Below are 70,741 nucleotides of genomic sequence, written 5' to 3'. Positions count from 1 at the left end.
GCAGATCTGGAAGATAAGATTTTTTATAAGATATTTTTGGCGTTTGCCGATGATATTGATATCGACCTCTCTTAATATTTAAAGAAAGTGAAAGATATGGTGCTTGCAAATCATCAGCCAAGTGTTAGAAAGATAGGAAGAGAGCTCGACAATTCTTGCGAGTCCGTTAGAATGATTTTGCTGAATATTTTGGATATGAAACGTGTAAAGAGTACGATTGTGACCGAACTCAAAGAAAAAAACGCAATGAATACCATCCATAAACCACCGTATTCAGCAGATGTGACTCCGTGCGATTTTTTCTTGTTCTCCACACTTGTATTGCCGCTGTGTGGAACCCGTTTTCAGTCGATCGAAGAGACAAAGTGTTTTGAGGACTGGAAAAATAGTTGGCATAGTGTATTACATCTGATGGGGATAGCTTTGAAGGCAGCAAAATAAATATTGATGAAGAATTAAATATTCTGCCTTTCATTTAGAATTTCCGGGTACTTTTTTGTTACAATCTACATACCGTACATATCAATCAGGGACGTTCCTCAGGTAATGGTTATCTTTATAAAATTCCGAAAAAACTTTTGTCCGAACATCAGTACTTGAGTAACGTAATCAGTCCAGAACTGCTCCTAATCCCAATACACTCCATATATTAATTTTGTTCTTTGCTAGTAAAACGCCTATTATTGCGGCAATGTGAAGCTTGCAAGGGACTAACAATTCAATGGATCTTTAACGCTCCTGGGCCAGAAGACTTTCGTAACACCACAAGTGCTGGTTGCTGACCTACGCTTTCTAATCATGGTGCCGTCCAGAACTTTCGCACTTGGGAGATGACCCGAAATTTTCCTTGACCATCTCCATAAAAAGTTCCTCTCTCTATTTCTTACTTGTTAATAATTTATTTGTTTTGAATTCGCTTAAAACAAGCCTTTAAGGGGGTAATGCTTTCATGGTAAAAAAAAATACTTTTTTTGCGAATTGGATTACGTAATTTTATTTAGATCTTTTGTATATTATTCAGCACTCTTTTGACAAGGTAGGGTAATTTTTTTTTTTGTCACTTTTTAGTTTATAAATTTTAGTCGCGTCTTCCTCAAAACTACTTTTTCAAAGTCCGTGTTCACCGTCATTTCAAAACTACTTGACCGACACATTTCAAACTTTGTACACGTTTTTGGCATATGTAAAAATATTGAAATACGTCGTTTAGTAATTTTTTTTACAGTAAGGGCGTTTCCACCCACAAAATGGCGAATTTTTTTCATGGAAAACAGCAGTTTTCACTTTAAATATGGCCCCAAAAATTTTTAAATAAAAAACAAAATTATCAGACCACGATGTGGGGAGGATTTGATCATAATTTGACTAATTTTTCTTGCTTTTTTATTTTCGGTTAATTTCCAACAGAGTTATGGTGAACACCGCAAAGTGTTTTTTTCTCAAGACGTTCTGGGAGAAGCTCTGTTATCGACTTATGCTTCAATATTTCTGCGTGAAAATATTATCCTAGATTGTCAAAAATATGCTTAATAATATAGAGATGATCCGAATAAAATTACTCAATTAAGAAATAAATTCGCAAGACAGTGGTTTTTTACCTCAAAAATCTTAATATGTATATCTTAATTTGTTAACCAGTACTTTCTTCGGCTAGCTTTATTTTTTCTATTTGATTAATTTCATTTAAAGATGTTTTAATTACATGTTTAGTTTATTTTGTTTAGCCAAAATAAACCAATAGATGTAATGCAATTTAATTGATACACAATAACCGCAAGTGCATCCAATCTATAAGCTGGCTATGAAGCTCAAATTAAGGACACATGACCACAATAATGTCGGTCTCACTAAAATTCTTAGTATTTAGAAGTGAAATGTCATGAATAGAATTGAAATTGAAACTCCAAAAATGGCAAAACAATTAATGCCTCAGTTTGGATGTAAACAAATAAACATGAATGTGGTAAACAACAAAAGCCCAGGCAAAATTGCTGCCGAATTCCAGAAATGTTCAGCTTTCAGCTCAGTCGGCAGTCGTTCATTCATAAAACGCCACCTAAGTTGTTTTTGTTATTGCAAGAAGCCAATTTATGCCGCAGACACGTAGCATAGCTCGAAGTCATGCAATGCTCACGCTAGAATGTAACAATCAAATTTGTGCAACACATCGAATGAGCAACACGAAGCCATACATATGTAGCACATTGCGTCTGCCCAACTTTTCAAAGTACGTGTTGGAAGTTATGCGGCTATGAAGGAGGTGGTCAAGATCAAATGGGGCCGTTTTAATTGATTTTAATACTTAAATGTTAATTAAAATGGCAATTGTCATGGCAACAAATAATTTGTAAATTTTCGCTCTCTGAGCAGCAATAAACTTCAAAGCTGTAATAGAGGTCATACAAAATATTGGAGCAGATGGAGAATACATTTTGTTCACACAAACAGAAATTTATGGAATTTACAGGTATTTACATCAAACAGAATAATGGCAAATATCGGTGAACTTAAAATCCGTGATTTATTAAACTTGCAATTAAGTGAATTAAAAGATGGTTACAGTTCCTCGTTAAAATTGTACTTTGTATTACTTGGAGAATTTGAGTTTGATTTGATTGGTGAAATTTGCAGAAGCCTAGTTTTTATTGTAGCAAGGTTAATTGAAGAGTTCCCGGCCGACCATAATAAAATAAAATTTTGGCAAACTTGAATTCTTAAAAGTATATCCCTCCGACTTTTCTTTGGCCTTTACTTCAAAATATAGTAGGCCTCAGTTTGGGCAAACACCTCTTCATTCGATGAAAATTTCTTTCCAGAGCACATTCTTTTGAGGTCTGAGAACTGGATATAGTCGCTGGCGGCCAGATCTGAAGAATACGATTGATGCGGCAGCATTTTACTACACAATTCATAGATTTTTGCCATCGCTTTCTATGATCTGAGACACCGTGTATTGTCGGGGAAAACACTTTCTTTCTTTCAAATGTGGTCGTTTTTCGACGATTTAAGGGATCGTCTCAGTGTGACGCCCCGAAAAGTCACTGATTAAATAAATACATTCATGACGATGAGTCCCTTTAGCACATCGGCCTCCGCCGCTTTGTTGTTCTTCAGACGAGTAATTGCTATTCAAACTTTTTCATGATCAGGCAATGAAACGTCTGCTCCATCGTCATCGATTAGGGAATCACGTTCGCTTTCTCCTGGCGTTATACTTTCACTAACATTCAGCAGGCTGGAGAAGCGTTCCCTCCGTAATTTTAGTATGCTTTGGGCATCAGTCACTAGATCACCTCTGGGAGTTCTACAAGAGTATGCTCCGGTCTTGAAACCTTCTCTTAGTCACCGCATCTTTTCGTATAACTTTCGAGCATCACCCCTGTCAGCCAGCTTATCAAGATCTTCGTAATCACGTATTGCGCCTCTCTCTGTTTTGTATGTATATGCGTTCCCTCTTCACTCTCAGTATCTATCCCATCCCGCACGTATTGTAGTCGATTGTTTAGTTGCGAGATAGACAGTCTGCTTTCTCTCCGCTGCGACGCGACACTTCTCATTGTACCAGCTGTTCTTTTGCATTTTCCGAATAGCCCCTAGGTACCGAATATATTGACCCCAGTATCTATTGCTGACTTTTGACCGAAAAAACCGATTAAATTCTGTGTGAAAGTCAGTAAATTTGCGACAGAGACCCAGGTGTTGCTCTAACAAGAAATGATGTGTTCCGATGACACCAGGGCTTTTTGAAAGGCCGGAAAGAGGTCGCTGATGAAGACCGTGCTGGGTGACCTGCGACTTCGACAAACACCGACAATGTGACTCGTGTGCACAAAGTTTTGAACTCAGATCGTCGACTAAGTATTCTTGACCAGATGTTGAATTTATCAAAATCTATGGTTTATGACATTGAGACGAAGCACTTGAACATGCGCAAGGTGTGCGCGAAGAAGGTCCCAAAAGTACTCACTGACGACCAGAAATTGCGGCGAGTAGAAGTGTACCAAGAAAATTTGAACATATGTGAAAGTGACCCCTAATTTTTAAATAACGTAATCAAAGGTGACGAGTCATGGATCTGTGAATTTGATCCCGAAAAGGCCGATGAAGAGCAAGCATTTTGAGACGACCGAGGGTATCCAAGGAGCATTCACCTCGGCTCTCAAGGCTATTCCAAAGAATGCCTTTCTTGACGTCTTTAATGCTTGGAAGTCGCGCTGGCAGCGCTATATCGACCCAGAAGGAGCCTATTTTGAATGTTTTTAAAGAATTGTAACGATTGGTTCAATATTTAAATTGACTCAGTACTCTTACTTTCCAGACAAACCCTGTATCTTGACTCTATCAGTCTATCAGTCAGTAAAGAAGATGTCTTAATGGAACTTAGTGCATATATTTTTAGTTTTGATTTCGGGCTCAAGGCTTTATATAATAATAATCATTTTGCGGACTTCTTCATGGATTCAGATGGTAATTTTGACGTTAAGAAGAATTCTACAAGAGACATTTCTATAAAAACTTCCTTTACAATTCTTTATTTGTTTCACTTTATTTCTCGCATTATTTTTTACATATGCTCTCGTTATATCTAATCAATACGCAGTTCATTTAAGTTCACTCATTTTCAGCTTCGTACTCAATCGGCCTGCAATAGCTCGTAACTTGCTGAATGGAGCCCTTGTTGATGACATCCGTAACCATCACCTCATAGGTAAAGATTGTACCGGCCATCTGCAGGCAAGAAAACGGGAAAGAAATTATATTACAACACACTTATATTATATTTATCGTATATTTCAGTCGGTGAAAGGACAAAGGTTGCGCATACAGACAAAGATAAAGACAAGAATTATATATTGACTTGCCGCCAAAATTAGTTGTCGCGTAATGAAGAAGAAACCGCAGCCTGACCAAGCTGTTAAGTCGAAAGCCAACTGCTCGCTGAACCGTTGGGCCTGAAAAAGATTAGGGAAAAGCGAATAAATGCCAAACAGAGGGCCAAACTAATGCACACAAACATTTATTTACACAAACACACATACATAAGTGCCTATTGAAATAAACATACAAATGTATATATATATGGATGTGAATAACACTATCCAAGTTGAATTATTGAGTGAGTTTACCAATAACAATATAGCGCAAATGGTATGGAATCATGGTGTAAAGAAAGTAAAAGTGACATTGGCAAAAACATTGACATTTATTGTGATTTTAAATGACGCGTGGTGTTAACCGCATATGCCCACCTCCACACACCACGACGTGCTTGGTACGCTGCGCAGCGTACACAATATCCGCTTGCTGTAGTCATTAACAGAGGAGGCCATGAAAAGTGTAAGAATGGTGCGAAAGATGGCGAAAAACAAGGAATACCAGAAAGCGGTTACAGCAATCAGGTCAACGCCGATATTTCTGTGGATGAGAAATTAAAGAAAAACAGTCAACGCTTTTCTAAATAATGCTGGTTGACAGTTACGCACTGGAAACTATTGAACAGCTGAAAGCAGATAAAGTACATATTATTACTGCATGCTAATAGTATCAGCGGCGCTATTTTGTCGTTAAGTAAACGCATAAGATGTATCAACTCAAGGAAATGTCCACGTACTTCGGTCCAGAAAAGCATTGGTAAGGCCTGCAATATATAATTGAAAAAAATACGTTAATTGTTAAGAATAAAGTTATTGAGAAATGAAGCGTGATGAATTCTTATTACTAGAAGGGAATGTGAAATTTTGTTGAATAAGCCTAAAAACAAAAAAAAACGTTAACTTCGGCTATACCGAAGCTATATACCCTTCACAGGTGCATCTTTATCCTGATTTTAATCGATCAGTTTTTAAATCTCTTTGCTCGGACAATGAAGTAATACCCTAAATAATAAACCATACCAAATTTCATGACTGTGTCTTATGAAAACAAAAAGTTTTGCATACAAGGATTTGGTTAGTTTCTATGGCAACTCTATTTGTCCGATCTGAACAATTTCTACGAAACTTGTAGGTTAGTAATGAATGTCAAATTTCGTGAAGTTTTCCATATTAAGACTTCGGATGGATCGGTCTGTTTGCTTGACAGTCATTTCATCGTGTCACGTTTCACTTTGGTACAACGCTTGAATATTGTCCATGGTCCATGTCTCTGCACCATATATTGGTCTTTGTTTCTCGAGAGAGGGCTGTACTTTTCAATTTCTACTAATATTCCGAAGTAGCATTTGTTGGCAAAAGTTATTTTCCGTTGGAGTTCGAGGCTGACATTATTGTTGCTGTTAATACTGGTTCCAAGATAGATGATATTATCTACGACGTAAAAGTTATAACTGTCAACAGTGACGTGGGAGCCCAGTCGCTGGTGTGACAACTGTTTGTTTGATGACAGGAGATATTTGTCTTTCCCATTTGCTTCGCTTCCTTATCCATTCTGGGGAAAGTAGAACTACCGGCGCGGTTGATATGGCCAATGATATCGATGTCAAAAGGAACCTTTGTAGAAGGCTGTACCTTCTCTATTCAGATCTGCAACACGCACGATAGGGAGTCGCCTTGTCTGAAACCTCGTTTGGTATTGAACGGCTCGGAGAGGTCCTTCCCGAGCCTGATGGAGCTTGTGGTATTGCTCAACGTTAGTTTACACAACCATATTAGTTTTGCGGGGATACCAAATTCAGACATAGTGGATCGTCTGCTCCATCGTCATCGATGGGAGAATCGGGTTTGCCATCTCCTGATGTTCATGTTTAAAATTGTGTTAAATGGGAAGTAGGTGTGGTTTTAGTCCGATTTCGCTCACTTTCATAATCTAATATAAGAATATTTTGGTAGTATTGTACATAAATTTTTGTTAATATAGGTCGAGTCGTTCTTAAAATGTTAAATTTCATCAAAAAGTAGGTGCTACCACGCTCTTTGTCTAATACTTACGTTAAGTGCCTTCGTTACCATTCCGAATATGAAATTTGCTTCTTCTGGCGTATTTATTTAGTAGGTTGTAACTACTCTTAACAGTTTTCAACATAACTATTATACGAGAAGTGAGCGTGGTTATCATCCAATTTGACCGATCAAATGCAAGTTCTCGTACGGAAACTTAAGTATTTCTGAGCGATATATGTAGCTTTGGTGCGACAAAAGTTAACTTGTTTTCTTGTGTTTATTGGCTTGGTCTGCATATCAAAATATTTAGCACTATGAGAACTAACTGGTAATTCCCTGCGTACTCACAATGCTTTCACTGTTTTTGTACTAATTGATATGTAGCACGCTTCTCACCTTGTATAAAAGTGCCAAGCAATTATTTTTATCGAGGCTAGATATATCATATTCATTTTCGCTGAGTATTTACCTTGTTATGCACAGATTCGATCCGTAGATAAAGTTGATGAAAACGTGATGCCAACCCCACACTTACACAAATGATGAAGGCATCAGTAAATGACCTGGGGTAAGCCAAGGTTAAATTAATCCACTGTGAATGATAAAAGTTCGATTATACCGTTAAAACTTGGTAAATATTATAAACACTTTAGATAAATCAGACACCACACTGCAATTTTAGTTATAACTGCAATTGAACTCACCTCCACCACAGGCAAATACCAAAAGTTAAAAGGTACAACTTTGCTTAAGTGTGGCCTTTCCCGTCTGTAGAGACTTTCCCAGAAAGTGATATTGTATTTGCATTGCGTGCGTTCTAAATTGCTTTTATGAAATGAATTAAACACAAGAAAACTGTGCTCCACTGAAATAAAAGCCAAAACATACATAAACATATTTCACCTCTGAATAGAACTTATTTTATTTTGACGGAAACTTTTTCCTCGCCATCACTGTACCTACCCATGGCACTGAACATAACCAGACAGGTTAATGCGTAAATGCGTGCCTTCATATTATATGTCGCATATATACGATAGGGCGGTCGCAGGAATATCTCTTCTGTGCGGCGCCAGGCTCGCATGATAAATGGCCACTTTATGGCCAAACGCCAAAAGTACACATGCTCCAGCATGCACACCACAAACAAAGATATTGTACCTGTCGTCATAAAAGATAAACGTATTACAACAGAATTATGAGAAGCACATATGTACCAGGGTGGTCCAATAATTATTTAGCCCGCAAAAGATTTATTTTTCAGCATTAACGATTACAACCGACCTTGCGATTTTCCACCTTCTTCAACTCATGTTAAAAAATAAATTTTCTTGCTTCCTAAAATAGATGATAAAATTTTCATCGGACTCAAAACACGGAGGCAAATTTTGATAATACGTTTGATGACACTTTATAGCCTTGTTCGACCAATTTGATACTACTCAGATCCGTTCCATTGTCATATACCTCACAGTTCTCACAATCAGCCAAATTTGGCATAGTAGAGTCCTACGACTTGACAAGCTGGCCGACAGGGGTAATGCTCGAAAATTCTACGAAAAAATGCGGTGACTTACAGAAGATTTCAATACCGGAGGCTAGTCTTGCAGAGCCCCCAGAGGTGATCTCTTGAGTGATGCCCAGAGCATACCGAAATTATGGAGTGAACACTTCTCCAGCCTGCTGACTGGCAGTGAAAGCATAACACCTGGAGATGGTGAACCCGATTACCCAATCGATGACGATGGAATAGATGTTCCATTACCCGACTATGATGAAGTTCGAATAGCAATCATCCGCCTGAAGAAAAACAAAGTGGCAACGGCCGATGTGTTGCTGGCCGAGCTATTCAAATACGGCGGCGAAGAACTAATAAGGAGCATGTATTTGTAAAATATGGTCGGACGAAAGCATGCCCGATGATTGGAATTTAAGTGTGCTTTGTCCAATACGCAAAACAGAAGACCCCATAATCTGCGGCGACTACTTTGAGATAAGCCCCTCCATACTTGCATATAAGGTTCTATCCAGCGTAATGTGTGAAGTGACTTAAGCTCACCGTGAACAAACTGATTAGACCTTATTAATGGAGCACAGACCTGCAGAATCTACAATCTATCAAATTTGAGTCAGGCGCCAAATCTTAGAAAAAACCCGTGAAAGGAAGATCGACACATCCACCACACACCACCTCTTCTTTAATTTCAAAGCTGCATTTGACAGCACGAAAAGTGCAGCCTTTATGCTGCTATGTCTAGATTTGGTATCTCCACAAAATTAATACGGCTGTGTAAACTGATGATAAGCAATACCAACAGCTCCGTCAAGATTGGGAAGGACCTCTCTGAACCGAACTCCCTATCGTGCAACTTCTTCAATCTACTGCTGGAGAAAATAATACGAACTGCAGAGCTTAATCGAGAAGGTACAATCTTCTATAAGAGTGTACAGTTCCAGACTGCATAAGGAAGCAAAGCAAATCCAGGCAGTAGTGAACTCGCGACTTGACTCGACCGTCACTATTGACAGTCGTAACTTCAAAGTCGTGGAAAATTTCGTCTAATGTATTCGAGAGAAAGGTTCTGCGGAAGATTTGTGGTCTTTTGCGCATTGGTAGTGGCTAATACCGCAGTCGTTGGAACGGTGGGCTGTACGAGATATACGAGGACATTGACATAGTTCAGCGACTTAAGACACAGCGACTAAATCATGTCGTAAGGATGGATGAAAAATCTCCAGCTCTGAGAGTATACGACGCAATACCCTCCGGGGGAAGCAAAGGAAGAAGAAGACCTGAACTTCGTTGGAAAGATGTGGTGGATTATCCAATTGCCGCAGAACAGCGGCTTCGGCTATAACCGCGGAAGACGTCAAGTAAGAAGATAAGTCCTACGACCGTTTTGACCTTCTCTCTGCTGAAAATTAGACAGTAATCGTCTACGAGAAAGAACTAGGCGATAGTAAATTTTCCCGCGTTAGTGCTAGCTAGATCTCGGTATTTTCCAGAGACAGATAACGTGTAAGATTTGTGGATGCGTTAGAAACAGTGCTCAATTCATTCTAAGCTCAATCAATCTTATGATAACATTATCGTAGTCTTCCTTCATTTGGGGAAACTAGTTCTACGACGCCAAAGTAACTTCGAGAGATAGTGATTAATTCTTTATTTCCTAGTCAATAGACAATAGGAATATCAATTTTCTCACACTTAAAAATCTTTTAGATGAAATATCTCTCAAGCGGTTTATAGGTTAGGTCGGTTACTTTCGGCAACACCCTCGCAGGTTTCATACAAAATCCATTTGACACATCCAATTCTAGTTTTCTATTGTTTTGCTATATAGCATTTATATTATTTTATTAATACTTTGCGGTATTGTATTTCATGTTATAATGTATTTTAATATATCCGATTTTCTCTTAACTTTTTTATGCGTCTACTTACCTGAATTGTGAAAATTTAAACCAAATTTGAACACCAAATATCCCACAGTAACAAATTCCAGTGTATTCAAAAGCAATATAATCCCCGAATAAAGGGTATGTAGACTAAACCAAGTGTAATAGACTCGATGCACATCATTGGCCAATATGTTGGAGACGGGCAACAAACCGAAAAATTGCGATATGAAAACCACTGTATAATATTTAAGAATACATAATAAATATATTGGAATATTTTTAATTTTAACTACATAACAATTATATCGAACTGAAGGGTATGGAACAACTTTGCGCATTTTCCGTCGGGATCTTAAATTGAAAGCGTACAAAATTCAGCTTGTGGGCTCTTGAAAAGTTCTGACGATTTCGAGCCAAATTTTGTTCAGCGATGAGGTCCATTCCCAGCTCAAGGGGTATGGACAAGTAAAATTGTCACATTTAGGACGAAGAACAACTTGAAGAAATTGCCATTTCATCTAGAAAAAACAACGGTTTTATGGGGTTTGTGGACCGGTGGAATCACAGATCCATTTCTCTTCAAAAATGATGCCGGTGATAATGTAACCGTCAATGGAAACTGTTATGGCGCCATGATAACCGATTATTGGAGCTCGTGATGTTGAGGACATTTGGTTTCAACAAGGCTGCGCCGCTTCCTACACATCGCATCAATTAATGGCTTTGTTGAAAGAACTCTTCGGTAAACAGATCAATTCACATTTTGGACTGGTCGATTGGCCCCCCAGATCGTGTGAAATCACACCGTTTGACTTTTTCCTGTAGGGATATGTAAAGTTGTCGCGAACAATTCCGCTTCGATTCAGACCTTGGAAAAAACATCACGCATGTCATTCGCCAGTTACCAGACGAAGTGCTCGAACGAGTCTTTGAAAATTGGATTGTAAGATAAGGCTGCCATAAATGATCGATAAAAACAAACCATGTATAGAAAACTTTCGTAATTGTCAAGGTATTTTTAAGAATTTCGACAGACATTATTATGAAAGACATCATTGTAATTTTCGAACATATTATTCATATCGGATCAATATGGCATATAACTGGCACTCGAACTGACCGACCAAATTAAGATAAAGATTTTTGTATACCATTTTATGCTAAATATAAGGCATTCAACTGTCAAGTGTATTACAGCCGAAGTTTACTTTCTTGTTTGTTTTTTTCAGAATGCCCACTCTCACATCTCTTTTTCTAATATTGACATATGGCAGAAAATTGTTCACCAAATTGCTGGTGTGAACATTTTAGGCAAATTGCATGTTCGTGCTAATATTTTCGGTAGTCATTTAAAAGTTATGCAAACCCGAAAATTATTCACGACAAAGCTTCGAGAATTAGTTTTAAGCTTTGCAAATTGCATAAAATATAATATAAACCACCATATATACCACTTCACAAAGTAGCTCACTAAAGTGCACGCGCTTGTGCGACAACAGTAACATCGTACGTACCTTTGGAGACACAATTGTGGAATGTTTGATCCTCCAGCTGCTGCGACATTCCCGCTTTTACTGGCACTCACGCACGCACCAAAGACACGAAAGCAAATGCTACAATTACCGGCAAAAGTTTGAGCTTTTATCGCAGAACATAATCGCAGATATGTATTTGGCAGCCATTTACTCAGGCCAGGCTATATTCTTAATACGTATTTATGTTCATATATGTATGTAAGTGCATAATGCTACTTGTTGACAAGGGCAATGTGCAAACAAAATTTGTTAAGTTGGCAAAAAGTAAGGATTATACGAATGCGAATGGAAACTCATGTTCTACAAAAAAAGTTACAAAAAGTGATTTCAACTCGCATTTCAGATTAAAACACAACTGAATGAATCCCAGAATTAGTACTTCCACTTGGGTAAAATGGTTTTAAAAGTTTTTGTGTTGAGTTGGGTTTGAGACTATATGTCTAAGTTCCTCCAATAAAAAGAAAGAAATAATAATTTTGTATAGCTATAAAACCATTTAGAGGAAAAAATATGGTAATTTACTAAGCAAACCTTAAATCCGACATCCTACAAACCAGTTCGTATTCACTGAGCGTAACACCAACTACAACAGACAAATAACTAAATTTAGACACAGCAAAGCTCGGGGTTGCACTTTGAGAAAGTATCAAATGATTCTGGTAATAATCAAACTCAATAAAATCTTTAAAGTTATCGTCAATTTATTTTTGTTCAGTATTGTTTAAAATTTATCATGGAAAGACTTACGCCTGAACACCGTTTGAAATTCGTTCAACTTTATTACACAAATTCACGTTCTGTAAAGAATGTCTTTCGTTCAACTTATGATCAACATAAACGGCCCACTGAGCGTACTATTCGTAACACCATCACCCCTCTTAAGACCCAGCATTCATTATTGGATGCTATTCGGCCTAAAAAAAACTATGTCCAGGTCGCAGTGAAAAAAATACATATAGCAGCCGCAGCTGAGAGTGTACACCAAGGCACCATTCGCACCAACTCGGACTGACGTATGTAACGACGTGGACCAGTTTACGTCGAGATCTTAAATTCAAAGTGTACAAAATACAAATTCCTTCCCAAGCGACATCGCTTTGCTCTATAGGCTTTTGAAAAGTTCCAAGAAGATCCGACGTTTTCGATGATTGTTCAGCTATGAGGTCCATTTCTGGCTCAATGGGCATGTAAACAAGCAAAATTGCCGTATTTGCGACAAAGAACAGCCTAAAGAGATTCAATAGCTGCCATTTCATCTAGACAAAACAACGGTTTGGTGTTATTCAATAAAAGTTCTTCAATTCGTCAATAAGCCGGTGGAATCATCGGTTCACATTTCTTCAAAAATGATGCCGGTGAGAACTTAATCACGCCATTATAACCGACTATTTATTGTCTGAAATTGAAGCTCGTGATTTTGGCGACATTTGATTTCAACAAGATGGCGCCAATTTGCCACACATCGCATTAATCAATAGATTTATTGAGAGAACACTTGGGTGAGCAGATAATTTCACGTTTCGAGCCGGTCGATTGTACACCAAGATCGTGTGACATCACACTGTTAGACTTTTTCCTTTGAAGATATATAAAATCTAAAGTCTATGCGGACAATACCACTTCGATTCCGGCCTTGGAGCAAAACATCACACGTGTCATTAGCCAGTTACTGTCGAATAGCTCGAACGAGTTATCGAAAATGGGACTCAACGGATGGGCCAAACGTAGCCGCGGCCATTTGAAAGAGATAATCTTCAAAAAAGAAATGCTAAAGAATGTTCTTCGAATGATATTAATCATTCCCCATAAATTTTGAAGTTTCTGTGCTTTTTCTACTAAAAAGTAGGGATCAAACTTTATTACTAAATTGGTTTTTGGAAATATTAGTTAAACCTATTCTAGAATTAGGTTCGTTAGTTTGTGATCTAACTTACTCTTGCAGAATACTGTGCCCTCAAAGCCAGTTTTATTTTTATTTCTGTGCTCAGTATAAATTAAGCTGGGGTTTTATTATTATTATGATGTAATAATTCTTCAATAAGTTGATTGTTTCGTTGGTTGTATGGCATGTAGCGCCGTCATGTTGGGACCAAGGGTCGTCCCCATTAGCATTCTCCAATATACATAGATACAAAAAGTGTTCATTAATCATGACTCTATAGCGTTCTCCATTAAATGTAATATTATGGTCGTCTACATTTTTGAAGAAATATGGACCAATGATTCTCTCTGTCCATAAAGCACACTAAACAGTGACTTTTTCAGGGGTTAGTGGCGTTTTAACAATAGCTTGTGTAGCTTCATCGCTGAAAAATTTGTCTTTCAGAATTTATTGTTCTGTAGGAAGTCTGTACATTATGAAAAGCTGAGTATAAATCAAGTGACAGCTGTCAAAAAAAACGCCTGTTAGAGACTTGAAATAAATAGTTTCATATTCGGAATTAATGCTCGTCAAAGTATGTTATGAGAGACAATCTCACAAACCCGGTCTTATCTATATAGTTCTCTTAAAACTTATCTTAGAGCTCAAGTAAATCTCATTACGTCACATTTCGACACTTCCGATTTTCAAAAAAATATTAAGTATTGGAATTTATACTTTTTTATAAATAAAAGAAATCATTTGCTGAAATCGATGAAGTGAGGACGTTAGAGTCTCACTACCCTTAAGCAAAATCTTACATTAAGCGCAAAATTGCGCAAACGAATAAAAATACAGTATATATGTATGTGTATGCATATGTAAATAGATTACTTATTTATTTATTTTTATTTACGTTCGAAAATTTTCACATATTGCCGGAAATGAGAAGCCAAAACTGAGGTAAATATTTTAAATGGTCCCTTAGCTGACATTGCATGTAAACTCCGGTTAATACAGTTAGTTTCTGCTTCCCCTCCTTCTCTAGCCGATTTTTGATATGTGTAAATGTGTAGGTGTGCAGTTTTTGCTTACAGCTCTCGATGGTGGGTGGTGTAACTCGTTGAATATACCATTTTCATACATACAAATGTCGACATATCTAAAGGCATGGTGCACTTGTAGATTTGTCCTTGCATTAATATTCGGTCCGCATGTGTGAATGCGGTTGCAATTGCTCAGAGGCGTTGCTTGCCATGTTGCTAATTAAATCGTGTGACAATCGCAGATAGACATGACAACAAAATCATCAGCAGCAACCTCTATAGTAACAGGGACAATGCTCTGCACGAGGGCTATACGTATGTATAAGACACGTACACACATAAGTTTGTACATATGTATGTTTGCAATTTGGCAGGAGTTCACCATTACTCATTAGGAACCACAAGCGGATATAATAAAACTTGAACCAGAAAAGCTCGTTGTAAGCACAGGTGGTATGAAGGGAGAGCAGCATTGTTGTGTGTATGTGTAGGTGTTTGTTGTTTACTTCGCTTTTCCTTGTAATGGGCGTGCGTTGTTGTCATATCAGTCGGTGAGTGTTTAAAGGCACTAAGCGCATAGATGTGGCAGACCTTTGGAACGGTTGGGTTCATCGAATTGCAGCAAGACCAATTCATAGGTGACAATGGTGCCTGCCATCTGCATACGAGTAGAAAATGATAACAATAGCAAATAAGTATAATATGTATGTTATTATTGTATAAGGAAATTTACAACAACATTCGTTCGAATTAGTATGTGAACATACATACCGGTCGTACATTAAGGGCGGATAAGGTTTTTAAACTCTTACTCGATCAGCAACATATTGCAAGGGTATACAAATTTAAAAACCTACACAAAATTTTTTCTGATAACAGTTTGCCTTTATGTCGAAAATGTGTTGCATCGGATCAATACTTAACTTAGCCCCATATAGCTAATATACAATTTTTGTACATCTAGTTGACTTTATGCCGCATATATCGTCTAATATTTGAGTCAACTTAGTGGAAAGAAACCGTTTTTTACTAATAAATGTATAAAATCTGGCAAAAGCGTGCCTTAGCCCCGGTATTACTATTTTTAGGATTTCCAAACATCCAATCCAAATTGGAGATGTTTTGTGAAGTACTTTAGTGAAACTCAGAAATTAGTTTTTTCTATTAAAAATATGAGGCAATACCAAAAATAAATAAAATCGTCTTAATACTACCCCTATCTCCCATATACCTTATATATGAATTTTAAACTTCGAGTTAACTTAATATCGTATTTATCGATCAACATCTAAGATATCTTTTAAATTAAGTGAACGCATAATATTGGATTGGATATTGGATTGGCTTCATTCTGAAAATATATACATGAAATTGGTTCACGAATTAGAAGGTACTTTTTTCAATAGCCTCTTTTATTGATCACGGATGAGTCGTGTCAAGCTGTCATGTTATTCTTGTTCAATATTGTTTGGCATTTCACCATGGAAAGACTTGTGCCTAAACAATGCCTAAAATTCGTTTAACTTTATTACGAAAATTCTCGTTCTTTAAAGAATTTGTTTCGCGGTCTTCCCTCAACTTACGGTTCACATAATCGGCTTATTGAGCATACTATTCGCAACACCATTACTCATCTTGAGACCCAGCTTATTGGATAATATTCCACCGAATGGACCACGTCCAATACGTAGCGAAGAAAATATAGCAGCCGTAGCTGAGAGTGGACACGAAGGCCAAGGCGCCGTTCGCTGCAACTCGGAGTGACGTACGGAACGACTTGGTGCATTTTACTTTGAGATCTTAAATTGAAAGCGTATAAATACAGCTTGTACAAGAACAGAAGCCACTCGACCTTCTCAAGCGACATCGCTTTACTCTATAGGCTCTTGAAAACTTCCAAGAATATCTCACGTTTGCAAGTCAAATTTTGTTCAGCGATGAGGCCCATTTCTGGCTCAACGGGTATGTAAAAATGTAAATTGCCACATCTGGGACAAGGGACAACCTGAAGAGATTCAAGAGCTGTAATTTTATCCAGAAAAAACAACGGTTTGGTGTGGTTTGTGGGTTGGTGGAATCATCGGTCCACATTTCTTCAAAAATGACGCCGATCAGAACGTAACCGTCAATGGCGACCGTTATCGCGCCATGATAACCGAGTATTTGATGCCTGAAATTGAAGCTCGTGATCTCGGCGACATTTGGTTTCAACAAGATAGCACCTATCCCTACAAATAACACCAATCAATGGATTTATTGAAAGAACACTTTGGTGGGCAGATAATTTCAAGTTTTGAGCCGGTCAATTGGCCACTAAGATGGTGTTATATCACTTCGCTAGGCTATTTCCTATGGGTACATGTATGTAAAGACTGAAGTCTATGCGATGATCAATCCCGCTTCGTTTAAGCTTAGAGCGAAATATCACGTGTGTCATTCGCCAGTTAACAGTCGAAATGCTCGAACGATTATTCGAAAATTGCACTCAACGAATGGACCATCTGTGACGGAGCCGCTGCCAACACTTGAAAGGGATAATCTTTAAAAAATAAATCCCAAAGAATGTTCTTTGGAATGGTTGTAAGCATTTCCCTTCAGATTTCAAGTTTCTGATTTTCCTTTAAAAAAGCAGGGAACCTCAAAATGCATCACCCTTTACCATATAAGAGTATTATTTTACGATGCCATATGCCGTAAATATAGGTGAGTGTTATCTTCACAAAATTGTAAAGAAATATGTTCTTGAGAATAATTTAGTAATGGCAGAGATTAGTGCAATTAGTTCAGATATTCCACTAGTCCCGATATTCTCAGCATAGGGATTTTCATCCTATTGATCCTAGACTAAATGAGTTTTATCTCTACATTTTGATTCGTTTCTGATCTCAGATTAGATATATCTGATATATGTAAGCTCAACCAAAGGGTTATATGAGGAAAAAGCTAACCAAATAATAGGAGATCATTATATAGTGCCACATAGCTCTTTATAAGAGTATAAAAAGTGGTTTGAAAAGTTCGTATGCTAACATAGACATATTTCATATAGACATTATTGTAGACATTGTAGTTATCTTCGAGGGCGATACAGTGAAGATAGCGGTGAAAAAAATTTTTCAAAATCATTTTTATAGTAGATTTTCCTTAAACCTCAAAATAAGCCTCAATATCTGCGATTACCTATTCATTGTTCCAAAATTTCTGAGCCGTCAACATTCTCTTCAGGTCTTCTGAGAACAGGAAATAGTCACTGGGAGCCAGTTCTCGGGAATACGGAAGATGCGGAAACTCTTCGAAGTGCACTTCATGAAATTTTGATATCTTATTCATTGGTATGTGACACGCTGGGTTGTCTTGAAGAAACAGCACTTTCTACTTCTTCAACAACGCAATATAATAGTTGCTGTTTATGGGTTTCCCTTTGGATGATAATCGATGAATATTATAACAAAATACTGATGCCTTAACATAACCAGCCGACTTTCGCGTCTTTCTTTGGTGTCAGTTCAAACCTTGGCTTCAGCAGTATTTTCCCCCAAAATCAATGCTTTATTAACACACAAAAATCGTTTTAATTCATTTTTTTAACTAACACAAGTTGCTAATGGTTTGACAGCTGTCAAATTTACACTCATAACTTCTAAATGTAGCGGCTCACTAAAAATCATATGAATTTAATATAGGTACTAATATCTATGTAACAGCCTACGAACTTTTCAAATCAACTCTTATTTGTGTAGAAAGGGTAAAGCCGAGTCAGAATTAATATGCAGTGCTGACAGCAAAGCAACACAAGAGCCGGCACATATACTCACCCCAAAAAGTAAACGTCTAGTTAGAAAGTAAAACTTCTTCCCAGATAAGGCCACCGTCGTAGTTGCCATCTGAAAAATTAATCGCTCCACCTGTTGTTAGAAAGAGAGAGGGAAAGAATTTCTCACTAAAAGCTTATATTGGATTATTTATTAAACTAATTATTCAAGAAGAATGGTGCTTGGAAGGATTATAGAAATTGGTATGACAATAACAATACCTTAAAAATATAACTGTATACATATAAACAAACAAACATGCACCCACCAGCTTAACTAATGCAGATTTAGCGACTCAACCTACTCACCTCAACACACCAGGTCTTAGCCGACACACGCCGCAGCACACCCAATGCGTCTTTTGCCTCGTCATTGATGGATGCTGCTGTTAGAAAAACAAAAGCCGTCCGTCCGATTAAGAAGAGTAGCGAAAACCAAAAGTAAACGTAATTAATTGGCCAACGCAATTTACTTCAGATGGCGTGCACATTCACATCGACGTGGTACATACATATGTGTATATACATACACGCACAGAGCCAGACAGGAAAGCGTAGGGCGCAGGGAAGCACGAAGAAAAAGTGAAAAGAAATGTGTGAAAAAGTAATTAATGCAAATCCACAGCTTTTAGCTTTAAGAACCGAATAACAGTGTGTGGTAAGAACCTGAAGAGATTAGCTGTACATCTGAAATGAGAATTTCGACACTTTAACACGCAATTCTCTTTTAATTCCTCGCTTAACTCGTCGCTTCTCACAAGAAATTAAAACAGCTTGACAAGTGTAACATGGGTCGCTTAACCTTTCAGCGCACGAACATACAAACCAAAGAAAATATTTAAAATTTTACCCAAAATATGCATTCGTGGCACAGGCAGAGGATCTTCTTCTCGCCATTCCGAACATTTTGGCATAATTACTTGAATATTTAGGCCTTTACTCATTCTTGTTATGCTTACTAGTTGCTTTGATTCGCCAAAACTCAAAAATGCAAGAATGGCGAATCGAACAAACAATTAGTTTTTTCAAAAAGCTCAACTTACTTGAAGATGTTCAGCAATTGGTAGCAAACGAAATAGAGATTATTAGCACAGGAGAGTAAAATAATGCCTGACAAGTCATCATCCACATATTCGAGTAGTTCCAACAATTTAACATAATGGTCTCTTATTTCCATAAAAATCGACTCAGGTACTTCCTGAAATTCAACTATATATTATAACAATATACACTCCCTGTATAAATTGTAAATACCTTATTTAACAAATGATTTATACGCATTTTCATTTGCTCGAAGCGATAAGCGATGCCTTTGCCGACCATCATTATGAATAGATCCATGTAGTTCCAAACGAAAGTACATATGAAATTCACAACCTACGTAAATGTAATAAAGGAGAGAAACCGTTAACAAAGAAGAGCGTAAATACTTAAACTCTCGCGTAATGAACGTTGTGTATTAGAAAGGTGTGAGAAAATCATTGACATAAGTACATATCATAACTATTGGTATGAGGAGGCCTGCCCAAATCTATATAGACTTGTTTAGGTCAAACAAAAGGTCTAGTAAAGATAAATTCATTATTTAAATTAAAGGTTTTATATAATCTAGGTAAAATAATCTAATTTTGGTCAAATATGTACCCTTTGATTCGATAACTTGTTGCCATTTTGAAGGTAATTTCATAATGACACTCTCATAGCCAATCCTTGTTTCTCTTGGCAAACAACTGGGACAGTCGATTTTCACAATCTTCTCTTGAGATGAATTTTTCACTTTTTTCAAATTCATTTGACAGGATGGAGAATGGAGCCATGTGAAGAATTTCACGCAAGTGGGGAAAGTTCTCTGAGCGCCATTCACTTGGGAGTAATCAGAAATGATTATTTTACATATGGCTCAAGCAGCTCATGATTTCCGGTCTTAGACCTAAGTATCCTCTGGGTAGCCTAAGAAACATATGAAGAAGGTGAAATATTCCCTCCCCAAGGTTGTGCGCTGAGTTTGGAACCGACCACATAAAAAAACCCTACCAAGGAAAACAGTTCGGATAAGTGATCCCTCTTTTGGTAACGATGAGTTATATGGGTTATACGACGGCATTGATATAGTTCCGCGAATTAAGAGCCAGCGGCTAGGTCATGTCGTTCGAATAGATGCAAACGCTCCAGCTCTGAAAGTATTCGACGCATTATCCGACAGAGGAAGCAGAGGAAGAGGAAGATCTCCATTCCGTTACTCTACGTCAATAAAGAAAAAGAAGAAATTGTTTCGACATACACAAGAGCACTGTCGTAAATACTTCTCTTTTCATAACCGGTGACCATTTGTTTTAGAAGTGGACTGATTTTGTTGCGATTCAACAGCGGTTCGTAAATGAAAATTCGTCTATGAAGTTTTTTGCATTAAATCTTCCTTCTTTTTCGATAGTGAGTTGTTGACGAATTCTCTCAAAGGGCAGGAGTGCAAGACGAGTAGAAAATCGTTCAGCTGTCTGTTGTGATTGCAGCTTCTCGACGTCGAACCTTCCTTGTGTTTGTTGATGTGCGTTTTTTGCTGCACAGAGACGGGTGCGTACCTTAGCTACAACAAGATAGTAGTCCGAGTCGATGTCAGGACCTCGGACTGTACACAAGTCTAAAACACTGGAGACGTGTCTTCCGTCTACATGATTCGATACGGAGACTTGATAAGCTTGATAAGTTTTCCTAAGCTGGAATCTAATAATACCGAAAAACCATATTTCGGGCCCAAGCAAAGTCGGTCAGCCTCAACTCATTTGGAATGTTTCATCATAGAGACTCAATTTACCGACCGCTGTGCCCAAGATACCTTCTTTGCCCACTCTACCGTTAAAGTGACCTACCACGAATTTGACATCATGTCGAGGCAGCTCTCATAGTTGCACTCCAAGCGCTCATAGATGGCAACTTTGGTCACATCGTCCTTCTCTTTCGCTGGGGAGTGGGCACCAATCAGCGATACGTTGAAGAACTTCGCTTTGATGCGGATTATGGCCAGACGCTCATCCACCGTTGTAAATGGCAGGTCTCGGCGATGGAGTCTCTCTTCCACCACGAATCGCACACCGGATTGCGCTCCATTATATGGTCACTTTAGTAAATGCCACAAGAACCTACTCGTTTTAGTCCTTATACCGTCCATCGCACTTCTATGCGGTGTGTCAGCTTTTTCCTTCCCAATTAAAGAACCGGACATTCCAAATGCATGCCCTTTCCACAAATGCCATTCCAGAGCTTCATTCATCTTTAACGTCAAAATATCCAAGATTAAATCGACGAAATCACAACTGTGCGTTTTCGCCTTTATCGTTTAATTGGTGTCCATCTTTAACACGTGCAGCATTCCCCAAACCACTCTGTGAAGTTTTTTTTTGATGATATACTAAATAGAGTGCACCACAAAAGCAATATCTGAACAAAACCATAATTAATCTTTAATCCATCATAGATTTTGATTGAGTTCGCTGGAATTTAAGCCGTGGGTCTACTATGGGAAGATAGTTCTTAGAAAACTTAGGACAGAAGTGCGTCGCAAACAGTTGCAAAGTACAAGAAGAGCAAAAATAGACTGAACCAAAATCCAATCGGAGGACTAACCACGCCGCTGTCAAGACCATTGGTGGTTACAGAAAATTTCACGACCATTTACCTAAAAAAGAGCTTCAAGCTTCGTAAACTTCTTTGAGTAGTATCTACCAGCTGGAGTTTATATGTAATCTGCACTTTTCATAAGAACAGTTATTCCAAAATTTGCTCTAGCTGCAGATTATTCAGCCAATTAAGTAGCCAATGTAAGTTATTATCGGAAGCAGAAATCTTATAAACTTCAATGTACAATAAAACCACAAATCTATCCAACATCTATTTAACAATTTTGATCGAAAAAAATAATATTTTAAATTATGCATATTCGAAGAGAATAGTAGAATTCAACGACGAACTGAGGTTGTGGTCCGATCTTGAATTCTTTCATATTTCTTATAGATAATAAGGCAAACATACACGGGTTTGCTCACTTTTGACCAGATCAAACGATATCTAAATTACTACTTTTTTACTGACATCAAGACCACAAAGACTATACCTAAGTATCGCCGAGTTTAGGTAAGAGACCCAAAGAAGTTAATAAGACGTGGATGTTCTTTCTATCGAAAGAAGTCTATGTCTGTTATGTGACCGTGAAAAATGTGACCAAGTGTGAAGAAAAAAATTACCACTCACCAAAATAAGACAGCCAACTAGCGTGGTGTTGGGGAATAGCTCGTAGACATAATCATAATTTTTGTAGGTGTAATCCTCGAAAGTAAAATGAACTGTACTATTTTGTAGAGTGGCGCAGAAATTTGCTCTGCGATATTGTGAGACTACAGCGGATGCCAGATACAACAAATGCTCCACTGCATAAATAATGTTTTGAACATATAAATTTAGAGAAATATACCGTTAATTTTTAAAAATACCTGCTGAGAGGAATATTATTGTGACCGCAGCGCGACGCACGCGTGTCGACAAATCACGTTTCGGCGTTTCATATGGCTTGCGTATGAAGATCATTTCAGTGCGGGTCCAAAAACGAATAAGCCGGGGCCAACGTTGCGCCAACGAAAGAAACAGTATCGTCGATGATTGTACGCATGTAAAAAACACAACGCCGACTGTATGAAAAGATAATAACGAATAATTAAACTAATATGAATAAATCGGAAATATTTCACTTTATTTTGATGTCAATGAAGATCCGCAAAGTTGGTAAGCTTACCTAAATTTTTCGCGTTTACACCAATTCTAGCCAAATGCTTCATCATCGCCAGATTTAATGCAGAGCTTGCAACTAAAAATATCAAAGTGATCAGCACTCGTAAGGTCTTGAATGAAAACCGCACGTGACGCGGGTTCGGCTGGCCTACTCCTTGAACGGGCATTAGCGAGAAACATTGACCTATAATGAGTACTACAGAAATGTTATGTAGATTAGAAATAAATATGACTGGTATGACTGTATGAAGACTTAATAATTTTGGGCATAATAAAAACTGCAAAGCCATTAAAACTAAGAAAAAGTTCTTTACATTGTTTATACGTCCAGAAGTGCTTGCAGAAACTTTGCCATTCATAAGACGGCCCGAGGTGTCCACATTTTTGGCCTGACTTGGCTTCATGCCATTATTGCAAATCACTTGAGTGGTATGAAAAGACCAAGCTCAGATCCTTCGAAAGATATTGGGTGCTGGTGAAAAGTGTTATGAAGAGCACAAAATAAGTTGCTGACACTATTAACAATTTTTTAAAAAAGTGGTTTTCAGCAAGCAAACAAATTACGGAAGATACAATTAAGGACCTAATGAAAGCTTTATTGTAAAAAAATTAATTATTTATAAAAAAAACAATTAATCTTCAAACTATTTTTAATACATGTAAACATAAAATGATTTCTGTTAAAAAACTGTGATCGAGTCGATTCGGCGCCGTTCGCAGCAACTCGGACTGACGTATGGAACGACTTAGCATTCGCCGATGAGGCTCATTTCCGGCTCAATGGTTATGTAAACAAGTAAAATGGCCGCATTTGGGACTTGAGCAACCTACAGAGATTCAATTGCTGACATTTCGTTCAGAAAAACAACGTTTTGGTGTGGTTTGTGGGCTGGTGGAATCATCTGTTCATATTTTTTCAAAAATTATTCCGGTGAGAACGTAATCGTCAATGGCGACATCGTATCGCGCCATGTTAAACGACTATTTGATGTCTAAAATTGAAGCACGTGATCTCGGCGACATTTGGTTTCAACAAGATGAGCAGATAATTCCACGATTTGGGTCGGTCGAACTGCCACCAAGATCGTGTGGTATCACACCGTTTTTCCGTGGGGATATGTAAAGGTTTAAGCGGACAATCCCGCTTCAGTTCAAGCCTTGGAGCAAAACATCACGCCTATCATTCGCCTGTCACCAGTCGAAATAGTAGAACGAATCATGGAAAATTGGACTCAAAGAATGGACTATCTGAGACGTAGCCGCATTAGAGAAAGATAAGCCTAACATACTTGTGGGAATATTGTCTAGAATAATGTGATTATCACTCCTTGAAAAGCTTTTTAAATAACCGATAAGCCTCTGTAAGCAAATTTAAAGGCATTCTAACGAATGTTTTTTAAGACGTGTGGTTTGCAATGAGGCAATACTTTTTTCGGAGTTGGTCTTTTTGACACCTGTTACTGGATTTATATTCAGTTTGGTTTGGACATTTCTTAATGAACCGACTGACACTGCAACACCATTTCCAATCTCGCAAATTTATTACTAGAAATAAAGGTTGGATTCACGCGACACATCGTCAAGCAGGGTTGGTAATTCAAGCAGCCATGAATCGATTTCGACCACGTTTTTTAAGGGGTCAGTAGGGTAATCTGGCCTTCTTTTTTTTGAAATTTTTTTTCATAGAAATTTTTATTCTACAATAGAACTTTTTTCACATATCGTGAGATACAAATATCATGAAGTGTATAAACAAATTTTTTCGGAATTTCTTGAGGACATCTATCGGAGAAATGGGTGAATGAGATGCGCTTTTCACTGACCGACACGATTTCTCATCGCCCCTACTAGAATCATTAAAAAATGTTGATAAATAAAGAAGTAATTAACTTTTTTTTTTAATTTTCCCCATGTTTTTTGACATAAATTTTGTCATAACATTGTCAATAAATTTTACAAAATTATTAGTCTAATATGGACGATAGCCAGGCGTTTTATGAACATTAAAAAAAAAAAATTAAGCAAATCGGTTGAGTAGTTCGGCCGGAATCATGTCCGCCAGTTTAAAAAAGTTTATTTTGATAAAAACGCGTTTAAAGCTTGAGGTGTGTACTCCGAGCGCTCCGAACATCGAGCGGTATTATTATTTTTGGGCCTTTTTCGAAATCTTCTAATGGTAAAGTGGTTTCTACAATTATTCTAAGGGTATAAGGGAACAGAAAATGCAAACAAAATTTTTTTAAAATTACCCTACTGACCCCTTAATGAATAATACGCATCCTCAGAGACACCGTTACTGCTGTGATGCAGAGTACGGAAGAAGGCCCGAATGAGCCATTAGTCAGCGCGCGCAATAAGTGGAACTATGCCCAGGCGCTTTATGGAAATTTTTGCGCAAGGATCTTGGTTTGCGGGCTTAGAAAATCCAACTCGTGCAAGTTTTGAAACCGAACGACCATCAAACGCGTCGTTCGTTCGGTGGATGAGCCAAAATGAGAAGGACATCGATCCCGATTTCACTAAAAAAATTTATTCAGCCATAAAGCTCATTTTTTATTAATGGTTAAAAACAAAATTGTCACATTTACATACTCAAAAAGTCGATGTTTGATAATCAGACAAAAACGATGTACCGTTTAAGTAGTTCTTATTGAAAGCATTATCAATCATAAAGAATCACGTTTTACCTTAAATGATGATCAATAATATGATGAAATTTATTTGAAGGTTTCTTGGATGCAGTGCCATTTAAATATATATGCAGACGCTGAGTTGATATTGAGCTCAATTTTATATTCTTAGATAATTTGCAAGTTTAGTTCTGTTCAACTTAACTATTAATTAATTATTAATTGTTAAAGTCGAAAGCAAAGAGAAGGTTTGACGAAGGAGCTTAAATGAATGTGTAACATTTTCAAATTGAGAACTACATTTCGTTATGTAAACTCATTGTTTAAACTCACTTGGACTTACAGCTCGATGAAAGATGTCCAATCTGCTGTAGTCGGTGTGCTCGCTCGGCTTTTTATAATGAAAATTATCTTCTTTATAAGTGAAATATTCAATTGGGGTACGCCGTCCAGTCATTCCAACGGGTTTCATCACATCACTATCCTCTATATTCTCCAGAAAAATTTTTTCACTCGGTTTTCCTAGACTTATATTTTTGATTTTTTCATTTGCACTTTTTGACGATAAAATTTTGCTTCCCTCGAAGGCCTGTTGTTGATGCTTCGACAAAATTTCACGCAACTTATTTCGGCTAAGCATTTTTAGCCACGATTTGCTATTATTATTTTTTACTGTTATTAATGCCAAACTACGAGTGCGTTTGAGAAGTGAAAATAAGAGACTAATATTAAATGCTCAGCATTGGCGATGTTTTATATGTAGTAATTTGTGTGTTTTGGTTTTTCAAAAACAAGTCCGGTACATATGGGCGGATTTATTAGCCCGCAAGTGTGTACTTGTCAACAAGTTCATGCCCCATCGGAAATAAAAGTAGTCATACAATACTTTTCTGAGAAGGTCGCCAACGGCTGAATTTCGTGTTTCTGGGGTTTTTATACTCTTGCAACATTGTGCTACAGAGTATACTAGTTTTGTTCACATAACGTTTGAATGTGTCACTTAAAACCAATCAAGATAGATACAAGGGTTATAACGGGTTTTTCAATAATAGCGCTACAAAAGTTTTTTTAAATAAACAAAAACGGCTTGGAATATCAATGAAATTTCTTTATGCCTGGGAACTGGATTTCTTTTGCATGGCCATCACGGGCAGGGTTGCAGAAATCCAGATGCTGAATCCAATTTTTGATATTCGCACATAGTTCATCAATCGTCGGTGGCTTGTTGTCATAGACCATGGATTTGACACAGCCCCACAGGAAATAATCTAACGGCGTCAAATCGCACGACCAAGGCGACCAATTTACTGTGCCATTTCATTAAATAACACGTTCCCAAACTTGGTTTTCAATAAATCGATTGTGACTTATATTTTGTGGCGCCATCCTGTTAGAACCACATATTGTCCAAGTCCATATCATCCAATTCGGGCCAAAAATATTCGGTTATCATTGAGCGGTAGCTTGATCAACACAGAAGAAGTACGGCTCAATGACGCCGCGGCCCATAAATCGCACCAAACCGTAATTTTTTCGGCATGCAATGGTGACTCATGGAGTACGTGTGGATTGTTGACTGACCAATAATGCAAATTTTGATTATTGACCAAGTCATTTAGCAGAAATGAGTCTCATCGCTGAAGATGATTTTCCGATGAAAGTCCGGATCAATTTCAAATTGTTGCTCAGCCCAATTCACGAAAATACGACGATTCCGGTGGTCAGCGGCTTCACTTCTTGCGTCAATTTGGTCTTGTAAGGATATAAGCCAAGATTTTTCTTAAAATTCGCCACAACAACATCACAGAGATGGCAAACGCTGGAGAACGACGTGTGAGTGACTGATTTGGGTCTTCCTAAATTTTCACTAGGCGCTCAATTGTTGATCTGACAGGACGACCATAAATTGGACGTAGCGCTCTTAAAGTGGAGGCCACTGACTCCGAATGTCGGCAGTAAATTTTAATAATTTCGAGTCGTTGTTGGATCGTATATCGTCAATACTCCTTTGAGCCCCATATATGTATATATATAACTTTATACTACATATATCGGCCAAAATATCTTAATGAAACCGCTATGAAGAGATTAAGGCATCTGAATATAAGAAATCACTGGCATTCGAAAACTCAATAGCTAACTTATAAAGTTATCTAAATCATCTGTCAACTCCCCCATCGAACAGTTCGATAACCGTCTTTTGGATTGTTTTCTAATCAGCGAGTGATATGAAAAGTGTGAGCAGAACGATGTATCCATAATTTTGTAAACACTTTTACGGAAAGTCGGATATTCAGTTGATTTAACATAACGGTGTTTTGCTAAAATAGATTGGAAAAGTTATTAAAAACATATAAATTTCTTAGTTGGTTTCCAATCTGGTTGCCTTCAATTCACATACATATTGTAAACCTATGTACATACCATAGCACATACTATATACTATACGTAAGGAGCATGTTTCGCCAAAGTCGTAAGCTCTGCCACTTCTGCTATCTCAAAATTTTGACTGAAATCAAATAATAAATACTTCGAAAGCATGGTGTTTAGACAAACACCTGTTTATTAGTTTGATTTAAATTACACCATTTAAATTTTAGGAACTCAAAATAGAGGTGTGAAAGGGCGGACTGTAACCTGGAAAGCAGCGCTAAGCTCAACACTATTTTAGTGGAAACAAAATTAAAGAAAGGAAACAATTATTAATCCGAATTTGCCCATATGTATGGTACTATGTACATACATGTGATAAAAAAACTAAGTTGGTGGCAACACATTGATGGTTGGTCTTCCAAAGCTCTTCGAATCTGGTACTCCTGCAGCAAAGCTATTGACTCCACACAAGTGTCATTCGTCGCATACAAACATATGGTGCGGTGGCCTGGTTGTAATGGAAACTACGTCCACAAAGGCTAACCTCGAGAGTCGCCACGAGCCAATACATAATACTGTGATCAAAATGAAAGGTGAATTTTATCCAATTGATTTCATTCAAAGTAATCCCCTTCCGCAGCAATACACTTTTGCCAACGAATTTTCCAGTCATCTTAGCGCTTGGAAAAATCCTCCGTCGTGGTGGCCAGCAGAGCCTTCTTCGATTCAGCTTTTACATATATCCTCAATTGAGTCAAAGTGGTGTCCTCGGAGTGCTCATGTGAAATTGCTGAATAGGCAGAAGTTACACGAAGGTAAATCAGGCGAATGCGGTGATTGTGGCACGATATTAGTTGAAAATGTGGCGAGATGATCACCAATAACCAATGCAGCATGAGATGGTATATTACCGCACTTTTTTGTTCAATAAATTCAGACATAGTAAAAATCGAAGAATTCACTTTTAGAGCCACACAAAATAACGCGAATCTCAAATACTAATGAATATTTTGACGTGAAATTTAGCATAGATATCACTAACAGTACTATCAACTTACAGAAAAATATTTACCGATTCAAAAAACACGCGAAGTATAAATTAAAAATTCACCTTTCAATGTGATCACAGTAGTATACATGTGAAGTATGAGACAATACTTACGGTCAGTCGGTTCATGAATTTAGGCCACTAGAGTCGGACTCGGTGTGACTACGGACATGATATCATACACGACCTGGTTAATGAACGCAGGCTAAATTGCCGCATTGCCAAGAAAAGGAAATCTATGACGAATTAAACACAACCTTTTTATTCCCCAGTAGAGAAGAATCGACCATTGGTTCTATGATCGACAATTTCAACTGCAAAATCTACATATTCCGACTAATCAAAGGGTGAAATAGGAAAAGAAGTGGGCTTATTTTGTAATAATCCATACACAGAAGATAAATTCAAACTAAAGGACTAACATTCAGTCGTTCAGGCGGAAATTGTTGACATAACAGAAGGTGTCAAATGGGCTTCTGCTCTAACGAGTAAGTCCATAAACCTTCTAGTGGATATCTAAGTGGCAATTAAGACTATCCCTATCGCCAATACTAAGTCTCACTGCGTTATGCAAGCAGGGAATAACTAAACAATAAAAACGAAAGATCAAATCCACTGATATCCTGAATAAGGCTTAATTTGGTGATCGTCCGAGAGCACAACCCACCAATATATGTGATAAGTTTTGTTTCGACATTTTAGCTGATACTTGAGTTATCTATTGCAAAGTCAAATAAGCTCTTGGAATTCAATATTGACTTAAGTAAATGAAGAAGTCATGCGATTTGGTAATAAACAAGAAAGAAAGACTAATTTCTTTCATAAGTATGAAATTTCAACTGATCGCGAACATGATTACTTGGAAGAATAGCATCCAGCTTGACAAAAGTGTCAAAATTCATCAAGATATCTACAGTCATTTATTGCACAGACAGAGGGTCCATGTGGCCATCGACATTCTGATAGTTTCGACAAACATAGTCCGCTGTAATATTCGATTACTTATGCTATAACAAAGGATTTAATTACTGTTAATTTTTCATATAATTTGTCGGTGAATTCTATAAGCAATGGAAAAGTTAGTAAAAGAAATCACCCCAACACCAAAACACCCTTAATAACAGTGTTACACCATGGTCAAAAACCAGCTAGCGGTTTTGTTTTTTGTTTAGGTTTTTGTTTACCTGCAGTTGCCTGGGTGACCAAATATTTGATGTCATTAATGCTGTCAGTGTCACAACCAGAAAAATTAAACGCCAACAAAATAGCAGGAATATCCAACGCGGGTATTTTCTTTTTAATAATAATAAGTGTTAAAGGAAAATGGAAATATCCGAATTAGTGTCGGCACGTAAATTTCGTGAATTTAATACGAAACAAAAAGAGGAATTATATGAAACTTTACTGCAGTTAATTGTGTCCATAGAGGAGATACCCAAGAAGTCGCTGCGACGCACTTTGGAGGTGACTTTGGCTGTTTTGCAATACAAAGGCGATCAGGCCAGCGCCTTGCGGTCACGACTAGAAGATAAAGAGAGCAGTGATGGTAAGCAAAAGCAATAAATAATTGGCATTCAAAAATATTCTACGAAATTTGGATGATTTTTATAGAAGATTCACGTACCGAACGGTTGAAGGATGAGAACGAAAGGCTTAAGGTTATGTTGGAAAGACTGGATGATGAAAAGTCAGAACTGAAAGCCAAAGTTAAGGAGGTATTAAATGGTGCTTAAGCGCAAAGATAAAAAAAAATAAAATCTTAAAAATTTAATCATATCTTTGAATAGCTCACTGAGGATATTTTTCAACTTCAAAAACGTCTACAAGAGGCCGCACAAACTGCGGCCACAGAGGTTAGCGATAAGGACTCTTCCGATCCACTCTCAGAGTTGGACAAACAGGAGGATCTACTACGAAATATCAATTCAAAAAATAAGCACATAAAACGTTTACTACGCGAAATAGAGGTTTGGCGATTTCAATATAGTATACATCGTATAGAAATTGTTTTTCTTAACGCAAACTTGCAGGCACTTCAAAATCAAAATATCGCACAGACAAAAACCATCATCGAATGTGAAACCGAATTGCAACAGAACAAAACGAAGCTGCTACAACTTAGCGCCGATGTAACGCTCGTCGACAGCGAACGGAAGGCGTTAAAAGAAACCGTCAACGAACTGAATATTGAAATTACCCGCTTAGAGGGCAATATTACCTATCTTGAGGAGGAACGTGAGAAAAGCGAACACGATTTGAAGGCTTTCATTGAAAAATTAGAAATAAAAGCGCAATCTTGGAAAAATATGCTGGATGCAAAGGAAAAGGAAATGAAAAAGTTGCGTGCGCGTCTGGAAAAAGTCGGAGAGGCGACGAGTCTCACAGAGCATACAACGCATGCAGGCAAGGATGATTTGGGAAAAAATAACGTTAACAGCGATGATGATGAGGAAACCACGAAACTTTTACATGTAAGTAGCATAACGGTTTGGTGTATAATCAGTTGCTTCAATCCATTTGGTGAGTGCAAAAGCTATCAATCAGTTCTTTCTAACGAAACTGCAAGTCATGCGATATCTACGTTACTTTTTGAGCATTTTTACTTCACATACTTTCTCCCTCTTTAGCGGTAGAAACCAGCTGATCGTAAGCACTAACGCTTCTTTGTAATATTCGCGTAATAGTGTGACAACTTAAGGCTTTTAAGCCATTCAACTTCATTTCAGAATTCATTGAAATTAGGTTTGATTTCTTTGTTGAAAGTAGTTTCCTTTTCTACAATGTGGTACTGTCCACGTCTGTTATGACTTTAAACCCGTTCTCTTACAGGCCCTTGAATCACGCGATAAACACATCGAGTCGCTTGAGGCCAAGATTAAATATTTGGCCGAAGAAATGATGTCTTCCACCAGACTAATGAACCAATTGTCCGCTGAAAAGGAGGAAGCACGAAATCCTAATAAAAGTCGTGCTTGTTGCAAGACAATTGAGGAATCTCTGCAGGCAGCAAATGAACGTTGTCGCGAACTCTCCGAAATGTTGGAGCGCAGTGAGGAAGATAATGCGCTTAAATCCAAGCAAGCTCTGCAAGCGATTTCAGCACTGGATGCCTATCAACGCGGTGAGGATGGACTAGTAAAGGCGTTACGTAAGTGCACCGCACTGGAGCAAAAGGTAATCTCACGAGACAAGCAAATACGCGCGCTGATTATGGAACTCAATTCGATGCATGAAATAGCACATGAAAATGGCATATTACGTAGACGTTTGAACATACCCGATGATATGATTATATCAGCGAAAAACTTGGTAGCAAAAGAGCGCAACAAAGAAAAAATGATCGAAAGGTTGACTTTGAAGCTGCGCGCCTCGGAGGAAATGCGACTTCAGCTAAAGTTAGACAAGAGTGATTTGAGGTAAGAAATGTCGTTCTTTGGAAAGCACTTGCTATTTTTATATACACTTTTAACGGCAGGAAGGAGTTGTTGGAGTTACAGAAGCAACTACAAAAACCCGCTCCAGCTACGGTCGAAGAAGATAGGGCGACATTGGACAGCCTGCACATTCCCAGCGAAGTCGGCGAAGTTACAGACAGTATAAATGCAAACAATGGCGAGAACAATGAGCAGGTTAAACTCTGTACGAACTGCAAATTGTCGCTCGATGTGAGTCCCTAAATAACTTTAGCGCTTAACTTTTAAATATAAATATACATCCAATAGATACCAGATGAAACCAATCAGGTTATAGCCACCAGTCAGCTGAAATACCAGGATGTACTTGATGAAAATGACACATTACGCGCGGGCATGATGGAGATTCTAGAGAAACTTCGAGAATATGATGGTACAATTATTGTATTTTTCAACGAATATCTCAAAAATCTTAATATTTTTAGCTTCCTCCGACCACATCACCATCGACACGGAAATGCTCTACCGACTGCTCGAGGCTTTGCGCACTAGCTCGGTGCCAAATACTCCGAAACGACTACAAAATGAATTGCAAGCTTTGAAGGCACGTGAAGAGGCTTTACGTACGCTTATAAAGGAGCAACCGCAAACGCAAAGTCCAGCTGCCGAAGAGAGTGACGAACTTAGCTCTGTGGAAAGTATGCGTGAAGGTAGCGAGCAACGCAATGGCTACGAAGAAGATTTAACCTTCAATTTACCCAATCTTATGGACTCTTCCACACGCCCAACTACGCCGAACAAGAATATCATACAGAAAAAACTACCAATAATAGATGGAGAATCGGTTTGTGTAACCGAAACACGTGATCTCGAAGTACAAATATCCGAATTGAAAATCTACCGCCGGAGGTTCGAGGATCTGCAACAGCAAATGAAAGCAAGTGACAACGAAGTGATACAGCGTTTGGCTGAACTGAGTGAACAAATTATCAGCGCACAACTAGATCTCAATAAAGAAAAATCTTCTTACGCTTTCATGCGTGAGGAATATGATAACACGCTCAGCGAAGCCAAACAAAATGAATTGCGTAATATCGAACAGGTGGTAACTTTGCAAAAGGAGCTGAATGCGCTAAAAGACAATTTGACTTCTCTCGAAGTAGAACGCGCACAACTAATGAATGCCGGAAATTACAGCAAGGAAGACTACTTACAAGTGCAAGCGGACAATACGAAACTAAGAGCACAACTTGCGTTTATCGTTGAACAGCTTTTTGCCGGCAAATTAAGTGACGAACTTCGAATACCAGATATATGCTCCGATTATGGTATTATTGATGAAAACCTACAGTTGGACTATTTAACCATCGAGGAATATCGAGGTTTACAATTGTCGCTGAAAGAAGCACAGCAGCAGCGCGAGGAATCGCTGCGAAAGTCAGCACAGCTAGAGAGTTTACTAGAGATTGCACAGTGTCAAATTCAGTCACAGCAAAAGTTATTGAATGAGATTACAGACAACCACGTTAACCTACGACATCTAGTCGCCGACCTACAGAGCAACACAGAAGAAAAGCTACTAATGGCGAAAATGCAACGAGAACTCGACGGAGGTAAGTATACTCGTTTCACCATTATGAAATCAATACTTTGATATTTAGATCACTGGATAAAACTTTGGTATTTACAATATCCAAGAGCATGAGTGCATGGGCAGACGTTCCAGAGGAGGACTCTGCGGAGGATGCAAATTCAATTGAAAACCCTAAGACATTTATAGCTATATATCGTCCGAGCCCAGTATTTCTTCTTTTTCTTTATTGGCGTAGACACCACTTACGCGGTTTTAACCGAGTTTACAACAGCGCGCCAGTCGTTCTTCCTTTTTGCTGTTTGACGCCAATTAGAGACTAGTGTAGCTAGATTCTTCTCCAAATGGTCTGAGAAATGGAGGTCTTTCTCCTACTCTGCTTCTCCCGGCGAGCGACTGTGTCGAATACTCTCAGAGCTGAAGCATTTTCATCGATCCGGATGACATGACCAAGCCAGCGTAGTCGCTGACGCTTAATTCAATGAACTATATCAATGTCCTCGTATAACTCGTGCAGGTCATCGTTCCTTCGAATGCAATGTTCGCCGTTGTCAATGCTCAAAGGACCATAAATCTTCCGCAGAACCTTTCCCTCGAAAATTCGTGACGTGTTGTTGCGAGTTTGATAACTGTAGATATTTCACCTTTCCCTCGTTTACTACCAGACACATTTGCTTCGCTTCCTTATTCAGTCTAGAAAAATCAGAACTAACGGTACGGTAAGCTCTGCAGTTTGTAGTATTTTCTCCAACAGTAGATTGAAGAAGTCGCGCGATAGGAAGTCGTCTTGTCTGAAACCTCGTTTGCTATCGAACGTCTCGGAGACGTCCTGCCCGATCCTAACGGAGCTTTTGGTGTTGCTCAACGTCAACTTACACAGCCGTATTAGTTTTGCGTGGATACCAAATTCTGACATAGCGACGATCTTTTCCAAGATTTGGCGCATGATCCATATCTGGGCAGTTGTTGATTTTCCAGGCACACGAAAGCCACGCTGATAAGGTCCAATCAGTTTGTTGACGGTGGGCTTTAGTCTTCCACTCAATAGAACCTTATATCCGATGTTGAGGAGGCTTGTCCCACGGTAGTTTTGTGGATTGGGCAGAGCACATTTAAATTCCAATCGTCGGGCAAGCAGTATTTACTTCGCCTTAATTTACTCTGTAAATTCAAGATTCCCAATGGAGAAACTCGAAACATAAGAGGATATTTTCTCTGTTAAAAATATCTAGGTCTTAGGCTTCGATCGAATTTTCAAGCCTTATCTGTTTTCATGCAGATTATCCTATTTAAGAATGTTACCGTTTTGACCAAAAACTAAGTTTATATAAAAGCGTTATTTCTTCTTTTTTTCTCTTAAAGCCAAACAGGAATTATCGAATTTGCACTTTGACTTTGATCAACTTAAACAGAAGTGCGCTCTATTAGAGCGTGATAGCATCGCAAAGGAGCAAAAGTCTGTCGAAATATTCGAACGGTTTCAAATTGAAACTCATAACAAGGAGGTTAAAATTAGGTAAGATTTTTTAAATAAGCTTCAGAACCAGTTTTAATATAATTAACAATTTACTAGATTTCTTCAAAAGTCACTTTACGCTCTCCGAGAGAAATATGCCAAATTTACACCACTTATCTTCCTGACTAACTATATATTCGCATATACCAAATTTGTAAAGATGTCTCTTCGAAAGGCAGAAAAGAGTAAAGACAGTGAGCTAATCGAATATGTTAAAAATGCAGTTATTAGTAAGTTAAAAACCGAGAGTGGAGTCGCAGATGAGTCACAGAATTTAATTAAGGTATGATATGAAAAGAAAATAATATAAAGATATTTATTAAATGAAATAAAAAATCTGCAGATCATTAAGGCAGAAACACAGTGCAAGATCCTGGAAGGAAGCCTAAACGATCTGCAAAAGAGGCACGAATCCCTGCAAGAGGAGCTGCTGGAGCAACGCTTAAGGTCAGCGAGAGAAACGGAGCACTGGCAAACAATTTCAGCGCTTTTCGGCATAGATGAAAAGGACACCAGTGCAGTGGAACCTGCTGTTGAGGATATCAAAGAAGTTGATGGAAAAATTTCAACGCAGAAAAATGTAGCTACCAATACTGAAACCCCAGTGCCAGCTGAACGTAAAATATCGACTAGCCCAACTCCAAAGACCGTTAGAAGGCAAACAACCACGGTAATGTTAGATAAAAGTCTCTCACCAATCGGCTCACCTATAAGACGCATACAAAGGGTAGATGTCACAACGCAAACCTCTGTGGCAAACCCGCCTGCAAGTTCGGTTGAAACTAGTGCGAAAGACAATGAAACGTCGGAAAAAAATATATCCAGAGACAGAGCAGATACTAATGTAATAGCTAGTACGAGTGAGCCAGTACCTCAAGAGACTGCTATCGACGATAAAAATAAAACACCTGTCGTCAAAGTGGCGAGTAAAGAAACTAGCGACGCCATAGTACAAACGCCTTTTGGAAAGATGGAATGTCAAAGTGTGCAAACTGAAACTTCAATGACCGTTGAACCATTAAAACCTCGGGATGAAAGCTCAAGCAAGGAGCTTCAAAAACGAATTATGGAAATGCAGGAACAAATGAACAGACGAGATGTTGATCTTAACGAGTGCAAAAATGCGTAAGTTTCTAGTTTATAAGGCTTTCCTCAACTCTTATATTTAATTCCTAAAAGATGTAACTCCGAATGATTGTAGATTTTCGTTTGAAAGGCAAATGCAAATCAAAAAACTTTAAGTGGGTTTTAGGCATGTAGAAAGCCAAATACCTGCTCGTTTGTCAGTTGTTTTCGCGGAGTCGAGTAATAAAAAAATTCCTCAGTTATCCCATAAGATAGTCCATACTTCCGAAATGCATTCGAAAATTTTTCTAAAAGTTTCATACAATCTACTAACGGTAATTACTCTAAACAAGAGCTGCACTCACAATTTTGATCCACGTACATTCTGATTATCAAATAGTCAAGAGAAAGATTGAGTTAAAACACCTTCGGAGACCAAAACTGACAAGATAGTCTGTTATATAGATAGATAGTAAAATTAAGTTTTTCCACTGCGATCTATTGTGCCCACCTCTGTACCACATATGGTCACTAAGGTCCAACATCCTGAACAATCCCAGGAGCCAGGAGTAGCAGGCTAGTTCGTCGGCCAGCCAATTACCGGCTACCCCTTTATGCCCGGCACCCAGATTAGTTGTACGCGGTTGCACATTGATATGCAGTTTAACATTCCTATACACTCCTCTACTAAAAGCGATTTAACCTCATACGCTGAGATCGCCTTTAGTGGCTAAGTACATCGAAACACTGGTTGCGATAGTTGCGATAGAGATTGAGTTCTGCACACTGACTTAGAGCACAGACTTCTGCTTGAAATATGCTTGGATGGTTTTGTATGCGTTCCGATGTTTTCGAGCCGTCAGTGTACCACTGGATAGAGCTGCCCATCAGCAGTATGTCCAGATTGGAGTCATTCCACTCCGCCTTACTGCCGAGAGTAACTCTAAAATTCTTTGTAAAGTTGATCTCCTTTGTAATGCCGTACCTTGGAAGAAGGACCAGTGGTGTGTCTTCCACTAGGGCCTTCATTTGTTAAGAGGACTTAGATGCCGTAAGTGAAAATAGGCCTTACAATCATGGCAAGGTTGAGTCTAATGTGAGACCAAGTAATTTGATCCAACTGCATACTGCAGCCGACACGTTCTTTTTCTCCAGTGCTTTGATCACACTTGCGTGGGACGCATTATCAAAAGCACCTTCGATGTCAAGAAAGGCGCATTTCGCAACCTTGGCATTTTCCAGTGAATTCTGGAGTTCAGCCGTGAGTTGATACAGAGCAGTGTTAATGGACCTGTCTGCAGTCAGTGATACAATCAAAGCCTTTAACTTACCAATCCAAACGGGGTTAGATCTTCAAAATAAAAGTCCTTGGCCGAATAAAATCTGGACCAATTCCGGTAACGTTCAAGCGGTTGTGGTGGAATTGTACTGGTTGTCGCAGGTTAAACTCATATCTATCCACAACAGATTCCGACATACTAAACATACTTATGTCTTGAATGCAAAGACTCCCCGTATAACAATAACTATCACTTTGAATGCCACGCAAAACCACCTTACTTAGCACCCCTCTCGCTTTGGTCCGAAGCCATCGAAACAGCCTGTTTATAACAACAAATATTGCAGGTAAGCTTATTACATTTTATTTTTTTTCCCCATTTGCAGATTATCGTTAGCTAATAAACGCATTGAAGAGCTCCAGGGTAAGCTGGACATTTCTAATTCTTCAAAGCAGCACGAAGCCGAACCCAAAGCAGCTGCTGAAACGGCCGCCGACTCGAAGAGCGATATCATTGAAGTGAGTATATTAATTTTACATGTACGGTCCCCTACATTATAAATTTTTATTAATTTGAAATTGAATTCACAGAAAACCATATTCTCATTCCATACATTGCTCGGTGAAAAAGACAAAGCTATTAGCAAATATCAAGAGCTCTTACAAACAGAACGTGAACAAGTTCAAATTACCACCGCGAAACTCAACAATGACATTGAGGAACTCAAGAACACGGTCGCGAATTTGAACTTCAACATCAAGACGAAAGACACCGAAATACTCGAATTGAAGACGAAGCTGGAAGTAGCGAGCGTACGAAGAAATTCTGCTGAGAAATTGGATGTGGCTACAGGCGCAGCCGGTGGTGGTGGCGACGATAGCGGTGATAACAGTTTAAATGAGTTGACCGATGAGAAAATTGAAGAGATGTTCCAACAAGAGCCTGTAGCGGTAATAGCGGATGCACAAAATGAACGAGAACCAGAAACCACAACAGAAGGGAATACCGAGCAGTTGGAGAAGCAGGACACAGAGTCACTAAAAGAGACAACAACGTTGCTCAAGCAAATAAAAGAACTGAAAGAGAAAGCCAGCTATTGGGAGAAAGCGCTTTTAGTTAAGGATGATGAACTAACACTACTGAAAGAGAAGTAAGTTCAACAAATGTTTATAGATACGCTTTGATATTTACAGAGAAAAGTATTTATTGTAGAGTGAGCCTTTATGAAGAGCGTGAAAAATCATTAGAGTGTTCTGTGAATCCAGAACTGGAGCAAATGCGAACGCTACTGGAGGAGAAGGACAAACACATCAACGATCTGACGGAGACACTTAATAATTTTCATGTAATCAACCTAATTGTATAAATTTCACTATTGAACAACACTGTCTTCCCTCTTAGGATGACCAAAAACGCTTTATTAAAGATTCCTCCAGCTATTCGGCTGACCAGATCGCAAAACTGCATGCCGATCTGACGCGCACCGAAGCAACAAACAAAATTTACCATACGCAAGTCGAAGCACTGCGACGACAAATCACCAACCTGACACAGAGGGAGAAGCAAGCACGAGAACAGAATCAGTCGCTTCGTAACCAGCTCATAAAACGTCCGGTGGTCTCAATTAAAACCGAACTAAATGCACGAGTCAAAACAGAGAACCTGCAGAAAAGGATACAAACACTCGAACTGGATCTGGAAGATGCCCGCGCACAAATACAACGCCAACAGATCGTACTCGAAGCAAAACGTGCGAAGAGTGCCTCCGAAGTAGGTTTGTGGGAAAAACAGAAACGTTGGCAGCAGAATGCTGAGAAATTCAAAGCTAAATACGAAGAGACAGAAACCGCTTTGGAGAAAACACGTGCGCTATTGCAGTCGGCACGCAACATGATCGCCCGCTTGGAGAAGGAGAAGCAAACACACGACGTAAGACACGGCAGAGTAAATCAAAGTGCAGGAATACAAGCTATGAAATGCTGTCGCACACCCTCTTGTCCGAATCTGCAACATGGTGGCTGCAAGTACACGCCATCAGAGAGTCCGGAAACATACACTGGCGCAAGCAGCGAATGCAGTTCTCCGGTGCATAGCGCGCTCAACCGCCATAAGCATATTGACGCGCATTTCTACGCTTCAGCTAGCCGTGATGTTAACGCGTACACTTCGACGGAAAAAAATCAACCGCATGCGGAGCTGATGGAGGCACTTAAGGCCCGGATCGAATTGCAACAGCGCAAAATTCTTGCTATGGAGCTGGAGGGCAAAGGCAGCAACGCGCTGACAACCGAAATGGAGAAGTTACAGGAAAAATTGTCAGAGATTGAAGCGCAGAATATACGTTTGGAGGCGAAAAATCTGCAGTTGCAACTTGACAACGATCTCTTACGACAAGGCGATGGCACAGAGCGTTTGCAAAAACGCATCAAATACCTGGAAGAGTAAGTGTGCTTTATTCGTTTATAACTTAGAGAAATCCGGTTTACTTGTTAATCTTTCACAGTTATATAATTGCTTTAAAAGAGGAAATGGCGCAATCTGAGGCACGACGAGAATTATGCAAGTGTTCGGGTATCAAAGTGAACACTCAGTTGGGTCAATCAGCGGAGCAAACCATCCTTTCATTACGCGGTATTGTGGAGAAGCTACGCGCCGAGAATAAATTCTTGAAAGATGGACGACGATCGTGCGAATCAAGAGTGAGTATAAAGTAAATTTAGTAAATCAATAAATATGCGTCGGTTAGTAACGTTCCCACGACAGTCGAGTTTAAATAAGTGGAACGAACCCGTGTTATTATGCGACATAGGACTGTCAACTCGACACCATTCCTCTAAATTATTTCAGGTATTTTTTCTGTATCTACACAAACAACAACAACAACATCTGTCATTAGTAAAACACGCTCTACCATTTTCATTGAGATAACTCACATATTAGCCAATTATGTAGGTGGTATAAGCTCACCCGGAAATACGAAAATCTTTGGGAAGTATTGACCTCATTCAACATTCAACTCTTTTTTGACACACAGACTAACTATTATCAGGAAAAGATTCTCTCCGAATTCAATTATACATATACTATGTATTGGTCGATAGTTTTGATTATCAATAGGCACTGGTGTACACATATCCGGCACCTAAGAGCTTGAACAGTTTCGTTTCAATTCGGAAGAGTTTTGGTCCGGTCTGATTTCGCCTATTTTCACACTATCATAAGAAAGGTTGAATTCCTACTCTGCATCCTCGCCACGCACCGTTTCCAACTCTAATGTTAGATGCTATATCCAACCCGTGTGGAACCTGGAGTCACGGCTAAAAGAAAGGAAGCTTCAGCGGAGCCACTCCGAAATATTCGGTTTTAGGGTCGCTGAAGTCTAATTGCAGCGTCTGGTGGTTTAAGGGATTCGTGATGGGAGAAAGACTCCGTCGTCATATTCTGGCATTCACTCCAATTGATGAGCGTTTAGCCAAACTCCGCATCAGAGAAAAGTTTTTTTTTAACATAGCACTGATTTGTAACCACGCCCCGACGGAAGAGAAAGACAATATAACCAAACAAGCTTCTTATGAGCGGCTGGAGCACGCTTATGACTACTGGTCTCACCACGATATAAAGATTGTGCTTTTAACGCCAGGGTGGTCAAGAAAGGCAGCTTTGGTACAACAGTTGGAAAATCCTCCAAATAGGTTGAGGCCAATCGCTTTCGCAAGGGCCCGAAATATGGTTGTTTGTACTACATAGATTTAAGCATAAGACAATTGGTCAAGCTACATGACTGTTTCCGGATCGAAAGTTCGTAGCCAGATCGATCAAGTTGTGATAGATGGACAACACGTCTACGGTGTCCTTGACGTGCGTACACTCCGAAGACCTAACATCGACTCGGACCAAAATCTTGTTGTAGCGAAGATACGCGGCCGCCTCTGTACAGCAAAGCACGCCCGTCAACTAGCACAGGGAAGGTACTACATCGAGAAGCTACAATCACAACACACAGCTAAACGGTAATCTATTCGAAGTGCATCCTAATCTGAAAACTCAATGTGAAGGCGAGAGCGAAAAATGCCAGTGTACCCTCTATTTCGGCATTGCCATTCCATTATTTTTTTAAGGCTTATTTGCCTAGTCGAGCATATACGATTTGTCCTTTCCTTCCTTTTCAGAATACAAACGAAACTGCCAATGCCGACTTGAGTCGATTACAAAAACTGTACTCGGAATCGCTGGATAAAGTAGCAGGTTTACAAGACGAGTTGAATAGGAAGGCGAAATGCAAAATTTGTAGCAAGGCACCGAATATGGCGCAGACTAGTGACGAACTGGCTTTCATAAAGGAGCAACTTAGCAAAAAAACACAACTTTTACAAAAAGCGAAAGTTCTACTCACACGTGCCGCAGCCAAGGAAAAGGTGCTCAAGGAGCAATTGTTAATGTGGAAGCGTAAATGTTCTGAACTTCAAAATGTACCAGTTATAGATGAGATAAGTGAATAATTATACAGTTCCACTTTACAATAAATCATAGTATTAAGTTATTGAATTAGTTCCAAATGCTTTATAAATTATTGGAATTGTAGTTTCGAAAAGACGATAATATAAAATCATGTATTTCCATATAAGAAACAAATTACTCATTTCATTTCCACTTCATTGGGATGGTATTTTAATATTAATGTTATTGTGGTGGGCATATTGACATCACTGACCATAATGCTTGCTCCATCATAAAGCCCCAACTCAGCCAGAGACATCGTGAGATTAGCACGTGTTTGTTGCTCTATACTTTTAACTGCTGACATGTACAGCGTTTTGTTTTTACCATCTATAATTGTGGTTAAGCCTAGATATAATAAAAATTTCGTTAAGATCGGAAATTTTAAGTATACTATTTTAAACACAAACCTGGACTCTTCAATTGAAAACGCTGACTTTCGCAGAGTATTTTAATTAAATCATCGAGCGTAGTTGTGTTTGGATCATCGACATTTAAATCCTGTGGTGTGTTGCTACAAGCCAGACATGTATCACTTTTTTCCGGTGGGTAAGTGTAAGTGTAAATGCCTTCAATGTCATTAAAATTCATGTAGTTGTTCATATTATCGTAGCAGCTCGTGCCCAATTTAAAAACCTTTTGAAAAATACATAAATATTATTAATTCATGGGTAAGTAAAGAAGTGCTTTGCAATTACCTCTGTGGCACAAGCAGCCGCAATAACCGCGTTGGTGCTTGCAACAGCTGGAATGATGTTTTTAATAACGCCCTGCACCAATCTTTCAATGACAGAAATATTTTTAAAAGGAAAACATACAGAAATAAATGTTTGGGGCTAATCTCATAAAGACGTTCACTTACCTATAGGTAATTCCCGAAATATTATATTGATTGGCACGCTCTAGTGAACGTTCGTACACCCATGCGACATGTTGCGGATCATCACCATCGAGTGGCGCGCTAAACGGATTCTCTTTCTCCCATTGAATTATTTTAACATATTCTATGCAGTGCTCTGGCAAACGCGGTGTATTAGCAATTGTGCACAAGGGATATGTCACTTGTGGTGGAAACAAATCTAGAGTACACTCAATACATGACGTGAGTCCAGGTAAAATTACACGCGCATTTCCTTTAAAGCCTTCAGTGCCACCATCAATCAATGGTATTATCGTAGATGGATCAACACTACCATCTTCATTGTAATCAAGCATAGATATTAGCATACCGTTAATCCAACGACGTGCAACAATGGAATCTAATCCACATACAATAATGTGAAATTGTGAATAAAAACTTTCATCGAAGTCTTGAATTTTAGCAAAATGTGAAGTTACATGACAAGTGGGTACACGCTCATTTATAAAACGTGCAGCACATTCTGCTTTCGATAATCCTAGGTCTTTGCGTCTGAAAAGGAATTGGCGATTCAAATTAGATAATTCAATTGTGTCCATATCAATGACATGCAAATTGCCAAAACCCATCATAGCAAGATCCTTTAATAATTCACACCCAAGGCCACCGGCACCTACAAATATATGCAAAGATTTATATTTCTTAAAAAATATATATGTACATATATACACATAAGTTCTTATTTACCGATGACTAGAATCTTAAGCACAGTCTGTAAAGCTTCTAAATTTTCGGCAGATGCGGTGAAGTCAGATTTGCAGAACGGACCCGGTCGTTCTAATATATGACGCAAACTATTCCATCGCTTGCTATTTAATGACATAAGTTGGTTTGGCGAACCAGACAAAACCGATAATATATCTGTAGCCATTTTCACTTAAATACAAGCTTAGCAAAAATAGTTTAATGAAATGTTGAAAAGCTAACTAAATATAAAAATTTAACTATCAAATCAGCTGTTTTCCAACTATCGCCCAGCCGGCAAAACACAACCCATAATGCCAAACTTGAGAATTTTCCCCTTTTGTAGTACATTATTGAGGATAATACCCTCTGAAAGTGTATATGTTGTTTTTGCCAAAAAAACTGTAAAAATTTTAAAAATATAATGACAAATTTTCCGGAGATACCTGGTTAACTAAACAGTTGCCGCCATATATGGACTTTATTTGATCGATCATTTTGTATATCAGAAATATAGTAGAGAGGACTAGTCGTGTATATATAGAAAAAAATATAGTGTCTTATTCATCCATTATTTCACGCTTTCATATCGTTAGTGACATTCCGCAGAAGATAGCTATTGGCAACAATTTGCATATTTATTCTAACAGTTATTGCCCATATTTTTCTGCTAAGAATACTTATGTTCGGGCTGTAAAAGCCCATGCATTGTTTATATTATGAAGAAAGTCTTTCTAGATAACATGCAGCGGAAACTATGTACATCTTGCCGCTCCATTAAATGGAAACTGAGCTTTCAAAACTGGAAAAAATATGTTATTGCCAGCAATAGTTATTTAGACAACTTGTTGCCATACATAACCAATAAGGAGACGGCATTGGTTATATTGGTAGCAATAAAGTTGTTTAGATAGCAAATATTAGCTATCGATATGCCCCGTTATGTTCATTCTAAAATATTACTTGCTATGTGGCAAGGTTATTTTGGAATTCGCCGCGTTTGTTTGATTTCAAAAGATCCAACGCTCATGTCCTTTTTTGTTTGCTTGTTTCATAGTTTATGCAGCTGCTGCGTTCATTAATATTTTGAAAATTGCAAAATAAAGCAATGTGAATTGTATATTACTTTGTCCTTGTGTAGTAGAGTTATTTGTAAAATATATAAACCGAGTGCTTTGTAAATATGGCTCCACAGCGTGAACCAATTAGTGTGCGTACAACTCGCCTAAACAATTTAATTCTCAATAGAAGCTGTTTCGCGGGTTTTGGAAATGGCGCCATACAAAGAAAGTCAATAGCGGCAGGCCGTCGTAGCACCTATGGCGCTGCAACCGTGAGTCCTGCTTTGTCGGAAGCCCTTACTCGTGAAAGTCTTCTCGATGCTTTATGTTTATTATACAATGAATGTAGTAAAGATTCATTAAAGAAACGCGATCGTAATATTGCGGAATTTGTTCAAAAATGTAAGTGAAAAGGATTAATTAGTCTTTGGATATGATGTCATATATTTTATTTTGTTTAGATCGCCCAATTGTGGAGGAGGCTCAATCGCTACGTGCTAATGCTGATGATTTTACCGTAAAGACACTCATTGGTAAGGGATATTTCGGCAATGTTCACTTAGTTATTGAACGCCAGACGAATGATGTCTATGCCATGAAGAAGATAAAAAAATCGGTGGTCACCACATCACAAGTAAAAGAAGAACGTGATATAATGGCACGTCGAAGTTCTGAATGGATAACAAATCTTCAATACGCATTTCAAGTATGAGTCAAGACTATATTAAAAAAAGAAAACACTGTCACATTGAAATTTTATTTTATTTGTTAGGATACTGACAATCTGTATTTAATAATGGAATTTCTTCCTGGCGGTGATTTACTAAGCTTAATGACACGGCAAGGACCCTTTGACGAAGAACTTGCACGATTTTATCTCTCTGAACTTACGTTGGCTATACATTCGCTTCATGAAATAGGCTATGTACACCGCGATATCAAACCAGAAAATATTTTGATCGATCGCTTTGGACACATTAAACTTGCAGACTTTGGTAATGCAGCTGCTCTGGATCGTGATGGACATGTGTTCAGTCTGTCTCCGGTTGGCACTCCAGATTACATCGCTCCTGAATTATTGCAGACAATATCCACATATAAACTAACGAAGTCAATGCATGATGTGAGTACTATCACTCTTACTCTTCTAACTATTTCGGAATGTGATTTGTCCTTTTAAACCATTTAATTCTTAGCTGAGATATTCTGGAATTACATTATGTTTGTTATTATTATTATTTCAGGTAAGCTGTGATTTTTGGTCAATGGGAATTATTGGTTATGAACTTATCTGTGAAATAACACCATTCCATGAAGAGAATGTTCACGAGACATACTCAAAGATTTTAAGCCATTGTGAAGACAGTCACTTAAAAGAGATTATAACATTTCCTTCGGATATAAATGTGTCCGAAAGCTATAAAAACCTCATAGGTTCACTTGTCACGAACCCTACCAATCGTCTGCCATATGAAAAAATTAAACGGCATCCATTTTTCGAATCTGTGAAATGGGAAACACTTCGTTCCCAAGTACCACCCATCATTCCAACTGTAAATAGCGACGACGACACTTCTAACTTTGAAGATGTTATTCGTAATAAGAGGCGTACCAACACATTTGTTAAAAAATCAATTACTACAAATGTCCAGTCGAATGAATTCTGCGGTAGAGATCTACCCTTTTTAGGTTACAGTTTTGTGCATATGGCAAAACAAAGTGCTGATGCGGAAGGAGTTGCTGATGATGCCCGGTTCAGTCGATTGAATATTAAAATAAAAGATTTACAGTCAAATCTAAAAGAGCGCGTGGAAGAGATTAATAAACTGAAACAACAGCTAATCCGGGCTGAACAAGCGGCTAAACAATCAAACACTCAATCTAAGATATTGCAAGATGCCAAGGATGAAATTAATAAAATGAAGAATGTTATCAAGGAGAAGACTATGGAGTTGGCAGCATGTAAAACGCAAATAAAAACTCTTCAGAGTTCCGTAAAAGTAGAAGAGGAAATGTGGGAAAAGAAGGAGGCTACAATAACTGAACTGTTACGGGTAAATCGCCAGAAATACGAAGAGGCAAAGATTGCCTCAGAACAGCGTTACGAGAAACTAATTGCAGAGAAAAAACACGAGTTGGCAAATATTATCCGAAAGTTGGATGCACGGGAAAGCGAATTGAACGGCAAAGCAGAAGAATGTAAGCATTTACAGGAGAAAATGGAGAATTATAAGGAAATGTTACGTCAATATAAGGACCAAGCTCTGGCTGATAAGGAAGCTTTTGAAAGAAATAAACTACAACTAAGCGAAACATACGAACAAAAGTTGACAGAGCTTCGTTCTAAGTTGAGGAATGAAAAAGATTCAAAGTCTCGTCTCACAATGGTACTACGCGAAGTACGAAATGAAGTAGACGAATCAGTTAGTACATCTAAATCCCTACAAGAGTCGAAATTGGCCATGGAAAAGAATAATGATGAGATCTTAAAACGATTGAATAGAGAGTTGGAGGAGAACAATTCCTTACATGCACAAAATACACAGTTGGAACAGCAGTTAGAATCCGCACAAAAGGCATTACAGGACCAACAACATGAGATTAACCGTCTAGAACGCGAATTGAATGTTTGTATTGATAATAATCTATTTATTTATGTAAATATTTTGAAATTCATTCAATCCTTTAGGTAGCAGAATGTGGAAAGAATTTAGCACAATCAGAACTTGCTACGCAGCAATCTTCTCCTTATGAAACGGCACCAGGCTCACTGACCGAATTACATGTTATAGAGGAACAGTTGCGCGCCGACTTAGAAACAGCAAAAGAAAACGAAAATGTACAGAAAACGCGAGCTGACAAATTGCAACAGATAGTTGAGAAACTTGAAGAAATGTTGGATAAATTCAATGAACAGGCGCTGTCGCTATCTCCAAGGAAAGGTGGCGCATCTAGTAATGAAAGTAATGAACATCCGGTTGCCCATCACATTCCCAGTAGCGTTGGTGATATGCTGGAAAAACAAAATGAGAAATTAGAAGATCGACTCGTCGCCGTACGCGAACAAATGATTGTTGAGCGACAGGCGGCGCGCACAGCAAATTTATCGCTTTGGAAAGTGGAGAAACAATTGGAGGAGGCTATTGCTGAGAAGAAAATGACGCAAAGGCGAATGGAATTAACTGAAGATAAAATAAAGAAAATCCAGTCGGAAAAAGATGAAGCCCTACGTCAATGCAAAACTGCGCATGATGAAACAAAACAACGGGAGGAACGCATTCGTGAGCTGCGAGATGAAATATCTTCATTGAAACGTGACGTAATGAAGGAACATCGAATGTGGGAGAAAGCAGAGCAGGAACGCATGCAATGCAAATCTGAGGTAACCAATAATCACAAACAGAGAGTTAGGCAATGTTAGTACATTACTCTGCAGGAAATTAACTGTTTCACTACTAATATTTACTGTACTAATTTTAATTAAAACTTGAAAATAGATAGTGGCCAAAAAAAAGCAACTGAGTAAACATATATGCATGTGTCTGTCACTCTACAAAAAAAAATTAACACAAATTTAATAGTACATTTAACCTTAATGAATAATGCTAGAAAAAAATTATTAAATACTTTATTTTATTGCAATATTACACAATGTCTTCGCAGATAATTGAGCATATATCCAATGCACAAAAATTAGAAGAACGTCTCTCAGACCTCAATCAAAAGGTTCAGCAGATTCAACAGAAAAATGATTCCCTTCTGTTGGAGAACAAAAAATTACAACGCGAGCTAAATGAAGAGCGTGAAAGGAGTAATTCGGCAAGCGACAAATCATCTCACATTCAAATCGAATTGAACAATCTAAAAGACAACTACGAACGTCTCAAGTTTGCCTGCACCATAACAGATAACCAACTCACCGAAGTGGAGAGTATGTTAGAAGCGGAACAAAACCGTAATAAGAGTCATCAAGAAAAGCTGGACAACTTAAACGCGACCTTGCGTAAAAAGGAAGACCTCATAGCACAGCTCAGGAAAGAGCTATCCGATGAGCAAGTACAAAAAAGTGCTTCCGAATCGCGTGTACAAGCGCTTAACACGGAAATTACCGAATGTGCTGAGAATTTGGCACAAACGCAGAAGAAATTAATTGCTCAACAGCAACAACTGATGGAACAAACTAACCACTTGTACCAAACACAAGAACGCGTCGAAGTGCTCACGAATGAAACCGCAAACTTGCAAACGTTAAACGGAAACCACGAACGGGAACTGACTTTGCTAAAAGAGGAAAATGCGCGTATTCTATCCGAATTGTTCCATACCAAAGAACACTGTGAACGCTTGCAGCAAGAGTTGAGAGACGCACTAGTAAATTCCAACGAACTTCATGCCGAAATCGATGAGCTGCAAGAAATAATGGCCGAGAAGGAATCGTTCTATGTGCAGCGTGATATCAAATCGGAAGCCACATTGGCACAACACAAAAAACTAATAGACTACTTACAGCTGAAGGTGGAAGATTTGTCTCATAAGAAAAAACTAACTTTCACGGAAAAATTATTCGGAAGTAGCGCACATAGCAACGCCAGTAAAAAAGAGAACATTTCACCAGCCGCCGTCGAGACATCAATATTATATCGCACACTGAAGGAAGAGCTACGTCGTGAAAAACAACGGTCTAAAACACTCCAGGATCAAATTGACAAACTAAATGGTAAACAATATACATAAGTGTGTTTGTAGTTGTGATTAAAATTTCTCTTTTTAGGTGTTTCGCAAAATATTGTTGGTTCCACGAGCGGAATGAGGTCCCCACTGAAAAGTGTCATAAAAAATGAAAGTAACACAGAGGATAATGCCAACAAAACTGTAGGAACCTTACCCAAATCATCACAAAAACAAACTCAAGCAGACGCTAAAGCAACTACCTCTAACTTGCAAGTCACAAATGAACAAGCACATCACCGCTTTGAGCTGGCATTACAGGAAACTAATAATTGCGACAATACCTGCATTGCTTGCAAAAAGCCATTAATAGCTGGTTCGCCGTATTGGAAATGTAAAGAGTGTAAAATTGCTGCACATCGCAAGTGTCGTATTGATGTACATACGCAGTGTGGCAACCAAATTGACCAAGTTGCTTTATTTTCTCAAACAGCCGAGGATCAGAGCGATATAGATTCGATCTCGAAATATTCATATGAGGGTAAATTGGATGACATTGGTGATGCTACCGAATCTGCATCAGATGTTGCCCAAAACGAGTACACTGGAAATTTGATATTCTGTGTAGAGGTGCAACATAATAATGAAAATTTAGAGCCCTTGGAGATCAATTGTGCATTCGAAATTGAGGAGCAAAAGATAATACTTCTAGGCTGCAATACTGGTCTATTCGCCTTGCACATTCAACAGCCACAGCGATTGATGCATATTGCTGGTATTGATTCTGTCAGCTGCATCGCCGTTTCTTTGCCACTTGCCAAAGCAGTATTGGTGGGAGCTCGCGGAGAGTCACTATTTCAATGCGATTTCCGTCAGTTACTGTCGCGAAGTCAATCTTCTTCACCTTATGTGAAGAACAGCCTCGAAGCTTCTGTATTGGACCTACCATTTTGTAATCGATCCACTAATGAGAAGTGGCAAATGGTAAAAATATCAAACGAAGCGGATAATGCTTTGGACTCGGTAGCTATAGCAGCAACATCTACACGTATTGTAATTATGAAATATGACTTAAAGCAGCAAAAATTCGCACCTGTACGGGCGCTAGATACCGCTACACCAGTTTCATCAATACTTTTTACACGCCTTACAGCTATTGTTAGCTCAGATAAGTTCTTTGAGATTGATTTGGAAACTTATGCCGCTGAAGAATTTGTCGATTTGTCCGATCACGCGCTTTCGCATATACATAACTGCCAGCCAGTTGTTGCCATACGAATCTCGCAGCAAGAATTCCTGCTTTGTTTTATGGAATGTGGTATTTTTGTGGATGAATACGGTTGTCGTTCGCGACCATATGACTTGAATTGGGAATACACTCCCACAGGTTTCATATACCGTGAACCATTTCTCTATATTGCGCATTTTCAATCAGTACAAATATTACGAATACATCGCTCTTATACAAAGGAGCTGGCCAGCGCAAACAATATGAAGGATATGGATGCAGATGTCGATGATAGCTGTTCGAACTCCAAGCGCATTTATTTGAGATTCTATATGCCAACATTACTCACAGAGAGCGGAAAAGTAAACGTTTATATGCTCGCAATACAAAAAGAAACTGGACTACAACAAATATATCATCTGGATTCATTCCAAGCATTCAAACAAAAGCTAAACGAGTCATTGGAAACGATTTCATCGATAGCAACAGCGATTACTGCTGAATCCATCCCCACCTCTAACCCTGAAAGTATCGATTAAAACAAATGTTTTTTACTCTTTATTCTCATAGAAATGCACATTAGCTATTTGAATGTGATTTCTTATACACGTTACAACTGATACTATTTTTGTATTTGAATTGAACCACTTATTTAATAAAATATGTACAGGGTTTTAAGTACGTCTAATAATTTTTTTTTTGTTATTGGCGTTGCCGTAGCAATATTGTTATGTTAAAAAATATTTCTTTCTGCATATAGGATTAGATAAAAATTTAAGAATTACATGTAAAATCTGGTCTAATTACCCTATTTATCGTCTCTGTGGCGTAAAGAGATTTGTGATAAATTGCAACACTAACTTACCTCTGTTTATAATCACCTATTGTATGAGGTGAGTTTGGCTTGATAGAACTCTTCTCGAAAGTATTTTGTCGCAAATAACATTTTATAACTTCTTTTAATTATACTTTGACCCCATTTTGTAAGGTTTTTACTTATGTAGTTTCCTTATATGAATCTGTTCTAAGATAATAAAGTATACACAATGGCAGCTGCTACACAAGCAATATATATTGACAACAATCTAAGATCCCGATATTTATTGAACAATTAGTATGCAATATTAATGGATAGTGATCCATTTCACCAAATTATTGAATATTTTGAAATCCGGATCGCATATTATGGATCATGTGATCAATATTGGAAGTTTAGCTATTAAAAAAAAATTAAACATTATCCTATTTTAATTAAAAATATAAATTTATTTTTATTTATATACAAATTTTAGCGCTTTCAAATATCTTGAAAGTTCTTCACAATGGTGTGTAGCATTTTTTGTTCCAATGATGTATTTGAATTTTTTCTACCAGAGGGAATGTACATACATACATATGTGTTATATACATATTAAAATTTTTGCATTAAAAAGTATTTCTACTTACCGAAATCCACTATAATGAAAGAATTGGCGCGGAAACATTCAATATACACACCCAGCAACTCTTAACGTCTTTAAAAAAATTATGGTAGCGCTGTTGGGTAATTAACCGATAGATGAGTTGCAGGGAAAATATTAAACTAAATTTGTGTTGAAAATTTCACATCTCTATACTTGTGGACTATATTCCAATTGTTGCAACCCTGTTATGGCATCCACTCAACGATTGACAAACGAAACATATTTCTTTCCACTTCAGCCGAAGCACACGACCGAGATAGGTGAAAATTTTCAGAAAATCGCTTCTGAATTTGTGTAATTCGTTTTTCGATCATCAACGGATAAATAAGTGGACTAGTAATCCTTAAATATTTTCAGTGCGTGGCTAGTAAATATATTTTTTAAAAAGATCTGTAAATTGTGTGTTTTGCCATTGTCGCAGTTCTTTGCAACGCAGTTAGCAAAGCAGCACCGCGCTGGCCGCAGTAGCGCCGCCATTTGAAGAAGAAATTTTAATACGTCGCGTTTTTGCCAATCCATTTGTCGTGGCGCACCTGGCAAGAGAAATCATATTTGTGAGCTAAAAAATCGGCACCAAACCAAAGGAAGTTTCAAGCTCTTTGTTGCAGTTTTTAATTTGTGTTAAGCTGCTGAATTATTTTCTGGTATATATTGGGGGAAAAAATAGCTGAAAAATGAGTGCCGGAATGCCCGAGTTGGGCTCTAAGATCAGCTTGATCTCTAAAGCTGATATTCGGTACGAGGGTCGCCTATACACCGTAGATCCCCAGGAGTGCACTATTGCTCTTTCGAACGGTAAGTTACACCTACACATTAGTTGCATATACCGTTATGTGGAGCGCTAATCACACCATTTGCAAATTTGGGGGGAAAATGTTTCTTTGCTGTTGTGCAGTCGTTGTTGACGTCGGCGTCAACGTAATAGCGAAGGCAACAGCAAAGCAGTGTAAAAGCGAATTGAACGAAAAGGAGTGTAGAAAACCGTGCAGTGAAAAAAAAAGAAAATGGTTTCTTTCATTTATGCCGTTTCATTTCACATCGTTCTTTAATTCCTTTGATTATTGCGTTTTGTTTGTTGGTGTATTCATGTTATTGAAATTTTTTTTTGTTGATTTGTGGTTGTCTGATTTTTATATGTCATGTTGGCACTGATTTTTTTCACTTCTGTACATATATTTATTTTTTATATGTCAACATTTTTATATCAATTTATTGTTTTTATATGTAATAATTTTCAATTAACTTTCTTTGTGTGTCCGGGCCGTTATTCTGAACAACGATTAACGGAAAAAACTGCTACCGTTATTAGTGTTTCCCCACGATGTTTTTAATAATTTAGTATGTAATAAGTTTTTTATGAATTTCTTAAGCTATTTTAAAATTTATATAATAAGTAAATGATGGTATTAAAAATGAAATTCCATAGTCTAAAGCAAAATTTTTGATGGGGTGCTATTTACGTATTTATCGGATATGTATAATCATTGACATATTTTTCCAACTTAACATATTAAAAAAGCTACATATACTAAACTGTTTTATATTTAATTTTATTTCAGTTCGATCTTTTGGAACAGAGGACCGGGAGACACAGTTTCAAATTGCTCCACAGAGCCAAATATATGATTATATACTTTTTAGAGGTTCTGATATCAAAGACATTCGGGTTGTTAATAACAGCCTTCCGCATCCAAATGACCCGGCTATAATGCAAGTGCAGCTACAAAATGGGCAGCATATGATGCCACATTTCCCCATGCCCAATATGAATCCTCCCCATGCACCGCCAATGAATGCAGTCGGAGGTTATGGCAATCCCTTTGGAATGGGAGGACTAGGTATTGGAGGGGCTGGTGGTGCTGCACCTTCATTAGCACCGGGATCTGGAGCACCGGGACCATATATATTAGGTGGTGGTAATCAACCACAATCAACTCAACCGCCTCAGCCACAACAGCAGCAACAATCGAAATCACAGCAACAACAAAAACAACCAAGTGAGTTACTTACCAACAACAACAACAATCTGACCCATGCTCAGCAACCAGACCAAATACAGGAACAAACACAACAGCTATCACTTCATAATAAAACAATTGCATCCACAATACCCACGAATCAGACCCAGTTGCAGCAGCATAATGATTTAAACGCATCGACGCAAACGAATTTAACGCCAACGTCGAACACTTTAAATTTGGGAGCAATTGGTGGTGCTGGTAGTATAATTGGTAGTAATGGTAATAGTGGCGGTGTCATCGGTAGTAATCGTATAACTAGCGGCGGCGCCAGCCTAATTGGAGGTTTACTCGGTAGTGGTGGAGGTGCTTCTTCTGGTAGCAATATTACTATTTTAGGTGCAACTAACAAAGTGAAGAAAATAATGTCTCAAGCTGCACTTAAAGAGCACAAAGACCAAGGTGTGATGGTAACGCCTTTTTTGAATTGGAGAAAGTTTGATTTGTGCGCTTTATTTTATTTTTTTTTACCTTTTGAATTTTTTTAAACAAATATTTTTGTTATTAAATATCATCACTGTTTTAAGTTGATTATTAGTAAATATGGGTAGATTTGAATTATATTAAAAGTCGTTATTGAATATTTTATAAAACATTGACTAGCAATTACTTGCTCCTTGGTTTAAAGTGTTTCGGCATCTGGATATTTTTATCATGTAGACGATCTGACTTGATTCATATTTCGGATATATTCTTTAAAAAATTAATTTTTTTGTATAATAGAAAAAGGAATTCTCAATATTTTAGTTATAAGTACTTTTTGGTCATAATTTTTTCAAACAGTAGGGTCTTCGTGGGACGAAGTTTTCGGCAGCCATATGCTAGTTAAAGTCAGTATTAATTTTTCATATGATTGCTTCATAGTTTCGAGAATTATTATTTGCATCTAGTACGTGTTATATTGAATTATCAGTAATTAATCGCAGTTTCTCAAAGATAATCTTGGAATTTCTAGTGAGAAACTATGTTGAATTTTCTTAACTTTTGAAAGAGCACAAAATTTAGCTTAAAAATAGCAGGAAAGAGACAGGGTTTCACTCTCATTTACTGCTTGCTGTCCCTTATTTTTTTGTTTTGAGTTATTTTTTATACATATCTTTCTTTGTTTTTCGATAATTTAGTTTAAAGCACATGCATTTTGTGTATTATTATATATATATTTTTAACAAAAGAGTAATAAAATAATGTAATAATGTTTCTTTAGACATACTTGCCGGTGCATCGCGCTCAACGACACCTATGAGCCATGTTTCGCTAAAGAGTGGTTCACCCGATTTGGCCGCTCAGCAACAGCATCAAAATCAACATCCGAATCAGAACACTGGACATGGCGGCAACTCGCGTGATGCTGGCCACAAGCGACAAAATCATCAACAACGTGGTGGTAACAATAATCAACGCAACAATGATTTTTACCAACAGTCACGTGATCGACGTGATTCTGGACGTCACACCGATGGCAACTATAATAATCAACATGAGGTTCGTGGTGGTAATAATTATAGTAATCAACGTAATAACCATCAACGTGGTGGGGGTGGCGGCGGAGGCGGCCAAAATCATGCTTGGACAATGCACCGTGGTGGACCTAATAATGCTAACAATATGATGGTACGCAACCGAGGCGGCGGACGTGGACGGATGCAAAATCAAGTGAGTATGCAGAGTGAAACGTAGACGAAAATCGAAAATCCAATTATGTTCGCGAAGGCGAGCAAATGAAATTTCAATGACACAGCTATTTAAATTCTCTTTTTTGTTTGCTTTCAGGGCTTTCGACCAATGGGCGGTCCTGGTGGCAATCAAAATAAACCCCGGAATCCGAAGAATGCTATTAAATTTTTACAAGATTTCGACTTTGAGCAGGCCAACGTTAAATTCGAGGAGCTACGTTCCCAATTGTCCAAATTAAAGGTGGGCGAAGAACCCAAAACAGAGCAGGTATTCATTCGCTTTATTTTGCTTATTTTTTATTGTTTACGATTTATATTTCTTTTTACATCATAATTTATATTTTAAATAACATCATTAACAAACTCAAACAAATATGTATTATTTTTGACTGTAATTTAATAAAATGAAATCTTCTTGAATTCGAGACGAACTTATGTGATATGGCAATCGAGGCGAAATCGACATTCGAAGAATTTACATTTTTTTCAAACGGAAATTTCAGAAAATTTTGCTCGTTTTTGCTTCAAAATCGAAATGAAGAAATACATTTGAGTTCATCTCGAATCCGATAGATTTCAACCTTATTTTGTGCTGTGAAATTTGTAACCTGCCTATATGATTTTTGTCGAATGTTTTTAAAATATTTTATTTAACTTTTAATATTATTTTGCTTATTGTTGTCATTTCTTTACAAAATAAACGTGAATTGTAAGTGTATTATGTAACGGTAAAAAATATTAACTATAGTGTCTCATAACTTCTTATAACATCATGTCTCATACATTTTTGTAGTGTCCGCCGCTTCACTTAAGTTATTTGTATTTCGCCTAAAATTCTCCCGATATTCTTTTGTAGATAAACGGTGAAACTGACAAAAAGGAAGACTCTGGTAATGAGACCGGCGCTGGCGAGCACGAACCGGAAGAAGAAGAAATTACTGTTGGATATGATAAGACGAAGTCCTTCTTTGATAATATTTCGTGCGAAGCAGCACAGGATCGTAGTAAGAATAAGAAAAATGACTGGCGTCAAGAGCGCAAGCTAAACAGTGAAACATTTGGATTTTCATCTACAAGACGTGGCGGGTAAGTTGTGTTTATTAAGTTAAAAACATACCCAAATTAAAGAAGAAACAAATATTGAGTATCATTAATCACTATATAATCGTTTAGATATCGTGGTCGCGGTAACTATTACAACCGTAATATGGGTTCTTATGGCGGTGGTTACAATCGCAACTATCGTGGAGGAAGTAATTATCGTAATCGTAGCAGAAACCCGAATGCTGCTGCAAACAACGCAAACGGCGGTGCTTCTAATACTAATACTGGAAACTCCGGTACGTCTAATAATAACAATAGTGCCAATACGGCTGTAGCACTGAAATCTCAAGTGCAAACACCACAAACATCGGTCTCAGCGTCTGGTTCAACTCCAAATGCCACGAAATTAGCAACTGTGGAAAATAGCAACACACCGCAGCCAATCGCAGCTGGCGGAGTTGGTAAGTCTCCATAACTTCGCAAATTATAAATGAAGAAAATTACTCTGGCTATTTGTTATGCGAATAATTTGAAGTATATAATTGAAGTATACAAATTATTCGCATAAAAAATAGCCAGAGTGACTTTCTTCACTTATACGACTGCCGTTATTTATAAGCGTTATCAAAAATTTGGTAGCAAAATACCTCGCAATATGCGACGTACTCTCTAGCCAGTTTTGTACATCTAACGGTTGTTTGTAACATCTATAGCTACTCCAGCTAGGTATAGAGTTATATATATGTATATATAAATAATCACTATGATGAGATAAGTGGAATTCCGGGTCTGTCCGTCCGTCTGTGTAAACGATAACTCGGATCTTTGCAATATATTCTTATGGAATTTGGTACACGTGTTCCCTGAATTGTTATTGTAGATAAGAATCTCAAACTTTCAGTTGGCTTTATACCCAATATATTGGTCAATATGTAAGATATCTTAGCTAGATTAAGTGTACATACATAAAATACTGTGACCTCCCCTCTATCAAACGTATTCACAAAAGCTCAGCACTCTGATTAATGCCAACAATTCACTGGATGCGATTGAGGAGATATGATTATTATCCGGATATATGAATCCAAAGGCCTTAAATTTGTGTCTACGGATGGCTGAGTATTCTAGAATAAATACATTTCTCGCAACTATATATTGATTTTCTTTTTCCCCCTAGTTCCAATATACCCGATATAGTGATTTTTAGCATTCCACCTGATGTTAAACCATTTTGTTATGATATAAACCGAATATCCCAAAAAAAAAGGTTTACCCTTGGTCGGATAAAATCGGTCTCGGGGAATTGATTTCCGGTCCTCTGGAGAGTTCTTCCTCATACCCAACATGTTAAATTTAGCTTCCTTGGTTGAGTTCATATCACATATATCTCATTTGATTTAAGTAGGTTTATCTTAATATAATTATCACGGACCCGAAGTAGAATATTGTAAAAAATGTTGAACTCATACTCGACATTTTTTAATATAAAATTTTCCAACACCAGAAAGTGTTTTTCTTGCAAAAAATTTTATTTGAAATTAAAATATTTTTGAAGCCTGAAACAAGTTTTTCAAATTCAAAACTATTTTGAAACTAATTATTACTTGCTTACAACCACCTGACTAGTTTACAACTTTTTATAATTAATAATTTAAGATTTTTTAACATTAAGAGGCAACTCTGTCAAAAAACATATGATTTTAAATTTGTCAAACTTGTTCCCAATCCCTGTGGCATTTAAATAATTTATTTTCAGTATACAATTTTAAGGAATCCTTAGTTTTACTACCTACATACTAAATCTTAACTTATTAACTTATTTTTTTTAGGCCAATAATGATAACAATCCTCAGAACCAAATAAGAAGGCATCAAATACTACATTAATAGCAAAAGAAGCCACAAGAAATCAACAAATATCAAATATATCAAGTACAGTACATAAATGAGAACATCATAAAAGGAAAAACGGAAAATATCTATGCATCATAAATGGAAAATCTAACGGAAACTGGAACGTACGGAAGAAAAATATATTTATATACGGATGTTCTTCGCTCTTTGTCGAGAGTAGAAATATAAAGCTTAAATGTGTTTTACCAAATATTTCTTCCACCAACTGCGATGCATAACAATAAGTCTACTTTTACAACATCAACAAATATTTGAGCGTTAAAAAAGAGTTCAATAAGACGTTAGCAATGCGAATAATATTAATTAATAATGATGATTAAGAATATACAGAAAAGAAGAAGAAAAAATACAACGTGGAATCATTCAAAGATGTTAGTAAAATAGTTTTATTAAATCTGATACAAACAACACAAGTCCAAACGAAAGAATTAAAACAAAAAGCAGCGAAAAAAATTAAAGAATTTGTATGTTATAAAAATGAAATGAAATTGAATTTTAAGAAGCGAAAAGAGAGAATTAAATTGAATGAAAATATGAATGTTCTGTCGGAACTTAAGAAGATCGCTCATCAATGAGCAAGTTGGATGTAATTAATTAAAAGAAAGGGTAAAGCTACTACTGTAAAGGCAGAATTACATTGTAGAAATGGTGGTGGTATGTTTTCAACTTCGAAGCATACAAATACGAAAGCATTTACAAAACATTAAAACCAGAGAAAATAAAATTAGAAATAAAATACGACTTTTATGCTGAATCCTTAATTAAACAGGAAATTCAATTTATAAATTACAATTACCTATAATTAAAAAAAAAAAACAATTTTTAAAAGTTTGCAGAGGATGAGAGTGAGCCAAATAAAATCAGCATAAATTAAATTCAAGTAAAAAAGGAAACAAATAAATATATTAGCAGGTTAATACAACAAGAGAAATGTCGATACGCCCATACTTACAAACTACTCATGCACACAACCACACACACTCACACACACAAAGCTGGCCTATGATATGCAATGCAACTTCAGAGTAGTAAAATGCAACGTTATCTCTAAAACGCACATAATACATATGTATAGCAAGTGGCGTTAACTTAACGGTGGCGACATTATCACCTATGTTAAGATAATTGAAGGAACTGAGTTTCGGGCAACACAGCTGGAAGCGAAGCCGAGCTTATGTTATAGTTGGAGGGGAAAGTAAAATTCTAAGAATTTTATACTAGAAATCAACAACCTACGTTTTCTCAACTTTAATGCTACAACTACAACAACAACTACTACTACTATTATAATTATTACTATTTTAATTTTAAGAGTTAAAATATTTTAAAACATTTACAATTAAATTGATTGGCTAAGCGCTAAAGCAAAAATGTTTGTCAATAATTGCACATATCCATTAAGAAACGTAACTGAACGAATGCGCGTGCAGATTGGTGCCAATGACATGTTTAACATTTGTTTTGCTTTAACAGGTTAGTTCGATTTGTTAATTAACAGTTTTCCTTTGCAAAGGCATGTAATTACGTCGTACACTCATCTCATATCATCGTGTATATGATTAACTTACAAAAAGCAAAGTGCAAAAATAAAGTTTCCTTCGAGATAGTTTGAATAAAGAATTTTAAAGAGTTTTTTATACGCAACGCATGCATGCTTAACCCAAAGCGGTTTTCAACTTAGTTTTGCGCAATTGAGTTAACAAAACGCATAAATTCATTACGCCAGGCATTCGCAACTCTTGTTATGGCTTTTGAAACATTTTAACACAACTAAGAATTATGCAGAGCCTGTTTCCGTGTGTGATATCCTTTTGTGGCGTATTTACTAGAATTACTCTTTAAATATAAGCGAGTTTTTACGTATTGGTTGCGTGGAAAATATACAGGACAGCAACATTTTGCATAAACGAAGCGGTTTTCTTTTTATATAAACGTTAGTGCAGCTTTCAGGGCATTTTAACCAGTTGCTCTAGCTGAGTGCAGCCATCCATCCATTCATTACAAAACCACCATCGAATTCACATGCACACAAGTATACAAACACACAAACATAACAAATGTAGGTTATATTTACTGAAAATAGCGTGCAAATGTAAGGGGATAATTCTATATTATACTACAGTAAAAATTATAAATATATTATGTAAAAGTGCTCACTCTCGGTATATATATATATATATACACTATATATAAATACAAATAAAGAGTATAGCATTCAAAGTGGCAGAAGCCCGTTGTCGGGGATTGTACGAGCGGGAATTACTACAAATACAAAATATACACAAATATGTATTTGAATTAAATGTAGCATAAATTCGAAAAAAACAATACAGATCAAGATAAACCACTGCAAATAAATAAATAATAAAAAAAAATTAAAATAAAAAATTTGATAATAAAAGATACTAATAAAAAAGGAAATATATTATTAAAAGTTTAAGTCAGTAATAAGCAATGATATTTATTATCTTTTATTTTGCTTTGCAATTGCTGATAGGTGTTAGCTTTATTCAAATAGGCACGTGGGATCAGAAGGCGTCAGGTTTTAATTTGCATAAGGACCTACTTATGGCGGTTTATTGTTCCGTGGCACCAGCCATTGTTTAAAGTTATCTTTTTCACTCTTGATGGTGTGTGGATCGGCTGAAAAACTGATTCCGACTCTTTTGGCCAAGTAGCCTCCCTTTCTCTAGCTAAATAGTTCGCTTTCTCACTTCCCGTTATGTGTATATCATGCCTTATGTGGTGAATTTGATGAACTATTGCGGTTTTCAACTCAACTGCATTTTGGTTGAAGTTTTGAAATTCGATACTATCGATATTAACCATCCGTAAATCAGAGGATCGGAGTACAAGCAATTTTAGATATACATATACGATAAAAGCTATCTTAGATACCATTACCAGTCATATGGAGTAAAGTCCCCAGTCAGGTCTACGAAATCCGAACGGACCCAAATGTTTTTTATCTGGTCAAGGACTGTCAACTTGGCAGAATTTGCCGCTACAAAACAACGGCTGCAAATGGAGTAAAGTCACGCGGATGTTATATGGCGGCTAGGTCAAGTTTTTCCTCAATTTTATCCGATATTTGCGTTATAAATGCACTTGGAAGTTTATGGAAGCTAAGGGAAGTATTGACACGATTCAACCCAATTTCGACACAGAGACATATCATTGTCAGTAAAAGATTATCCCTGAATTTCAATTATGTATCTCACACATATACCGATATTTGCCGTAATATTCGGTACCTAGGGGCTTGGAACAGCTTTTGTTGGATTTGGACAGTTTATAAGATGGCTTACGCTGAGGATATTACAATTGGTTCTTTATTTGTACACTGAAAAGAGCCAGGTGGAACTTAAATTTTTTTTATAAGGGAAGTAGGCGTGGTTTCAGTTCGATTTCGCTCATTTTCGCATTGTGACATAAGAATCTTAGCAGAATGTTAAGTAGCGAATTTGGTTGAAATCGGTCGAGCAGAACCTGGGATTTGTGATTTTAACTAATAGTGGGCGATGCCACGACCGTCGTCCAATCTTTACATCGGCTCGTATATAAGCCTCTCAAACCATCTTGGGCTCTGTTTAGTTATTGATTTATCGCGCTTTTAGTAGCTATTAACAGTACTGTTTTATGTGGAGTGGGCGTGTTTATCATCCGATTTAATTCTATTTAACACTGTCGGTAATAGATTTTATAAGAATTATAGGCGTATTTGATTATTGTAGCTTTGGTGGTCTAGGAGATATGTATGTTCATTAAATCTATTAGAGGGCGAGACCACGCCCACTTTTCCAAAATGTTTTGCCCACAAGTGTGAAATTAGAGTTTTATTGCTTAATTTAGTGCTAAGTTACGACACTCTATAGGTTAATGGTATTTTGTGGGCGTGGCCGGTTTGATTACGCCCATCTACTAACTCTGCCTTACCTTTGAAACGCATACCGGGCCTGCGGGCTACGCCTACCAACCCCTTCCGGCCTACTCGTAGGGCTACAAATGGAGACAACAACAGACCAACGCTTTGACAACGGCCAAGACAACGACTTATTGGACTCCAGGAAGACACCCTCCTCGCCTCCAGTCAGGAGACGATTAAGAGTTCTTCTGGGTGTACCAGCCTCTGGTATACAGAGAACACAGCAAGAAATACAGCTAGCGGCTATAGTAGAGGGTCAACAAGGAAAGTGAAAGAAATCCCTAAATCAGGTGAGGAAAAGCCGATACCAGAAGGCAGTCTTCATAATAGGAAAGATTAGCAAAGACCAGGCTGCCGGCACTTCCACAGAACTTATAGTGGAGGAGTATGAAAGCTTCCTGAAAAAAAAGCAATTAGAAACTCCCATTGAAAAAAATAAGCGGAGTGTATCACAAAAATGAAATCCCTCGGAGACGCAAAGCGATGGGAACTCTGCTCAAGAAGCCCAAGCAAGAGTAGCACAGTGCAGCAACAGTAAGATATTTCGGCGATGGCTGTCATAGACGCCAACTCCATCTCACCCAGCAAAGATCGGCTTCAGATTGTCGAGCCTAATTTTAGACAACGTATTCGACAATCCTGCAGGTCCCCACTCTGAGTTTGACTCTTCAGAAATCCTTAGGGGTTACAGGGTAATCAATTGTGTGGCAGAGCATTCTGGGATTTCTTTAAAATAAAGGATATCCTAAGAAGGCCTCGTGCTCTCATTTGGCTGCCCTCTCTGGAGGAATCAGGCTAGAAGCTCCTGAGATGCATCATTCTGCAGAATAAATCTATATCAGGTATAGATGCGTAGCAGCCGATCAAGGAGGAAAAGGCTAATAAAGCAAGCAAACCCATACTGGTGCCCATTTGCGAAGAGTCGTTAGGGGTTCTTCCGAAGGTTGATTATAAAATCTGCTTCGGTATCTGGGGTCGACGGCGCCGGCCAGTTGGCATTGGGTGTTGGCGTTAAAAGTAAATGACTTATCTTAGATGCGCTCAGATCAATCAACGGGCTATAAAAATATATAAGTGTATTTCTTTATTCTTCCTCTGATGTCTAATAACGTTTTACTTGGCCCATGTTAGGGACATACTACGTACACCCCTAATAAGTTTAAGAGAGAAGAACGGAAGAGAGGATATCCTAATAAAGTGTGTAGCCATGCAAGACATATCATAAGGTGAAGCACCAACGCAAACGCCAGAAATAAGTCGCTATTGCAATATATTGTAAATAGTAATCTAAGAATGTACATATACATACATATGTGATAGCGGTGATAAGTTCACACTCAAGAGTACGGCAAATTTTTCGGGTTGGGAGGAAGTCTTGGGTGCCGCGCTATCAACATAATCAGATAGCCTGGTTGTTGATAACTGGAGAGTGCCAAGGAGCTATCTATGTCGGATCAATCCTGGATACTCTTCAGCTTTCGCGAGAAATCCAGTTCTTCCCCTTCAATATCAAAACCACAGGAAAACAGCATGGGGTACATTTACCAAGATAACTACAAAGAGATTAGAAGCAAGTAGGCTCAAGAACTACTTAGATGCAGTGGTGAAAACGTTAGAAAAGATCTTAACCACCTCCTTCAATCAATCTACACCGTTAACCGTCCTCAAAAAGTGAAAGTCGCCGCCTTGCCGGACCTTAAAACCCTAAGGACCAATTTTAGAAAACGGTCTATGAGAGTAATAAGACCAAAATCTGGCAACCGTACAAAGATATCTTGAAGAAATACAAAAAAGCAGTTAGGAAAGCAGAGGCATACTCTTGACAATCTTTTTGCACATCGATAGAAGGCTGTAAAGAATTAGCTAGACTGAGTAAGATTCTGTCTAATAAATCTTACTTAAGGAATAGGGGTGGCGTCTGGACTTTCTTTGCTGAAGAATCTCTACAGGAACTCCTGGAAAGACAGTTCCCTTGTAGTCAGTAAACCGCTGTGGAGATACTGCCAGGTTGCCTACAAATACAGCAGACCGATCCGACCTTATAGGAAGCAAGAAAAAAATCATGTACTTTATATACATTTTATGCTATATGCTTTTTGCCACTTAGAGAGGTTTACACCCATAATGTTACAGAAGCTAGAAGAACTTATGGTACCAAGGCTAGAAAAGATATATAAAGTCAGCAACCAACTACATTCTAAGTAGCTGGAAAAGAGTCAAAGTGGCGTTCTTACATTAACTGGGCAGAAGAACATGAAAACGCAAAATACTTTAGACTCATAAGCCTCATATCCTATATTGCTTAAGGTTTAAGGAAGGCTAAAGGATTTATACAAAAGTTCGTCGACGTCACTAATTAATTTCATCGTATTTAACACATGCAGGAAGGCTTTAAGCTCACTGGCGAGTCAACTCCACCTGTGCTTAATTTGGGTTCCCGACCACAGGAAAATTTTCAGTAACGAAAAAGCAGACGAGTTGACAAAACTATGAGCTTTTTTAAACAAATCTGAAACGGAGTCAATAGCAGGCCCGTTGCGGACGATCAAAAGTGAGAAATCAATAACCAACTGCAAGTTAATGGGTAAGCCCTATAACAATATTTTCCGTAGCTGAACGCTAGAAAGGAAATAGGGAACAGTTTTCCACTTTCTCTATGAATGTTCAGCTTTAGCACAAACCAGACATAGTACGAGTATACTTGGAACACATCAGGCAACAAACTGTGAATGGCTGTCTACAAAAAGCACAGCGGACATATGTAAGTAGTGGTCAGATCTATGTTAGGCACTCGTAGAGCGAAATATGGGTGGGCATCTTACCAAGAATAAAATTAAAAACTATTTCAATAATAAGAGAACGCAACTAATATTTCTCATCACTACCAGTAATGAGTTGAAATCTGAGAAATCGGCCAATTAAGAGTCATATCGTCCGATATTTATCTTTTCTCCAGTAGTGAAGATGGTTGCTGTTTCGATTTTCGCTCGTCTTAGTAGATCATCAACATGGTTTCTCCGAGTAACAGCGTAGAGCCTGAAATAGAGGACTTACGTTTAAAGGTAACCGCAAGAAAATTCCGGAAAAGATCCAAAATTGTCGAAATAACACACTTCGGACAATTACCTATTGCAGACGAAGAGCTGGAGTTGTAACCCTAAGCACCGCTTTGCATTTCCATTTAAGCCTACTCATCTGACACCCCTTTCTCTGTAATATAGATTACCGGTACAAGTGCGGTGGCGGCAATATTTACAATCTCACAATTTAAGATGTTCTGGCGTTTTTTAGAAATCGCGAAAAATGTTGCGATATGATAGGGGACGGGGTTAACTTGGGAATAATTTGTTTCTTGGTAGAATTAGGTATAGCGCAAACCAATTATGAGCCCTTTTGCCACTTAAATCGTAAAAATATACTGAAGTTGTTCAGTATATTTTATTAATAACTGAATTTTTAATACAAATTTTATTAGAGAATTATGTCTCTATTTTGAGCTGGAAAAATCTAGTATGGAAAAAGTATAATTTTTGAAAAGCCATTCCAGTTTTACAGCTGAATTTTATTTCATTGGGTCCAATAGAAAATTTTGGTCTAACCACTTTTGATTGATGACATATTAATTTAATGAAAAGACTGATTTGTGTCAATGGTAAATGTTCAATTCGCATTGGATGCAGTCCCCCGGACATCGATAGATAAAAAATTATTATAATGGTTTCCTAGTTAAAATAAAAATCAGGAGCTGAAAAGCAGAACTGAATTTATTATAAAAAAAAAAAACAAATTAATTGGTTGAATATATTTACATCTTATTATTATTTCTTTGAAATTTTTATTCCCTCTCTTAAGATTTTAATTAATGTACATATATGTTTGTGAACTTCGGATTCAGTGATAGCAACGTAGCTACATAGCTACATTATATATGTATATATAGGAGAGATTCAAAACAAAATGTTCCAAAAGATCTGCTTGTATGTTCGCTATTTAGTATAGCATCGGTTTGTGGGAATTTTTATATATTATACTATATATTTATACTTTTGACTGACGGAAAAATACGTTAGGTTAGACGTTTAGTACATGTGTAATGGAATCTCTTCATAATACCTGGAAATAAAATCGATATTGTGGAACCCCTACTATATGATACTGAAATACAACCTTGATAAAAAATTTGATGAAGTTTTAATTTTATTTAAAAAGGCAGTGAAAATAAATAGCTTATATAGGGTTCTTCAATAGAGCACTACAAAAGAGACCGATAAGGATAGCGAACGACGCTATATTACGCCAACAACGAGTCAAAATTATTAAAAGTTACTACCGAAATTCGGAGTCAGTTGCCTCAATTTTAACATTTTTTTAATAAAAGCGCTCCAAGTTTATGTTTAAATAAAATAAAAACGGTTTGGGATATCAATGAAATTTATTAAACCTGTGAAAGTACATTCGTACGTACTCTATGTGTTACCATTGGATCCCGAAAAAACTACGGTTTGGTGCGGTTTATATGCCGTACTTCTTCCATGATGATCAAGACCGGCGCGTTACACGTTACGCTTAATGATAACTCAATATTTTTGGCCCTTATTGGATAATATGGACTTGGACAATATGTGGTTCCAACAGGACGGCGTCACAATCCACACAGCGAATGTCACAATTGATTTATTGAAACTCAAGTTGGGTAAACGTGTTATCTCACGAAATGGCCCAGTCAATTGGCCGCCTCGGTCGTGCGATTTGACGCCGTTAGACTATTTTAAGTCTATAGTCTATGCCAACAAGCCATCGACGATTGATGAACTTCGTAAGAATATCGAACGTGAAATTGCAGCATTGTCGGCCGATTTATGCTTGAAATCCGTCGAAAATTGTGTTCCGCTTCTGGACTTCTGCAAGCGTGCCCGTGGTGGCCACACAAAAGAAATCGAGTTCTATACATAATGTCATCGAATGTAGTTTCATAGGAATAAAAAAAGGTGTCTATGATATATGCTATAGTGGTCCGATATCGGCAGTTGCGTCAAGTAGCTTCTTATGACGTGCGGTTCGATTTCTAAAAAAATGAGGAGCTAGTTTGCGTATATAAAAATAGACAGACAGACAAGGCTTATCGCACTGAACATTTCTATATATACATATATTTTTTGGGTCTCCGACGTTTCCTTTTTGGTGTTACAAACTTCGCACAGAATACAGTTTGTAATAACTTAAGGGGCTATACCAGTGTGATACTTTCAAAAAATCAATTTTTTTTTTGCTTTTTCGATGGTTCACCTGTATATTTTCAAAAATATTCAGTGAAATCGGCAAGGTCGTATCTTGAATAGTTTTCGAATGGCAGCGTTCTAAACAGCGACCGCTCAGAAGTGCAAACATATACGAGTATAAGAGAAACTTTAAACGCGTTTTTCTCGAAACGACATTTTTCAAAATTGCTGACATCATAACTCAACGAGAAATCGACCGATCGACTTCGACCGATCGATTGGCTTCTTGCCGAACTCTTCACCCCTGAGGAAATGGAGAGAATGTTGCCATACTGCAATCCATCTCCACCAACTCAAGACTGTAGGAAGATCAGGCTCAAGAGAACCGAAGAATCATATCGCTAATCGCGGATACTCCTATATAAGCAGTTCAATGGTCGCAAAAGCAATCAACTGCTACACCTTCTATAATGTAGTTCTCCGTAAATCCTTCTGACAGATGCCAAGGCAGGTGTTTCACAGCCTGCAGAAACGACGCATCAGAGAGGTATTAAGACTCAACGGTCATGAAAGTCACTTTTGGACGTAGCGAGCATTGGAGGCGTTTGTTTGAAGATTATCAAGTTGAAAGTGTTGTAGGTGTGGTACAGCCTTTTCAGACTTTCAAGAAGGGCGCTAACACATTCAAATCCTTTAAGTCCACGGAACTGGACGATATCATACATCCGCTGCTTCAATGGGTGTCATGTAGTTAGAGAGGCTCATGAACATGTATGCTAGAGGCCAAATTTCGAAGTTCAGATCCGAAAGCATAACATAACAGCATTTGAATTTCTCTATCTCAATACCCCCCTTAATTATTTGTTGTGGGTGGGTTGTCTGGTGCAGTGGTTAAATTCATGTTAACCGAGGTCTATTACTGCCACACTAAGTCTATTTCGGCTCTACTATATGTTTGCGCATTTGACCCTAACCTTCTGTCAGTTTATTGCACTTCTCATGGAATAAGGCGATAAATACAATTAGGCGGAGACAACTTTTAAAATGCGATTAGAGGCATAAATTATCGCATTTTAGGCATATGTTCGTACACTTGTGCATACATACATACAAGTATACACATGCATAAGAATATTAACAAGAAGAGGATGCTTGTGTGTTGTCACCCACCAGGGTCAATCATCATCGCGAACTCATTGAGTTCTTCTAAGTAAACTTCGTGCACACCTGGCTTATCAATATAATTCGTCTCTCCACACACCAAAACTCTGGACGTCTGATTACAGTATCGCTCGATTACAAACGACTGGAACAATGGGCGGCTATAAAAGACGATGCTGCGCCGAAGGAACTCATAGTCTAACGCTAAGCAGCGTATTGCAAAATAAGCAAAGTATTTCTGTGAAGATTTTTCAATTTTAATATTTATTAAGTACAAAATGTTCGATTTGAGCGGTAAAAATGTCGTCTATGTTGGAGGCTTCAGCGGTATTGGCTACCAAGTTTGCCATATGCTGATGAAGAAGCAAATAAGCGTAAGTCGAAATCAGAAATATGGCAATTACAAAAAAATATACATATGAATATCTGTATCTTTTGTTATAGCACCTGATTGTGATGGGTCGCATGGAGAATATGGAGATGATGCAGAAGCTACAAGCGGAAAATAGCTCAGTCAATGTGATGTTCGTTCACATGAACCTGATGGACCGCGTCAACATGGAACAAGCTGTTAAACAAGTGATGGGCGTCATAAAACACATCGATGTTCTGATTAATGGTGCAGGCGTTTTGGCCGACAAGGACATGGAAACCACAATGGGCGTGAACTTGGTAAAAACGAAGTCTCTTTGTAGCGGAAATTCAATTCATACTCATTTGGAAAACTTATCTACATATATATTTCTAGATGGGCATGATGAATATGGTTTGGTTGAGTATGCCGTACATGGATAAAACGCAAATGGGTCAAGGCGGTATTGTGATGAATATTGCCTCCGTTTACGGTTTGGAACCGGCACCTGCCTTCCCAGTATATGCCGCTGCCAAGCACGGTGTCATTGGTTTCACACGCTCAATGGCGGTAAGTTCTTTCTCTATGCATACCTGTATTTTGCAAATATACAAATATATCGATAACATAATTTTTTTTTTCTTTAGGACAAGCGTCATTACCAACACACAGGTGTGGCTTTCATTGT

The 70,741-nt window shown here is 37.8% G+C and overlaps 7 protein-coding genes across 9 annotated transcripts in view; 4 read left to right on the top strand and 3 right to left on the bottom strand.

Annotated features, from left to right (window-relative positions):
- Positions 1-4,530: 4,530 nt before the first annotated feature.
- On the bottom strand, positions 4,531-11,878 carry LOC120778085 (gustatory receptor for sugar taste 64b-like). The gene is made up of 9 exons (XM_040109783.1): positions 11,795-11,878; positions 10,324-10,515; positions 7,842-8,039; positions 7,583-7,743; positions 7,348-7,470; positions 5,484-5,638; positions 5,250-5,415; positions 4,863-4,952; positions 4,531-4,728 (listed from the first exon to the last, which is right to left on the bottom strand). The coding sequence occupies exons 1-9, from the start codon at positions 11,841-11,843 to the stop codon at positions 4,612-4,614; spliced, it is 1,251 nt and encodes a 416-aa protein (XP_039965717.1). The 5' UTR covers positions 11,844-11,878; the 3' UTR covers positions 4,531-4,611.
- A 2,723-nt stretch (positions 11,879-14,601) lies between these two features.
- LOC120777152 (gustatory receptor for sugar taste 64a-like) lies at positions 14,602-26,582 on the bottom strand. The gene is made up of 9 exons (XM_040108297.1): positions 26,276-26,582; positions 23,317-23,508; positions 23,018-23,212; positions 22,779-22,954; positions 19,788-19,910; positions 19,577-19,731; positions 18,843-19,005; positions 18,538-18,627; positions 14,602-15,380 (listed from the first exon to the last, which is right to left on the bottom strand). The coding sequence occupies exons 1-9, from the start codon at positions 26,580-26,582 to the stop codon at positions 15,291-15,293; spliced, it is 1,491 nt and encodes a 496-aa protein (XP_039964231.1). The 3' UTR covers positions 14,602-15,290.
- Positions 26,583-30,640: 4,058 nt separating this feature from the next.
- On the top strand, positions 30,641-42,844 carry LOC120777005 (centrosomal protein cep290). Its single transcript, XM_040108107.1, has 17 exons — positions 30,641-30,909; positions 30,975-31,078; positions 31,151-31,330; positions 31,394-31,834; positions 32,193-32,779; positions 32,839-33,028; positions 33,086-33,209; positions 33,262-34,389; positions 35,730-35,883; positions 35,941-36,166; positions 36,227-37,008; positions 38,614-38,746; positions 38,819-39,378; positions 39,441-39,573; positions 39,630-40,669; positions 40,732-40,927; positions 42,398-42,844. The coding sequence occupies exons 1-17, from the start codon at positions 30,687-30,689 to the stop codon at positions 42,725-42,727; spliced, it is 6,531 nt and encodes a 2,176-aa protein (XP_039964041.1). The 5' UTR covers positions 30,641-30,686; the 3' UTR covers positions 42,728-42,844.
- LOC120777006 (nedd8-activating enzyme E1 catalytic subunit) lies at positions 42,805-44,616 on the bottom strand. The gene is made up of 5 exons (XM_040108108.1): positions 44,332-44,616; positions 43,588-44,257; positions 43,424-43,505; positions 43,136-43,361; positions 42,805-43,073 (listed from the first exon to the last, which is right to left on the bottom strand). Exons 1-5 carry the CDS (start codon positions 44,513-44,515, stop codon positions 42,865-42,867), a joined length of 1,371 nt encoding a protein of 456 aa, XP_039964042.1. The 5' UTR covers positions 44,516-44,616; the 3' UTR covers positions 42,805-42,864.
- A 774-nt stretch (positions 44,617-45,390) lies between these two features.
- Positions 45,391-51,951, top strand: LOC120776779 (citron Rho-interacting kinase). Its single transcript, XM_040107758.1, has 7 exons — positions 45,391-45,791; positions 45,851-46,095; positions 46,162-46,512; positions 46,634-48,016; positions 48,079-48,771; positions 49,053-50,106; positions 50,161-51,951. The coding sequence occupies exons 1-7, from the start codon at positions 45,512-45,514 to the stop codon at positions 51,822-51,824; spliced, it is 5,670 nt and encodes a 1,889-aa protein (XP_039963692.1). The 5' UTR covers positions 45,391-45,511; the 3' UTR covers positions 51,825-51,951.
- Positions 51,952-52,981: 1,030 nt separating this feature from the next.
- LOC120779160 (protein LSM14 homolog B) lies at positions 52,982-61,016 on the top strand. 3 transcript variants are annotated; one of them, XM_040111384.1, is made up of 8 exons: positions 52,982-53,543; positions 54,308-54,745; positions 55,971-56,243; positions 56,280-56,419; positions 56,537-56,707; positions 57,296-57,525; positions 57,613-57,944; positions 59,313-61,016. In XM_040111384.1, the coding sequence occupies exons 1-8, from the start codon at positions 53,423-53,425 to the stop codon at positions 59,318-59,320; spliced, it is 1,713 nt and encodes a 570-aa protein (XP_039967318.1). In that variant the 5' UTR covers positions 52,982-53,422; the 3' UTR covers positions 59,321-61,016. The 3 variants fall into 3 exon arrangements, with proteins under 3 accessions (XP_039967318.1, XP_039967319.1, XP_039967317.1); XM_040111385.1 differs by having other exon boundaries at positions 55,971-56,419; positions 56,594-56,707; XM_040111383.1 differs by having other exon boundaries at positions 55,971-56,419.
- Positions 61,017-69,950: 8,934 nt separating this feature from the next.
- Positions 69,951-70,741, top strand: part of LOC120778118 (fat body protein 2) — a 1,109-nt gene continuing 318 nt past the window's right edge. Inside the window, exons 1-4 of the mRNA XM_040109822.1 lie at positions 69,951-70,075; positions 70,146-70,373; positions 70,450-70,623; positions 70,701-70,741. The exon at positions 70,701-70,741 is cut by the window's right edge and continues 318 nt beyond it. Of these exons, the coding sequence (XP_039965756.1) occupies positions 69,980-70,075; positions 70,146-70,373; positions 70,450-70,623; positions 70,701-70,741 (539 nt within the window). The 5' untranslated portion in view covers positions 69,951-69,979. The remainder of the gene's footprint in view (positions 70,076-70,145; positions 70,374-70,449; positions 70,624-70,700) is intronic.

This window comes from Bactrocera tryoni, chromosome 5 (genome assembly GCF_016617805.1).
Source record: "Bactrocera tryoni isolate S06 chromosome 5, CSIRO_BtryS06_freeze2, whole genome shotgun sequence".
Taxonomy (NCBI): domain Eukaryota; kingdom Metazoa; phylum Arthropoda; class Insecta; order Diptera; family Tephritidae; genus Bactrocera; species Bactrocera tryoni.
This window is presented reverse-complemented; position numbering and strand designations above follow the sequence as displayed.

Coding starts and splice junctions, on each gene's coding strand:
- LOC120778085 (XM_040109783.1), bottom strand. CDS start 11,843: ATGTCGCAGCAGCTGGAGGATCAAACATTCCACAATTGTGTCTCCAAA. Junction 10,516..11,794: donor CCACAATTGTGTCTCCAAAG/GTACGTACGATG, acceptor AATATTATACAG/TGGTTTTCATATCGCAATTT. Junction 4,953..5,249: donor GCACGTCGTGGTGTGTGGAG/GTGGGCATATGC, acceptor AATCTTTTTCAG/GCCCAACGGTTCAGCGAGCA.
- LOC120777152 (XM_040108297.1), bottom strand. CDS start 26,582: ATGCTTAGCCGAAATAAGTTGCGTGAAATTTTGTCGAAGCATCAACAA. Junction 22,955..23,017: donor AATAATATTCCTCTCAGCAG/GTATTTTTAAAA, acceptor TTATTTATGCAG/TGGAGCATTTGTTGTATCTG. Junction 19,006..19,576: donor CAATTGCTGAACATCTTCAA/GTAAGTTGAGCT, acceptor CGCCATCTGAAG/TAAATTGCGTTGGCCAATTA.
- LOC120777005 (XM_040108107.1), top strand. CDS start 30,687: ATGGAAATATCCGAATTAGTGTCGGCACGTAAATTTCGTGAATTTAAT. Junction 31,331..31,393: donor GTTTACTACGCGAAATAGAG/GTTTGGCGATTT, acceptor GCAAACTTGCAG/GCACTTCAAAATCAAAATAT. Junction 35,884..35,940: donor AACAAGGAGGTTAAAATTAG/GTAAGATTTTTT, acceptor ACAATTTACTAG/ATTTCTTCAAAAGTCACTTT.
- LOC120777006 (XM_040108108.1), bottom strand. CDS start 44,515: ATGGCTACAGATATATTATCGGTTTTGTCTGGTTCGCCAAACCAACTT. Junction 43,362..43,423: donor CGGCTGCTTGTGCCACAGAG/GTAATTGCAAAG, acceptor ATTTTTCAAAAG/GTTTTTAAATTGGGCACGAG. Junction 43,074..43,135: donor TTTTCAATTGAAGAGTCCAG/GTTTGTGTTTAA, acceptor TATTATATCTAG/GCTTAACCACAATTATAGAT.
- LOC120776779 (XM_040107758.1), top strand. CDS start 45,512: ATGGCTCCACAGCGTGAACCAATTAGTGTGCGTACAACTCGCCTAAAC. Junction 46,513..46,633: donor TAACGAAGTCAATGCATGAT/GTGAGTACTATC, acceptor TTATTATTTCAG/GTAAGCTGTGATTTTTGGTC. Junction 48,772..49,052: donor GCATGCAATGCAAATCTGAG/GTAACCAATAAT, acceptor ATGTCTTCGCAG/ATAATTGAGCATATATCCAA.
- LOC120779160 (XM_040111383.1), top strand. CDS start 53,423: ATGAGTGCCGGAATGCCCGAGTTGGGCTCTAAGATCAGCTTGATCTCT. Junction 53,544..54,307: donor CACTATTGCTCTTTCGAACG/GTAAGTTACACC, acceptor ATTTTATTTCAG/TTCGATCTTTTGGAACAGAG. Junction 57,526..57,612: donor TCATCTACAAGACGTGGCGG/GTAAGTTGTGTT, acceptor ATAATCGTTTAG/ATATCGTGGTCGCGGTAACT.